Below are 72089 nucleotides of genomic sequence, written 5' to 3'. Positions count from 1 at the left end.
AGTACAGCGAATGAACACCCAAGTTCATTAACACCTATAGGTGGCGAGCCTGCTAGCATTCCACAGGACTGTGTAGAAAAGTCCGTGGTTGTCATCTAAACTCCGCTAGATGACTAAACCAAAACAACATCGAGGCCTCTCATCTGTTTATTACACACCAACTATCTACCCATGTTCTACCCAACATATTAGTAGATAAAATTATATATTTTTATACATAGTTTAAAACCTGTGTAGCATTCTCATTCAATACATATTCCACATAACAGATGAGGCACACCCACATAACACGTATTTCATAGAGAATAAATCAGATCTATGAGATAGAAGAAAGTGAATATGCATTCACACATATAACAACAAAGTATACACATAACATGTATTTTATATAAAATACTTCATAATTATGCGTTAGAAGAAAGTAACTACACACTCACTTGATCAGAAGATGATCAGACAGCACTACGGCTTGTAGAAGTAGTATTCTTCGGCAGATCTGGAAGATCTTTACAAAAATCGAACTCCTCGCGGACAGAGCTTCTGCTCGGGAATCGCACTTCTCGGGATCTTGGGAGCGTAAAACTTCCTTCTTAACTTGGATATGAGATCCGGGGTGTCGGGATGGCTTCGGGGGTTTACACGCAGAGCTTCGGCACGAAAAAGAGAAGAATTGAGCAAATATGCCCGGAAGCCTCGCATCCTATTTATAGGAGGCTGAGGCCTTGCAGTACGTGGGGCGTACGCCTCCGAAATCGTCACTGCATGCTTCATCCGAAGAACTCGAGTGCGAGGCGTGTCATGCTTCGCTGTACGCTGGGCGTACTTCGGATAAGTCCGGTGACTCCTCTTCGGATAATATCGGATATAATAAATAAATTTAAATATTAATTATTTAATAAACTTTGAAAATTCATATCTTCTTCATACGAACTCCGTTTTCGACGTTCTTTATATCCATGCGTAGGTGAGACTACGCTCTACAGCTTTCGTTTAGACTCCGTCGGCTAATTTTGACTTTATTTTTATTATTTATTTTTAGTAGGCCCGGACAGGAAAACTTCGTTATAAATTCATAACTTCTTCGTCCGACGTCCGTTAAGTCAAGTATTTCGGGCTGTATACCGCTAAGTCGAAACTTCAAAAATTAATAACTTCCTCATACGAAGTCAGATTTGGGCGTTCAATATATATTCGGAAACCTCGTTTTGGCCACTACAACTTTATGCAAAGATATAGGGTTTATCTCATACTTTAATTTTGACGCTTAATTTATTCTTAATTCATTAAATTATAATAATTAAGTAAATAAACACATAATTCACATCATTCACATAATACTCAAATATTTCATCATTAATACTTCAAAAGAGTTACAAGGGTTAACCTAGACTATTACATCAACGAAAATTCCTAGCCTGGAAACGCGGGCGTTACAATTCTCTCCCCCTTAGGATGATTTTGTCCCCGGAATCACACATCAACAAACAAATGCGGATAGCGACTCAACATGTCACTCTTCGTTTCCCAGGTGAGATTTGGCCCATTCGAATGTTTCCAACGAACAAGCACTAATTCGACCATCTTGCGTCGAAGCTTCTTAGTCTTTCGGTCAACAATTGTCTCAGGTTCTTCAATTAACCTCTTGTTTTCATCAATTCTCAATTCAGAAATTGGAATTATGTCAGGAACTTCTCCCGTGACCTTCCTCAAATAACACACATGAAAAGTGTTATGAATCCAATTCAGTTCTTCGGGTAATTCGAGCTTGTAAGATTGGTTCCCAATTCTCTGAAGAACTTTAAACGGTCTAATAAACCTTGGACTCAATTTTCCCCTTTTACCAAATCTTATAAGTCCCTTCCACGGTGAGACTTTAAGCAAAACCGAATCTCCAACTTCGAAGGTCATCAGCCTTCGCTTCTTGTCAGCATAACTCTTTTGACGATCCTGAGCTGCTAACATTCTTTCCCTGATCACTTTCAACTTCTCAACAGTTTGATGGACCATCTCGGGACCCATAAACTGCTTTTCCCCAGCCTCAAGCCAACAAGACGGCGTACGACACTTCTGTCCGTACAAAGCTTGATAAGGTGCCATCTTTATGCTCGAGTGGAAAATATTATTGTAGGAAAATTCTACCAAAGGTAAATGTTCATCCCAGTTACCTAGGAATTCCAGGGTACATGCTCTCAGCATATCTTCAAGTGTTTGTATCGTTCTTTCACTCTGACCATCAGTCTGTGGATGGTAAGTTGTACTTAAACACAACTTGGAACCCATTCCTCTTGTAGACTTTTCCAAAACCTTGAGGTGAAACGGCTATCACGATCCGATACAATCGTTAACGGAACAACGTGAAGCCTCACAATTTCCTTCACATAAGAATTCGCAATCTTATCCATAGACCATTTCTCCTTGGCTGCTATGAAATGTGCATTCTTAGTGAATCGATCAACGACCACCCAAATCATGTCGTGAACACTTTTTGTTCTGGGTAGTTTAGTGACAAAATCCATCACAATGTCTTCCTATTTACCCATAGGCACAGGTAAAGGTTGTAAACTCCCATATGGTTTCTGATGTTGTGTCTTGACTCTCGCACAAGTCACACACTCGACCACATACTTTGCAACATCAAGCTTCATCGTTGGCCACCAGTAGTAGGGTTTCAGGTCCCTATACATTTTAGTGCCACCGGGATGAATCGAGTACATGGTCTTGTGAGCTTCTTCCATCAGAAGATCTCTTATTCCTCCAGACTTAGGTACCCAACTACGATCTTGGAATACCTTCAGTCCATGACCGTTTGTACCAAACACCAACGTCTTGCCCAAACGTTCCTCCTTCCGGTCATTCTTTTCAGAAGCTTCTTCTTGAGCTTTCTTTATACTCTCCACAATTGTCAAGACAACTTCTATTCTCAACGCTCTTGGCCTTTTTCTCTCAACATTGACTTTCCGACTGAGAGCATCAGCAACAACATTAGCTTTACCGGGGTGGTAAAGTATCTCACAGTCGTAGTCCTTGAGTAACTCTAGTCAGCGTCGTTGCCTCATATTTAACTCTTTCTGATTAAAGAGATATTGGAGACTCTTATGATCAGTGAAAAGTTTACACTTCATGCCATAGAGGTAATGCCTCCATATTTTCAGAGCGAAAACTACCGCTGCTAACTCCAAATCATGAGTCGGGTAATTCTTTTCATGCTCCTTCAGCTGTCGAGATGCATACGCGATCACCTTATCTCTTTGGGTCAAAACACAACCCAATCCAACCCCAGACGCATCGCTATAAACAGCAAAGTCTTCAACTCCATCGGGTAGAGAAAGTATTGGTGCCTCACATAGCCTCTTCTTTAGCTTCTCGAATGCTTCTTTATGCTTATCACTCCAAGCATAAGTAGCTCCTTTGTTGGTCAAAGCTGTTAATGGACTAGTGATCGAAGAAAAGCCTTGGATAAACCTTCGGTAATATCCGGCTAATCCTAAAAAGCTTCGGATCTCCGTGGGACTTTTCGGTTGTTCCCACTTCATCACAGCTTCAATCTTTGTTGGATCAACCATTATCCCTTCTTGGTTGACCACGTGACCCAATAATTGGACTTCTCGAATCCAAAAATCACATTTGGAGAACTTTGCATACAACTTCTCCTTCTTCAAGACTTCTAACACTTCTCGCAAGTGTCTGTCATGCTCCTCTTGGCTTTTCGAGTAAATCAGAATGTCATCTATGAACACTATCACAGATTTATCAAGGAACGGATTACAAACCCTATTCATCAAATCCATGAACGATGCTGGAGCATTGGTTAGTCCAAACGACATAACCAAAAACTCGTAGTGTCCATATCTAGTTCTAAATGCAGTCTTCTCAATATCTTGCTCTCTTACTTTTAGCTGATGATATCTTGACCTTAGATCGATCTTCGAGAAATAGCTCGAACCTTGAAATTGATCAAACAGGTCATCAATCCTTGGCAACGGGTATCTATTCTTTATTGTTGCCTTGTTCAGCTCTCTGTAATCGATGCACATTCTCATGCTTCCATCTTTCTTCTTAACGAATAACACCGGAGCTCCCCAGGGTGATGAACTAGGTCTAATGAAACCTTTGTCCAATAACTCCTGAAGTTGCATCATCAGGTCCTTCATCTCCGTCGGCGCTAATCGATACGGTGCTTTTGCAATTGGCGTGGTTCCTGGTAACAAGTCTATTCTGAACTCCACTTGTCTATCAAGTGGTAATCTAGGAAGATCTTCGGGAAATACTTCCGGATAATCACACACCACTGGAATACTTTGCATCACCTTCTTTTCCTTCTTAGCATCGATCACGAATGCTAAATATGATGTACATCCCTTGGTCAAACACTTTCTGGCTTTCATTGGAGAAATGATTCCAGAATTACTCTGCGTTTGTCCCCATACACCATAAACGAATCTTTCCCTGGCGGGTTTATTTTAACTATCTTCTTCTTGCATAAAATTTTGGCATCATTGGCTCTAAGCCAATCCATTCCCAAAACGATGTCGAAACCATTAAGTTCGATAGGCAATAATTCCTCGTGAAACTTATTCCAATTAAGGTCGATAAGATGTTTTTCATACGATGGCTAACAGGTACAAATTTGCCACTAGCAACTTCGACTAATAAAGCATCATCTAGTCTATCAATAGGCAAAGCTAGTTTTCTACCAAACTCATGCGAAATAAAGGAGTAGTTGGCTCCAGAATCAAACAAAATTTGAGCAGGTAATTCGTTTACGAGAAAGGTACCTGAAGCGACATCAGCTTCATCTTTCGCAGCCTCAAGTATCATCTCGAAGGCTCTCTTTTTCGGCTTTGGTGGAATGTTGGGCTTAGCTGCCTCCTTCTTCTTCGTACAGTCTTTCAAAATGTGCCCCTCTTCATTACAACCAAAACACATCCTTTTGTTGTTCGGACACTCATTGGCAAAATGCCCAATTTTTCCGCACTTGTAGCAGGTTACATCCTCACTACATTTTCCAAAGTGCTTTTTCTTACACTTATCACACCACTTCGCTTCGTCTCCTTTTCCTCCACCAAACTTTTTCGAATCAGATTTCGAAAATTTGCTTTTCTTACCGGAACCAGATGTTCCCTCAAACTTTCTCTTCTCACCAACCTCAACCATGTCGGTGGTTCTCCCCTTAATCATGTTCTCAACAGACTTGGCAGCCCAGATAGCTGCCTCTAGAGTATGTGCCTGACGTACCGGCACCTCGTACTCCCATGGGAGTCCTTTTGCGTATCGGTCAACCTTTGTCAGCTCATCTGGCACGATGCGCAAAGCAAACTCCATCTTATCGGTAAAGTTATTAGTGTATTCATCAACTGACATGCTGCCTTTCGTCAATGTCAGAAACTTGTTCTCTAATTCCAACAGATTTTGAGCCAAGCAGAACTTGCGCTTGAACTGCGCCAAGAACTCTGCCCATGACAATTGCAGTGGCTCATTAGGGCTTAAAGTCTTTCCTAGAGTGTTCCACCAACGAACGGCTCCACCTCGGAACTGACGCACTGCATAGATAGTCTGCAACTTGCCTCTGCAGCCACAAGTCATGAAGGCTAAATCCATTCTGAGATCAAATCCATAACTCCAATCGGATCCTCCTTTCCATTGAAGGTTTGCAAGTTAGAAAGTCCTTGTACTTGCATCCCATTCCATCATTCCTTCCGTCATGGTTGTTTTGCCTAAATATTGGTGGGTTGGCTTGACCAACAGACCCACTGACGTTTCCACCTTCCGAGTGCCCTTCATTTAATTCGGGCTCTTCCACATAAATTGACAGTTCTTCACGATTCTGTTGAAGCAACCGCCTAGTCTCCTTCATTTGACGATCCAACATCATTTGAATCATCATTTGTACACCAGCCATGGTTATTGGCTCAGGTGCTGCTGCTACGACAGGTATTTGTTCAATCATTGCTGGTTGATTCCTGTTTTCATTAGGCATTTCCAACTCCACTTCTTGTTCTCACCATTTTGATCTACACACCGAATAAGGTGAAAATTAAATCCTCAATCACGATAGATATTCAAATCATCCTTATCACTCCGAAACGTTTACATGCTAGTTCTAGTATCGTAGACGTACGCTTAGAATTCTACACACATAAGGTTTCCAGATCCGGTCGGCAACAGACCATAGATCCGAACAAATAATATCATATATGGCAACATATAACATTTAGCACATAAAAGCATTTTAGGCAATTTTCATAAAATAAACTAGCGCTCGTGTCTAAAACATAGCAGACACACCTCTCAAAATTTCACTTAGCATTTTAAGTTTAAGTCTAGACATCCTACAAATTCCTAGTTCGCTTAAACTAATGCTTTGATACCAACTGTGACATCCCCAAAATCACGGCCAGAAAAGACCGGTTTCATTTATGCTTTTTAAACATTTTCAGAGTAAATCCTTTTGATTTGAAAGAGTTGCGGAATTTGTTCCCAAAAACAAAATATGATAAAATAATATTTACCAAAGCATTTCATAAAGAAATGTATTTTCATTATGTAATCAATACTCGGGATGTCATGTTCCGATACAGACCATAAAGCATAAACGATAACATTACAAGTCATTCAACAAATATATACATATACAGACTTGTAAACAAAATAACTTGATGGTTCATCCATCCTATGCCCTTGCGCCACGACCTGTAATACACATAAACTAAGTGGGTCAGGCTTGGGAGCCTGGTGAGCATATAGGGTTTTCAACCCACAATAAATAATTATATTTAATTTCCACCAACCAAAAATAACCCAATTACCCATTCCCGTTATTCTCACTTTACGTCCCTAAGACAACTAACATAAGGGACCTAGTCTAAGAATATTTCATCGGGGCGACAACACATGCTTCGGGGGTTTCTCAACAATATAAGTCAAATAAGGCAACCATGAGGGGGATGGAGTACACCGAATGAACACCCAAGTTCATTAGCACCTACAGGTGGCGAGCCTGCTAGCGTTCCACAGGACTGTCTAGAAAAGTCCGTGGTCGTCATCTAAACTCCGCTAGATGAATAAACCAAAACAACATCGAGGCCTCTCATCTGTTTATTACACACCAACTATCTACCCATGTTCTACCCAACATATTAGTAGATAAAAATATATATTTTTATACATAGTTTAAAACCTGTGTAGCATTCTCATTCAATACATATTCCACATAACAGATGAGGCACACCCACATAACACGTATTTCATAGAGAATAAATCAGATCTATGAGATAGAAGAAAGTGAATATGCATTCACACATATAACAACAAAGTATACACATAACACGTATTTTATATAAAATACTTCATAATTATGCGTTAGAAGAAAGTAACTACACACTCACTTGATCAGAAGATGATCAGACAGCACTACGGCTTGTAGAAGTAGTATTCTTCGGCAGATCTGGAAGATCTTCACAAAAATCGAACTCCTCACGGGCAGAGCTTCGGCTCGGGAATCGCACTTCTCGGGATCTCGGGATCGTAAAACTTCCTTCTTAACTTGGATATGAGATCCGGGGTGTCGGGATGGCTTCAGGGGTTTACACGCAGAGCTTCGGCACGAAAAAGAAAAGAATTGAGCAAATATGCCCGGAACCCTCGCATCCTATTTATAGGAGGCTGAGGCCTCGCAGTACGCTGGGCGTACGCCTCCGAAATCGTCACTGCATGCGTCATCCGAAGAACTCGAGTGCGAGGCGTGTCATGCTTCGCTGTACGCTGGGCGTACTTCGGATAAGTCCGGTGACTCCTCTTCGGATAATATCGGATATAATAAATAAATTTAAATATTAATTATTTAATAAACTTTGAAAATTCATATCTTCTTCATACGAACTCCGTTTTCGACGTTCTTTATATCCATGCGTAGGTGAGACTACGCTCTACAGCTTTCGTTTAGACTCCGTCGGCTAATTTTGACTTTATTTTTATTATTTATTTTTAGTAGGCCCGGACAGGAAAACTTCGTTATAAATTCATAACTTCTTCGTCCGACGTCCGTTCTCGCCTAACTTTTCATCGTTTCGCTACTAACAACGAGATCTTCGATTCTCGTTTACATTGTTTCGGCTATAAACCACTCGATCTCAAATCGAGTATTTCGGGTTGCATACCGCTAAGTCGAAACTTCAGAAATTCATAACTTCCTCATACGAAGTCAGATTTGGGCGTTCAATATATATTCGGAAACCTCGTTTCAGCCACTACATCTTTATGCAAAGATATCGGGCTTATCTCATACTTTAATTTTGACGCTTAATTTATTCTTAATTCATTAAATTATAATAATTAAGTAAATAAACACATAATTCACATCATTCACATAATACTCAAATATTTCATCATTAATACTTCAAAAGAGTTCTAAGGGTTAAACTAGACTATTACATCAACGAAAATGCCTTAGCCTGGAAACGCGGGCGTTACAAATAATCCGGGGGTCAAAATAATAAATTGTGCAACATTTCGGCTCTAAATATGACTTTATTCGTTGAAAACCGAAAGATTTATTGAAAACCGGGCTCTGCGAAGGTAGAGCTTCAAAACTGAAAAGATAAATTTTCCGGGCTTCATGGGAACTTCGGGACGTATTTCGAGTGCTAAAATTAATATCGGGGCTTCAGGGGATGTCAAAATAGAAAAATTATGAAAAAGGAGGGTGAAAATGGTTAATTTCCCATTTTCCTCGGGAGGGATCGCAACCCTTTTATTTATAGGGTGAAAATTGCGAGGGTCGGATACGAGGCTGGAGGAGTCAGCAGCTGCGAAGGCCACGCAACAATAGGAGCTCGGTTCGGAGGCCACACGTCGCGCATGCGAGGCGGCCAGGTGCGAGGCTCGGAAGGGTGACACGAGTGCGAGGCGCGTCGGAAGCTGGTTGGGCCGCAGCTTCGGACGAATCGGAAGGCAACACGCGTCGGATCCGGGTAGAGCAGCTACTGTTCATGCGAGGTGACGTGGTTGAGTGCTGACCATGCGAAAATTTCCGATATTATCCATTTATTTCTCGGTTTTTGAGCCAAAATCTTCTAAAATCCATAACTTTCGCATACGGGCTTCGTTTTTGACGTTCTTTACATGCACGCGTAGGTAAAATTACGCTCTACATCTTTCGTTTAGACTTTGTCGGCTAATTTTAACTTTAATTTTTAAATTATTATTTTTAACAGACCGGGACAGGAAAATCCGTTAAAAATTCATAACTTCTTCATCCGACGTCCGTTTTTGTCAGACTTTTTACCGTTGTACTACTAATGACGAGACCTTCTATTCTCGGTTAGGTTGTGTCGGCTAAAAATAAATCGATCTAAAATTCGAGTTTTTAGCTATCTACTGCTAAGCTGAAACTTCGAAAAATCATAACTTCCTCATACGAAATCAGATTTTGGCGTTCTTTTTATCGAACTTCTCGGTTTAACGAATATTACGACTTTCATTTAGATTACTAAGGCTATGTAACACCGTAAATTTTCATACAAAATTTTCATTTTTAGAATCACATACATATCATCAACACATGTCACAAAATCTCAATATATCAATTATCAAAAACACGTGTTCTTAATTATTTAAATAAAATCCAGGATCCTCGGACACAACTCCATCTCGTGTGTACAATCAAGACGGCGCCTTCCCGTGATCCTAAGAAGTACCTGAAACACATGACACATAACACGGTAAGCACGAATCTTAGTGAGTTCCCCAAAATCCCACATACAACTCATTAGCCACTTGAGGCTATAACTCTGTAAGACCCTCTTGGTCAATGTGTCTCAGTGGGACCCTCCAGTCCCACAGCTCGTTGGACCCTCTGGTCCGGTCTATGTCGTTGGACCCTCTGGTCCGGTCTAATTGAGAACCCTCTGGCCTCATAGTTTGTTGGACCCTCCGGTCCGGTCTAAGCAACAGATAATATAGCATACAATACTGAAAAGACCTTAGATCAATCAATTTATCAAACAATGACAGTAAATAAGAACAAATAAGGATTCACAAAGAAAGACTTTCACTAAGAAAGATAATCTCACAAAGAGATTATCGTGTGCACAAAGCGGCTATTAGGGTTTGTGAAAGGTGTTGCCTTTCACAAACTGATACAAAAGATTATATACTACTATTCTAGACAATCCCTATAAATCAGGGATATGCCAACTAACTAATTTACGCTAACAATGGAAACAAGATAAATACAGAATCTGTCCCAATGCACTGAATAAATCTAAATACATTGAGCTGCTGAAATTGTAACGACCCAAAAATCACAACTAAAAATTTTCTTTAAAAGCATTACTAAAATCATATTTATAAAAACTGTATCATAAGTCATAACGTGATTTCTCGAGTGTTAGTTCAAAACATAATATCATTATCAGAGTCAAACATTCCCAGGCTAACTGACTATGGTGTGTGCACTGCAATCTTCCCGAGCTCCTCTTTTGAAAACTGAGTACCTGAAAACCAAAACTGAAAACCGTAAGCACGAAGCTTAGTGAGCTCCCCCAATCTATCACATACCATACATAAACATATAAAGCACATACTGGGCCTTGCCCATTGCATCGGACCGAAGTCCGGACTAACTGGGGCCTTGCCCCCTGCATCGGACCGAAGTCCGGACTAACTGGGACCTTGTCCCCTGCATCGGACCGAAGTTCGGGCTAACTGGGGCCTTGCCCCCTGCATCGGACCGAAGTCCGGACTACTAGGACCTTGTCCCCTGCATCGGACCGAAGTCCGGGCTAACTGGGACCTTGTCCCCTGCATCGGATCGAAGTCCGGGCTAACTGGGGCCTTGCCCCTTGCATCGGACCGAAGTCCGGACTAACTGGGACCTTGTCCTCTGCATCGGACCGAAGTCCGGGCTAACTGGGGCCTTGCCCCCTGCATCGGACCGAAGTCCGGACTAACTGATCAGAACATAACATAAACATATCAACTAGCATGAACACATAAATACTGCATACTACATCGGGCCGTAACCCGGAACACATAACACATAAATCCTGTCTGAGCCACGAAGGCATCAAACATACTAACTACTGCATCAGATCAAAATCCGGAAACTACTACTAGCTAAACGGGTCGGCATTGTGGCTGTAGACCCGTTCCTACTGGAAGGAAACTCACCTGAGACTGCTAAACTGATGCTGCTAATCCTTTTGACTGCTACTTGACCTCTGACTCCGAACTGCTGCTCCACTAGCTCCTCGAGCTACCAATGACAATATAACACTTAGTCCAACTGACCTCCAAAGGTCAACTAGGTCAACTCTAGTCAAGGTCAAAATCCTGGTCAAAGTCAACCTTCCAGGTCAACCCTACTCGCCGAGTCCACCTAATAACTCGCCGAGTTCAAATGCTCAGGGTCTTTCTATTCGCGACTCGACTTGCCGAGTCAGTCCATGACTCGCCGAGTCAACTATTCCCGAGTCCTGACCTGTCCAACTCGCTGAGTCTCCACCCGACTCACTGATTCGAGTTTCAACTCGAAGGGTTTGGGGGTTTCGCGACCTGACTCATCGAGTCCAAGAATAGACTCGCCGAGTCCAAGGCAATCTTCAACTAAGTCGTCGAGTTGTTCTTCTAACTCGCCGAGTTCATGCCTAACTTCATCCGACTCGACGAGCTGTTCATCCCACTCGTCGAGTTCCTCCTCATCTTCAAGCTACTCGTCGAGTCCACTCGAAGGACTCGCCGAGTCCCATCAGATCTACATACATGCAGAGGACTTTAGAGTCATGCATGGACTACAAACTGTAGATCCACTCTTCTAAAGCCTATTCCTTACGTAAAGTGGCAAACTTTACGTGTAGCTAACGAGATCTAGGCTCAAATCACTATAAACTAGGGTTTGAGACAAAGGGGCTCAACAATCAACCCATAGACTGATGCTTTATGATTCTCCAGGCCAAGATACACATAGATCTGAAGTAGCAATTTCAGATCTGGGCTTCTAACTCGGAATAGCTCATAAACTTGTCCTAAAAGTCCCAAATCCCAAGATAAAGGTTGATCTATATGCAAAAGAGGGAAGGTAGCGACTCATTACCTTCAAATGCTCTGGAAGACCTCACAAACTCTGGATCTACTGCCAATTCTTGAATCCCCAATGAGTGTCTTCTTCCTTCTTCCTTCAAATCACCCAAATTGGCAAGAAAACTTGATTGAGCAACAATGGAGGCTTAGGGTTTTCTGGTTCTGGACTATAGGGTCGCAAATGAGACCTAGGGGAAGAGATTAAGATTATTAAATAGGGTACCAAGTCCCGAAATTAGGGTTTCCCAACCCAGACCTGACTCGCCGAGTCCACTTGCCGACTCGCCGAGTCGGTCACTTGCTTTACACCTGGATCCCGCTCCGACTCGCCGAGTTCCTCCCTGGACTCGACGAGTCAACCCTTTTTAACTTAGGGTTTTTCTTTTCCTTTCTTGACCTTTCTGATTTCGAGTGTTACAACTCTCCCCCACTTAAACTAAACTTCGTCCTCGAAGTTTGCTATGGCCAACTGTCCTGCGAACTGCCTCTAGCTCTCTGTCTGGGAAAACTAACACCCTTTTGTCCATCACTCTAGCCACTCACAATGTTGGTCACTATTGCTGGTACATACTGAATCCTTCTCTTTTCCATAATTTTCTTAACGTTACATCTTCCGACTGAGAAGTCTGTTACCCCTCATCCGCCTACCGGATGCACTGAGACCTCCCTGGTCCAACTATTCTGTCAATATCTAAGTTACCGGACTCCCACCGGTCACTACACTCCATCGCAATCTCCTAGTCGCTCCCAGCGACTCCGGAAGATACTTCGACTATCTATAACTGTTCTATCCATTCTGCCGTCCATGCTGAATCGATGTCGCTGGAACCAGCCTGCTTATCTCTCACCTGATTACTCATCTCCTACTAACTCGAGCCTCTCATCCGGAAAGAAAAGCTACCTGCCTAGCTATCCTTACATATCACTTATACTTGGCAGAAGGGCTCAACTGATCCTGCTGAGAGGGATTTGTCGTTTCCAAACCAACCAACTATACTGTCAGCACTTGCATTCCAACACAAATACTAATACTGTCCAAAACTCAGAAACTATGCAAACACTGAACTTCCTGCAATATTGAACATGCCTGAAACACTGAGGTGCCCGAAACACTGAACTAACTGAAACACTGAACTACCCGAAACACTGAACTACCTGATGTACTAAACTGACTGAAACACTAAGCTACCTGATGCACTGAACTGACTGAAACACTGAGCTACCTGATGCACTGAACTGACTGAAACACTGAGTTCCAACTCAACTGTGGAGTCAAAGGACTCCTTACTTAGTCGCTCCCACAACTTCTGAACGAAATCCTTCTCTGGAACTAGTTTCCACTAGTTATCCTGTCACTGTTGCTCTAACAACCTTCTGACCCAATCGATCGGGCCCATACGTCACATCCTGACATCATCAATTCCACGACTAACAACATGATGGCTCCCAGACTGACGGTAGCCCTTAACATACCCGAACCCCAACGGTCCACTGCTACTCTGATCTCATAACTGATGTGACGATCTAAAGCCAAATTGCTGACTTAGCCATAACTGAACCATTTGGGAAATCCGAAATCTAACCCGTGGATTCCCATATCCTCACTGCAGCACCCGAACGGGTGGGAATTACTGCTTTCCCACGTCCAACAACGCGCTCATGTTGCCTACCAATCTGATAAAAGCCACGCCTACACCCGCGGACTTTCAACACTCCACTACTATCTGACTGCTAGTGAATGCTACGGCTACCCCCGTAGGCTTACAACACTACTACTACTATCTGACAGCTAGTGAATGCTACGGCTACCCCCGTAGAGTTACAACACCACTACTACTACTACTATCCTGAAGACATCCTGACTATCCCTAGTCCCGCTAGTGATTCCTCATCCTGATTTCTCAAAATCAGCCCTCAGTCTTTGAATACCGCATCATCCTCAACATCTTATATCCTTGATATACTTAGCACTTCGTCGAGGAACTCTTCGGCTTGGTTCCTAAACCAACTGTCTACTAACCCGGATACAAGAAGTTATTGTTGGGAAGTTTCCAAACTCCCAACTCCTGAATCTACACAATCCTGCATGCTGAATCTGTCACTAGCTACTAATACGAAAACATCTCTTGCTAACCGTTCTCAGGATCCTCATTCCGACTCACTTGAGCCCCTACAGGTGGTCCTCCAATCCTGTATTCCCAACCAGCTTCTAACCATCTCGATTACATGAACTAACTACTGGGAAGGTCCTCGAACTCCCAATTCTGAACTTTTCAATCCATCGATCACTGTGCTACTATCATTTCTTCTCAGACGTCGCGCACTCATTCTGGGTCTACGTGACTCTTATCCTTGTATGCCCGAAGGGTTCTCCCCCACCCGGATTCGTCTAGTTACTTACTGCTCACTGGTCGGAAGGATTTCCAACCTTCCTCCCATTAAAAGGGCGATATGCTGTCCGCTGACGTTTACCCTTGCCAGCGCACCAACTAACTCTTACCAGATCCGCACCCTTCTTGCTATCTGACTAAGCACCCTTCGATCCTTAACTATATTTGCTTTAGGGACTACATCCCAAGAATCTGCGTTTGGGGTGCACATCCCCAACCCACTTCCTTACTGACCGCTAGCTATTCCACTAAAAACTCTGGGTTATCACTACTGAAAATATAACTGATCATTACCCGACTAACGCCTTTCGCAAGTAGTAAGGCACTACTGCATCTTACACATACATGCTACAGTTACTGTATCCGAAGTAACCTGATCTGGAGGGAACGACCTCCAATTCACCATTCAAATTCCAAGGTATGCAGATGGCATAAAACTCAGTCACAAGCAGGTAGTATAATACCCCAACACTTAAACTTATTGAACAATGAAGCAACATAACAATAATATCACAAATAATAGTTGACAGAAAAGTAAAAGATACATACCTCCATCATTCAGTGCTGCTCGAATCCCTGCTGAAATCTACCGGAAAACTCGGCTCCGAGCCGTAGGCGCCCTTGCCCGGCCCTGATGTCCGTTGGCAGCTCTCGAAGTCCCAGGGGCAGGAGTTGGCACCTGCCCTGCTGAATACAAACTCGGACAGTGGGCCTTCTTGTGGCCCCTCTGACTGCAATGGAAACATAACGGATCAAGTCCCTGGGCGATGGTAATAACACAATCTCTGCTAAAATGACCAATCCGGCCGCACTTGAAACATCCAGCATCGCCACCACTTCTACGCCTGCACACACCCATGTGCGTGCTTCTGCACTTCCCGCATCGACTGCGGCTCTGATAGTTCCTCGTCCTCAAATCTGAACCCTTGGGCCTCTTACCCGAACCTGTGGCTACCTGAGTCTCATCCGTTTTCCTCTTCCTTTCCGACTCCCTGCCCGACTCTCGCTCCTGTGTTACCCCATCGGCAATGCCCGTCGACTGAACAACAGCTGTCTGATCCTGGAGCCTTGCTATCAATCTATCAGTGATCCTCACGACCATGTCGGGCAGATCCTCGCGAATGGCTCGCGTAACCTCCTCTACTATCCAATCATGCAAAAGTCTCTCTTGGAGACAGGGTGCCCCACTCACTCCTGTCCCCTGATGGAAAAAACTAGAAATGGGATCTCCCTCCCTGGTGGATCCCAGAACTCCATAAGAATTGGGACCTAGACGAGCCCCAATCTGTCCTGAAACTATCCCGGCCTTCAAGGCCTCAAGATGACTGTTCATGAGCTCCACAATGGCCTCTCTAACCGAACCGAAAATCACTAGAGTCTGATCAATTATGTTGCGCATGATCTCTGCGGAAATGAAATCCCTCATCTGATCATCAAGCTGCCCGGCTCCAAAGCCCGAGCCAGATCCCTCCTCGACACCTGAACTGCTAACTGGTAGCTCGCGCAATGTCACCATGCTGAAAATATAACAATTCCTGATCAATTTTCACACTACTGCTGCGGAATCTCTCACACACTCTACTAGTTCCCTGGTTTTTGCCTTGGCCCCTCTTTAATCGAGTACGGATCCTCTGCTTTCTGTAGTACGGGCCCATACTACCTTCCACATCTATCCGTACTTTCCTCAAGAGTTACCTCAACTCCACCAAGTCCCCTTTACTCTTCTACTGATCTCTGCTACTCTCATCCTAGGCTTGCCCTAGGGAAACCTCTGACTCAACTCAAACTAGTCCTCAGCTGCTGAAGGCCTCCTTGCAATAATAATTAGTCATCACCTGAATACCATCACATGTGATGAGGCTCGGATAATCCTTCGAGTAAAAGACTCGTCCCTACAACGGTTAGACTCAAACGAGAGCTGCGCAATAGGGCCAAATCCAACACTCTGAGATTATTCAACCCTAATCGCATGTGACGTGACGTATTCACCTAACGGCTAACTCCCATCACTCAGAGTCCCACAAAGCACAAAGCAAGCAACATTCGGATAAAGGAAACATACTTAGGCAAAACTATTCTCATAACAAGAAACTGTACTAGCATACAATGCTAAGCTCATACTATCAGGAATAACCTACACATGCTATCCTACTACTGTCTACTCATTACTAGCATGAAATTCTTATCAAGCTGAAACACAATAAGCAGGCACATAAGGCATCATCCTAGATCCTTAGTCCTATTCTAGCATGCTGTTCTACTGAAGCTGAAACTGAAACTGAAACTGAAACTGAAACTGAAACTGATACTGATACTGATAATCATAACATAACTTGTATGAGTAAATTGGGAGTACTTACTTGAGCTTGGCTGATTGCATGCACCACACCCTTTTCTCTTTTCAAAACACTTTTCGCTTTTTCTAAAACTCTTTTCTTTATACTTTTTCTAAAATTGTTTTCTTTTCTCAAAATCATTTTGTAACCATGTTTTTCTCTTGAAAACTCTATACCACTTCCTTAGTTTGAGTTCAATCACACTCGGGAGTGCGCCCGAATCCCTCAAACCAAGGCTCTGATACCAACTTGTAACGACCCAAAAATCACAACTAAAAATTTCTTTAAAAGCATTACTAAAATCATATTTATAAAAACCGTATCATAAGTCATAACGTGATTTCTCGAGTGTTAGTTCAAAACATAATATCATTATCAGAGTCAAACATTCCCAGGCTAACTGACTATGGTGTGTGCACTGCAATCTTCCCGAGCTCCTCTTTTGAAAACTGAGTACCTGAAAACCAAAACTGAAAACCGTAAGCACGAAGCTTAGTGAGCTCCCCCAATCTATCACATACCATACATAAACATATAAAGCACATACTGGGCCTTGCCCATTGCATCGGACCGAAGTCCGGACTAACTGGGGCCTTGCCCCCTGCATCGGACCAAAGTCCGGACTAACTGGGACCTTGTCCCCTGCATCGGACCGAAGTTCGGGCTAACTGGGGCCTTGCCCCCTGCATCGGACCGAAGTCCGGACTACTAGGACCTTGTCCCCTGCATCGGACCGAAGTCCGGGCTAACTGGGACCTTGTCCCCTGCATCGGGTCGAATTCTGGGCTAACTGGGGCCTTGCCCCTTGCATCGGACCGAAGTCCGGACTAACTGGGACCTTGTCCTCTGCATCGGACCGAAGTCCGGGCTAACTGGGGCCTTGCCCCCTGCATCGGACCGAAGTCCGGACTAACTGATCAGAACATAACATAAACATATCAACTAGCATGAACACATAAATACTGCATACTACATCGGGCCGTAACCCGGAACACATAACACATAAATCCTGTCTGAGCCACGAAGGCATCAAACATACTAACTATTGCATCAGATCAAAATCCGGAAACTACTACTAGCTAAACGGGTCGGCATTGTGGCCGTAGACCCGTTCCTACTGGAAGGAAACTCACCTGAGACTGCTAAACTGATGTTGCTAATCCTTTTGACTGCTACTTGACCTCTGACTCCGAACTGCTGCTCCACTAGCTCCTCGAGCTACTAATGACAATATAACACTTAGTCCAACTGACCTCCAAAGGTCAACTAGGTCAACTCTAGTCAAGGTCAAAATCCTGGTCAAAGTCAACCTTCCAGGTCAACCCTACTCGCCGAGTTCACCTAATAACTCGCCGAGTTCAAATGCTCAGGGTCTTTCTATTCGCGACTCGACTCGCCGAGTCAACTATTCCCAAGTCCTGACCTGTCCAACTCGCTGAGTCTCCACCCGACTCACTGATTCGAGTTTCAACTCGAAGGGTTTGGGGGTTTCACGACCTGACTCGCCGAGTCCAAGAATAGACTCGCCGAGTCCAAGGCAATCTTCAACTGACTCGTCGAGTTGTTCTTCCAACTCGCCGAGTTCATGCCTAACTTCATCCGACTCGACGATCTGTTCATCCCACTCGTCGAGTTCCTCCTCATCTTCAAGCTACTCGCCGAGTCCACTCGAAGGACTCGCTGAGTCCCATCAGATCTACATATATGCAGAGGACTTTAGAGTCATGCATGGACTCCAAACTGTAGATCCACTCTTCTAAAGCCTATTCCTTACGTAAAGTGGGAAACTTTACGTGTAGCTAACGAGATCTAGGCTCAAATCACTATAAACTAGGGTTTGAGACAAAGGGGCTCAACAATCAACCCATAGACTGATGCTTTATGATTCTCCAGGCCAAGATACACATAGATCTGAAGTAGCAACTTCAGATATGGGCTTCTAACTTGGAATAGCTCATAAACTTGTCCTAAAAGTCCCAAATCCCAAGATAAAGGTTGATCTATATGCAAAAGAGGGAAGGTAGCGACTCATTACCTTCAAATGCTCTGGAAGACCTCACAAACTCTGGATCTACTGCCAATTCTTGAATCCCCAATGAGTGTCTTCTTCCTTCTTCCTTCAAATCACCCAAATTGGCAAGAAAACTTGATTGAGCAACAATGGAGGCTTAGGGGAAGAGATTAAGATGCTTAAATAGGGTACCAAGTCCCGAAATTAGGGTTTCCCAACCCATACCTGACTCGCCGAGTCGGTCACTTGCTTTACACCCGGATCCCGCTCCGACTCGACGAGTCAACCCTCTTTAACTTAGGGTTTTTCCTTTCCTTTCTTGACCTTTCTGATTTCGGGTGTTACAAAAATGTTGATGCTGATGCTGAGATATGCGCTGATGCTTAAAGATTTATTTCAAACATCATCATATTTCAAGGTTTGACCTTACAATCTCCCCAATATGATGATGTTCAAAACCAACTAAATTAGAACACCTATGGACAAGAACTCTTCATACTCAGCTTCAGCTTCTATTTTTACTGGCCAGTAAGGACTATCCAACAACTCCTGTCTTCTATTCAGCGGCTCCATAGCAATAAGGATGTGAAACTCTCCGGAGAGATCTTGATGACTCATGCATATTTTCCTTAAGCCAACAAGATGAGTGGTTGGAGCCTTTGGAATCTCAGCAGTTCGCTGAAAACACATTTTTCTGTTTTTGTCGAGATAGAACATCCCGTGTTCAGGAACTGAGATAAATTTATGTTGAACTGGGTCAACACCAATAGGAAGAGAGTTGTTTATTCCACTAGCACCAAAGTTCAGAACCAACACTTCTTCACTATCAACTTGAAATTTGGTTCTTCGAAATCTAGGAACAGATGGACTTTGGCCTTGATGCTGTGGTCGTTCTTTAGGAATAAGGTCCAAACGCTGAACTTTCTTGATCAGCAGATGAAGAGCACATGTCAGTTCAGAGGAGTGAGCTGAGGTTTGCTTGGATGCTAATTCAAGTAATTCCATCCATTTAGAATATCCATATTTGATAAGCTCATCACTCTTGACAACTTCAGTGTATGAATGTTGTGGACCTTGACGAGTAATCAGCAACGTAAGAATTTTCTCATTGCGTGGTTTGGAAGCTTTAACTTTGATGATTTTATCACTACACACTCGTCGTCTAAGAACATCTTCAAACCTCTTTCGATCAATCCTGTCTAGAACACTATCAGTCTTAGGCTTACTACTGCTAGGAGGAGGCTGAGAAGATTGAGATTTGGACTGAAATTCCAAGAATTTCTGCATCTGAGCTTCAAAAGATCCTTTGGCCTGAAGTTTATGCTGAATGAGAGATTCATCAGCTTGAGCAATGTTCTTTAGAAGCTGAGCTTGATTAGATTCATCAAGAATTTGTTTAACTTGATCAGGAGACATGTTCCATTCAGCCGCCAAATTTGATATACTGACTATGGACTTGGGTTTCTTGCAAGACAAATAAGTATCAGTGTGTGAAGGAGCCAAGTTAGTATCTGCTGCCTTGCGCTTGCGAGATAGCAGATGAGAATCTTCACTAGCAACGTCTGAATCTTCTCCTTGGACCGGAATAATGGGATCAACAATGGGATCAACGAATTTCATGCCTGGCCTTTGAGATTCATTATCAAGATCATCTGAATCTTCTTCTTGGACTGGATTAAAGGGATCAATGAAGTTCATATCTAGTATTTGACATTCATCATCTTGTTCATCATCATGCTCACTATCTTCAACAAGCTTTTCAGTAGCTGCTGGACTATTAGGCTCCGCAGAGTCAGACTCGTGCATCGGCTTTGGTGACTCAGTCTGAACAAAGGTGTTGTCAACATGTTCGGTGTCTCTCTCTTTTGGATCATCATTAGCATTATCATCATCATCAGCATTATCATCATCAACATTATCATCAGTATCAGTATCTCCCCCTTTTTGAGCATCATCAGTTTGGGGGCTAGAGGAAGGAGTATGCAAGAGAACTTCCTTTAGCTGATGAACATCAGCCTCAATGCGTAGAAGACGCTGACTCATGTCCCGAGTCAGTGTCAGAAGTTCATTAAATGCTGAGGCCGGAATTTGAAGGAATGAAGTACCTGGAGCTGCTTGTGAGTGTGGTTGCATCCCCTGAGAAGGTTGGTCCCCCTTGGGTAGATTCTCCCCCTAGGAGGGATGCTCCCCCTGATATGGGTGCTCCCCCTGAAATGGTTGCTCCCCCTGAATCAGTGGTTCCTCTTGAGCTGAGTGAACTTTCTCAGTGGCAGAGACTGTATGATGAGAAAGTTGAGGGGAGAAATGACCACCATCATGCGGTTCAGCCTCTTGACCGGCATGGTCTGCATGGTCACCATCAGCTCCTTCATCAGTATCAGCGGTGAGTGAAGGAACAGTGTATGGATTTGCAATCCATTCTCTCATCCTATCAGAGATGCCGATGTCAGTATCCAATGGATCATCTTGATACATTCGAATTGACATGCGAGGGCATTGGATGGGATTTCCAGGGTGTGAGAAGTAATCTGTAGTAAAGAATTTATCGAGCACAAGAGCAATCCAACGTGGAAAGGGAACGTGATCAGCGCGTACATTTGCACGAAGAAGTTGAACAAGTTGATCAAAGAATAAATCCCCATAATCAAGTCTTTTATTGAGAAGAAGTGAGCAGACGACTTGTTGCTCATAAGTGCTCAGTTGATCACCACTTCAAGACTTATGACCCACACATTTGCACAGAGCACCAGTGAAGAATTTCCATTCTGGGGTCATACATTGACGCAAAATAAGAGCTGATCGAGCACCAGCCTTTGAGTGATCATATCCCAGTTGATCGAATAGACGTCGACAGCGTTCAATAGGAGGAAGTTCAGAGAAGGGTTCAAAGATTGGTAACCTGAGTGCAGCACTGAGGAGTTCAGCGGTAATAAAGACAGAGTGTCTTCCACGACCAATAGTCCCAGTGATGACATTGTTTTAATCATTGACTGTTGCGGTGTAGTAGAACTCACAAACTTGTTCAAGGAAGAACTCTGATGGAATGTCACTGATGGCGTATCGGAGGCGGCAGGAGGCTAAGAAATTAACGAAATCATCGAGTCCAAGACCTCGATGAACATCTAGAATATCTGGGTTGAAAACAACGTTGGTGGCTTTGATGTATATTGGAAGAGGAGGAGAGTTTGGGGCAGGGATTACCCTTCGTGAAGTAGAGGAGAAAGTGAATAGAGATGCCGCCATTAAGGAGTTTTAAGATTCTAGGGTTTTGAATATAAGCGAAGGAAATTTAAATTGTGGAAGGAAAGTTTGAAATAGGGGTGGAAAGAGGTTTAAATATGGAACTAAAGGGCTTTTAAAAGGCAATGATTATCTTCTTTAAAAATAACTGCGTATTGTAACAACCTGTCAAATCAGAAAATAGCCGTTGGGTAAAAAGAGCCGTTGGACAGAAGATGAAACGACAATCAGTGTCTGCGGAAGCGCTGAGATCAGTGTCTCAAAAGTTACATGCTGAGGATGGGTCTCCGTCAATTCAAATTACAACTTGCTTGATTAAGGTTAGCAAGGATATTGGTGCGTGTGATAGATACTAGTTGTATTATCTAACCATCGGCACAGAGTGTCGTGTCTTTATCAGTGAGTGGTTTATCTTACTGAATCATTAGACACTGAATGAGAAGAAGGTAAAGAGAGGATTGTTGCGTGTGATAAACCTTGGTGTTTTGGTCTAACCATCGGCAAAGATTGTTAAATTCTCATCAACGTGTGTTTTGTCACACTGAATCACGGAATCAGTGTAAGATTGGTAAGAAGAGATAGTTGCGTGTGATAGATCTTGGTGTTTTGATCTAACCATCGGCAAAGATTGTTAGATTCTCATCAGCGTGTGTTTTGTCACACTGAATCATTGAATCAGTGTAAGATTGGTAAGAAGAGATAGTTGCGTGTGATAGATCTTGGTGTTTTTGATCTAACCATCGGCAAAGAGTTTCAAGTTGTTATCAGTGTATGGTTTAATACTGTGAATCATTCAACTTTAGTTTAGAAGAGTTGAAGAAGAGAGAAAGATAAGAGATCAAACCAAGTACTCAGTATGAAAATATCACCAGCATGTCATCATCAGCACAATGTACATCAGCTTATAAGACAATACCAAACATTAGCAAAAATTAATCAGCACAATTAATTACAAAGTAATCATTCCAAGTTCTCCAATAATGTAAGCAGTTGTTTGAGAATCCAGTGCCTTGGTGAAGATATCAGCTAGTTGTTCTGAAGTCTTGACATGTTCAAGAACAACCTTGCCCTTCTCAACATTATCTCTGATGAAGTGATGTCTGATTTCGATATGCTTTGTCTTTGCGTGCTGAACAGGGTTTTGTGTGATTTGAATGGCACTGGTGTTATCATAATATATGGGAGTCTTTGAGAACTTGATCCCATAGTCTAGAAGCTGATTTTGAATCCATAAGAGCTGATCACAACATCTCCCAGCTGCAACATACTCAGCTTCTGCAGTCGAGATGGCTACTGATGTTTGCTTCTTGCTAGACCAGCAGATGAGACGATTTCCAAGGAAATGACATCCACCTGACGTACTCTTTTTGTCTAAGTTGCATCCTGCATAGTCTGAATCAGTGTATCCAAAAAGTTCAAATGCTGAGTCGCGAGGATACCACAGTGCTAAGTTCTGAGTCCCTTTCAAGTATCGAAAAATACGTTTGACGGCCATGAGATGAGATTCCTTGGGATTAGCTTGGAATCGAGCACAGAGAATGGTTCCAAACATGATATCAGGATGACTTGCCGTGAGATACAAAAGAGATCCAATCATTCCTCGATACAGAGAGTGATTGACATCAGTGCCAGTTGGATCAGCGTGCATCTTATCAGTCTTGGACATTAGAGTAGAGGCTGGTTTGCAGTCACTGAGAGAATACTTAACAAGCAGGTCAGAAATATATTTACTTTGGCAGATAGAAATACCTGATCTTTGTTACTGAACTTCTAGACCTAAGAAAAAGGTCATCTTCCCCATCATGCTCATTTCGAACCTTTGAGACATGATCTCTACAAATTCCTTGCACAGTTCTCTCATTTGGAGAACTAAAAATGATGTCATCGACATAGATTTGAACAAGAATCATGTATGAGCCTTTGTTTTTGATGAAGAGAGTATTGTCGATTGCTCCTCGTCTGTATCCATTTTCAAGAAGATACGATGTCAGCGTCTCATACCAAGCCCTGGGAGCTTACTTTAGTCCATAAACAGCTTTGTCTAATCGGTACACATAATCCGGGTGATCTTTGTCAACGAAGCCTGGGGGCTGATTAAGGAATACTTCTTCTTCTAACACACCATGAAGAAATGTTGTTTTCACATCCATCTGATAAACAATGAAATTCATGTAGGATGCATATGCGAGAAACAGTCTGATTGCTTCAATGCGAGCAACTGGAGTAAAGGTTTCCCCGTAGTCGATGGATTCAATTTGAGTAAACCCTTGAGCGACAAGCCTTGCCTTGTTGCGAGTAATGATTCCATCTTTATCAACCTTGTTGCGATAGACCCAGCGAGTTCCGGTGATGGTCTTTCCTAATGGACTTGGAACATATCACACCCCCAAACCAGACGGCGGAAACGTCCGGGGGTGGAGGATTTCATTTGTAGTATCACAACACATGCATCATAGTAATCAAAGTACAAACAACCATTGTATTTAAAAGTGTAATATTTACATGTGTTCAATCATTGTATATTGAAACCAAAACAGTTATATAAAGGAAGAAGATAAGACTCCTAATGGCTTCATCTTCTCAAAAAGCTCGGGGAGTACCTGTTATTATTTCCCTGATAATACAAGTAATTTGAAAAGAGAGTATCAACAATAAGTTGAGTGAGTACATAAGTCTTTATGTTTTGAATGGGTGTATTTGTATTTTGAATATGAAAACACTTCTAGAAAATCCCATATTTTCTGTGGTATGTGAAAAGTAGTTTTATTCCTATAAAACCGTCTTATTTGTAAACCATTGTATTTGTAAAACTTGTATTTGAGAGTGTGCCTGGCTTCACCAGCTGTTATTGAAAACTATAGTATAGCATTGTACTTTGCATTTTGTAAACTGGTACTTTGAAGATATACGTACGTTTAGTTGTTTATACACTAACGTGTTGTTAATATCTTTTTAATGAGTTATTATAACCATACTAAGACATGAACGCCTGAAACAAACGCCTGATGAGCGCTTAAACTGTTGACAACAATTGCCACTCATTGGTATGTATGCCTGACTGTAGCTAGCAGCCTGAGTGCGGGGTTGTCAATCCCGATATAGATCTACACACAACTTGTTTCGATCCCCGGACTGGAGATTCTGGTTATAATGTCAGGGCTTTACCTTGGTTGTCTAGACTGAATCTAAACAACCTGAATTGAATGTCTCATAAAAAGCATATAAACGTTACATGTATATTAGTTATGAAAACCCAATCATTCTGAGATAAATGATTGACATTATGTTCTTGACTTAGTATCCCGAACATGTATTTGATAAGTGTAAACCCTTGATTTGTTTTGAGTTAAAACTCTTGTTGCATGTAAAACAATGTATTCATATGAATTATTGCTCTATGTATCATAAACTATACCTATTATAATTTATATGTACTTTATGAATTGGTAAATAACTATTTTTGCATGTAATCCTTTGCTCAACATGTTACAAAGGGTGATTAAACTGATGAAATAACTTTTAATTTTATATACATATACAATTTTATAAATAAGTAAAATTTGAACGACCTTCGGACAAATAACTGGTACTATAAGTCCACATCCAAACAAGGAAAAGGACCTAGCATGAATTATTAGTCCTAAGCCTTTTAAATCTTATTTATATTAAATTATATATACAAATATGTATATTTGGGAAAAATATAAGTTTATAAAAGAGTTCAAAATTTGAAGTATTTTCGATGCTTTAAAATCATTTTATCGTGATTTGAAATCATTTATTTATAACACAAAGTTGTTGTGTTATACTTGTATTTCCCCCCTTAAAACAGTAGAAATTATGAAAATACGGGGGTATGAACTCACTTGGTAGGTGGTAATTCGGACAGGGTTTCGTTTCACGAAAAGGAGTTTATTTGTCGAGAAACTGGCTCAAATTGGGCAGAGTTTTGACAGGAGAGAGGATGAATTCTCGAGAATTTCGGGGCTTCACGGCTTACTTCGGGCTCGAGTCTTGATACCGGGGATTTAAGGGTTGTATATAAGCTTAAGGGTGTGGAAAAAGTGAAAGAGAGTAAAATTTGGGGTGAAAAGTGTAAAAAATCCGGAAACCCTCGCATGCCTTATATAGGCCGAAGCCTCGGATCCGAAGCTTGTGCGAGGCTATGCGAGGCTGACATTCTGCGAAGGGAAGCAGCTTCGGTTCAGAGGTGGTAGGCTCGGATTGGTCTAGCCCTCGGTCCAATGCAAAGAAGCCACGTGCGAAGGGGTGTCCGAGGGTGGTGCGAGGCGTATGCGAGGAGCATCCCCGGTGTGTCTCCATGCGAGGCTGTCCGAGTGGGATTGGACCGCAGCAGTGGCCGAATCAGGAGGTGACACGCGAGACTTCGGTCCACTCAGCAGCCGACACGTGGAGGCTCGCATGCGAGGGGTGAGGTGGCGCTACTGTTCATGCGAATTTTCCCGGGTATTTCTATTTTTCTTTATTTTTTTGCCAAAACTTGTAAAATTCATAACTTTTGCATACGAACTCCGTTTTTGACGTTCTTTATATGCACGCGTAGCTAAAATTATACTCTACGACTTTCGTTTTGACTTCGTCGGCTAATTTTGAATTTATTTTTAATATTATTATTTTAAACAGATCGGGATGTGAATCCGTTATAAATTCATAACTTCTTCATACGACGTCCGTTTTTGTCTGTCTTTTTACCGTTGTACTACTAATGACAAGACCTTCAATTCTCGTTTAGGTCATGTCGGCTAAAAACCACTCGATCTTTATTTCGAGTTTTTTTTTAGCTGTACACTGCTATATTGAAACTTCGAAAAATCATAACTTCCTCATACGAAGTCGGATTTTGGCGTTCTTTTTATGAAAGTTCTCGGTTTAACATAAACTATAACTTTCATTTAGATTGTTAAGGCTAGAAAGCCTTTTATCAAAAATTCAGTTTTTACACTGAACAATGTTTTGCCGGTTTTGTCGCGGATTTTCGATTGGTCATAACTTCTTCGTTATAACTCGGATTTTAGTGTTCCTTATATTTTTGGAAACCTTGTTACAATCTCTATCACTTGGTTCAACCCAATTGAGATTATTTAATAATTTATTTTTGAGGCTCAATTATGTAAATATACATAGTATGCCAAAATTTCTCTTTATTTAATTAAAAAGAAGAACAATTTGACCTACACTATTACATAAGTTTGAAATAACGGTTTGTTACATTATCCCCCCGTTAGAGAGAATTTCGTCCCGAAATTTACTTTACAGATAGACTAGGGAAAAAGATGTGGGTATTTTCGTTGCATTTGATCCTCCCGCTCCCAAGTGAATTCAGGTCCCCGTCTTGCATTCCAGTGAACCTTCACTATCGGGATGCGGCTTTGTTTGGTTTTCTTAACTTCCCTGTCTAGTATCTCTACGGGTTCTTCCACAAAATTGAGGCTCTCGTTTAACTCGATTTCCTCGAGTGGTATCACAAGAGTCTTATCGGAAAGACACTTTTTCAAGTTCGAAACGTGGAAGGTAGAATGAATGTTACTTAGTTCTTCGGGTAATCGAAGTTTGTAAGCTACAGGGCCGATTCGGGCAAGAATCTCGAATGGTCCTATATACCTTGGGTTCAGTTTGTCACGCTTTCCAAAGCGTATCATGCCTTTCCAGGGTGAGACCTTTAGCAAAACTCGGTCGCCAACCTGGAATTCCAAGGGTTTTCTCCTTTTGTCTGCGTAGCTTTTCTGTCTATCTCTGGAAGCTTTAAGTCGTTCCCGAATTTGTACGATCTTTTCGGTAGTTTCTCGAATAATTTCTGGACCAGTGAGAGCACTGTCAGGAGTTTGACCTCTAGCTAGCTGCGTGTCACCCACTTCAGCCCAGCACAGGGGGGATCTGCACTTGCGACCATAGAGGGCTTCGAATGGAGCAGCTTTTATGCTAGTGTGATAACTGTTGTTATAAGAGAACTCAGCAAGGGGTAAATGAATATCCCATGCTTTTCCAAAGTCTATCACGCAAGCTCGTAACATATCTTCTAACGTTTGAATCGTCCTTTCACTTTGTCCATCAGTTTGCGGATGGTAGGCTGTGCTCATGTCTAGCCTAGTTCCCAGAGCGTTTTGTAAAGATTGCCAAAAACGGGAGGTGAATCTACTATCTCGGTCTGAAATAATAGATATTGGTACACCATGTAATCTAACAATCTCCTTGAGGTACGTTCTGGTTAGCTTTTCCATCTTGTCGGTCTCCTTGATTGGTAAGAAGTGTGCGGATTTGGTTAATCTATCGACGATTACCCAAATAGTATCATAACCACTTGATGTCTTGGGTAACTTGGTTATGAAATCCATTGTAATCCGCTCCCACTTCCATTCAGGGATTTCAGGTTGTTGTAATAAGCCTGAAGGTTTCTGGTACTCTACCTTAATTTTGGCGCAAGTAAGGCACTTGCCCACAAAGGTAGCGATTTCGGCCTTCATGTTAGGCCACCAATATAACTTCTTAAGGTCCAAATACATCTTGTCTGAACCTGGGTGGATGGAGTATCGGGTTTTGTGTGCTTCATTCATAACCACATCTCTGTAACCACCAAACTTTGGTGTCCAGATCCGATTCATGAAATAATAGACTCCATCATCCCTGACTTCGAAGTTCTTATCCATTCCTCTTAGAGTTTCACCTGCTACGTTTTTGGGTTTCAAGGCTTCAAGTTGGGCTTCCTTGATCTGCGTGGACAGATGCGAATGGATTGTCATGGTCAACGACTTTACTCGGCGTCCCGAGTATTCTTTTCTACTAAGGGCGTCAGCTACTACGTTTGCTTTACCAGGGTGATAACGAATTTCACACTCGTAATCGTTCAGTAGCTCCACCCATCGTCGTTGTCTCATATTCAGTTCTTTCTGGTCGAAGATGTGTTGGAGACTTTTATGGTCCGTGAATATTGTGCATTTCGTGCCATATAAGTAATGTCTCCAAATCTTCAGAGCAAACACCATTGCTCCTAGTTCAAGGTCATGTGTTGTATAGTTGACTTCATGTGTCTTTAGCTGTCTTGAGGCGTAGGATATAACCTTTCCTCTTTGCATAAGAACACATCCAAGCCCTTGATTAGAAGCATCACAGTACACTACGAAATCCTCTGTCCCTTCAGGGAGAGACAGGATTGGTGCACTACACAAGGCTCGCTTCAGCAATTGGAACGCTGTTTCTTGCTTTTCTCCCCAACTAAAGGTTACACCCTTTTGGGTCAGAGTAGTAAGAGGCTTAGCTATTCGAGAGAAATTTTGAATGAATCTGCGATAATAGCCAGCAAGACCTAAGAATTGACGGATTTCTGTAGGTGTTTTGGGTGCTGACCAGTTTTCAATTGCCTTTATTTTGGAAGGGTCGACATGTATTCCTTCTGAACTAACCACGTGACCTAGGAAATCTACCTTCCTGATCCAAAATTCACACTTTGAAAACTTCGCATAGAGCTTCTCCGACCTAAGTTTTTGTAATATTTGATGAAGATGCTGGCCATGTTCCTCTTTGCTCTTTGAGTAGATAAGGATATCGTCAATGAAGACTATAACGAATTTGTCCAAGAATGGACGACACACTCTGTTCATTAGGTCCATGAACACTGCAGGTGCATTCGTCAATCCGAATGGCATCACTATAAACTCGTAATGACCATAACGAGTTCTGAACGCGGTTTTGGGAACGTCTTCCTCCAAAATTCGTAGCTGGTGATACCCGGATCTTAAGTCTATCTTCGAGAAGTAGTTCGCCCCTTGAAGTTGGTCGAACAGATCGTCAATGCGAGGCAGAGGGTATCGATTCTTAATGGTAAGTTTATTCAGCTCGCGGTAGTCTATACACATGCAGAATGATCCATCCTTCTTCTTTACGAACAAAACCGGTGCTCCCCAAGGTGAGAAGCTCGGTCTTATGAAACCTTTGCTTAGGAGTTCGTTAAGTTGGCTGGATAATTCCTGCATTTCAGAAGGTGCAAGACGATAAGGGGATTTGGCTACAGGGGTAGCTCCAGGGATTAAGTCGATTCGGAATTCGACTTGTCGTTCGGGAGGCACTCCTGGAAGATCATCGGGAAATACATCGGGAAAGTTGCAGACTTCAGGAATGCTTGCGATGTCTTTCACTTCTTGCTTTTTATCTACCACATGAGCTAGGAATGCACAATACTCCTTGCGAAGGTATTTCTGTGCCTTGATGCTTGAAATGATCTGAAGGTTTGTTCCGGGTTTGTCACCATAGATAATAAGAGTTTCGTTAGTTGGTAAGTTCAAACGAATAGCTCTTTCATAGCATAGGATGTCGGCATGGTTGGGGCACAACCAATCCATACCTATTATGATGTCAAAACTTTTGATAGAGACCGGCATAAGGTCTATTGGGAAAGGCAAGTCATTTAACATAAGGGTACATCCTATGTATATATCATTGGTGGATTCGGATTTCCCGTTAGCCATTTCTACTGTGAAGGTTTTATTTAGTGGTTGGGAGTTCTGATTTAGTAGATGTTTAAAGTTATGGCTCACGAAGCTCCTCTCGGCACCACAATCAAAAAGAATGCATGCATAAGTATTGTTGAGAAGGAACGTACCCGTGACCACAACAGGGTCTGCCACCGCTTCTTCGTGACCTAATGCTAGAATTCTCCCAACCCCACGGGCATTTCCAGCTTTTGGACAATCTTTCTTGAAATTCCCCACATCACCGCATTGGTAGCATGCTCGACTTACTCCAGCGGCAGGTACTTGGTTAAGGGGTTGAGGCAGTGTTCTACAGAATCGGGCAGTATGCCCTTTCCTGTTGCAGTTACGGCACTGCATTTCAGGGCAATTTCCGGTGTGGTGAAAATTGCACTTGTTGCATTTGGGGAGGCTACCGGCATAGGGCTTAGTTGGTGCTGAGTAGTTAGGGGCAACAACAGGTGTAGTAGTAGGTATGGTAGCAGGCACAGTAGTAGCATGGACTGCCATTATTTGTTGCTTCTTTGAAGGTTCCAGAGGAGATTTTCCCTTCCTTTTGTTCCAACCCTTGTTGTTGTTGTTGTTGTTGTTCTCCCTAGGTTGTTCTGGGGCGGTAACCACAGAGTTTTGACGGTTTCTGTGGTCAATAAGTGACTGTGCCAGTTCCTTGGCACTGTCAAAGGTGACATGTTTTGATGCAATGACACTTGCTTGTATCTGGGGCGACAGTCCCCAAATATACCTTTCAATCTTTTTGCTCTCTGGAGCAACCATATCTGGACACAGAATCGCCAAGTCACAGAATCGATTCGTGTAAGTCGTTATGTCGACACCGGCCATAGTAATACTCCAGAGTTCTTGTTCCAGTTTCTGGATTTCCCCTCGCGGGCAGTATTCACGCATCAGCATGGTTTTTAGGTTCTCCCAGCTTATAGTATTAGCCACCACCAAAGTTAGTGACTTAACATGGCCATTCCACCATGTTAGGGCCCTATCTAAGAAAGTAAAGGCAGCAAATTTAACTTTGCTACCCTCTGGACAGGAGCAGATTTCAAATACTGCTTCTATCTTCTCAATCCACTGCCTTAAAACCATCACTCCTCCAGTTCCATTAAAGGTCCTGGGTTTGGCATTTGAGAAGTCTTTATAAGTGCACTCCCTCGAGCGCTCATGACCCTCGACAAGGTTAGAAGGACGTGGATCAGCTCCCGACCCACTAGTGCCGCCAGCATTGATATGAGATAAGGCAGTCGCTACAGCTGCTGTGACTGCCGCTTGGAACATGGCAGCATCGAATTGAGGGGGTGGTGGTGGAGGTGGTGTCGGTGCTTCCGTTTCATTGTTACGTCTAGGATTCCTACGAGGAGGCATCTTTTTCTATAAAAGTCAATAGATAAAAAGATAGTGAGATATCAAGAATGAATATGAATTTGATATCTCTGAACTTAAACACTTAATTCAACAAGAATCTTGTAAAGAATTGAAAATAGATGTCCACTGCAAGTATAACTTGCAATAGGATAATATAAATTTGAGTGGTTATTTTTCAAAGAATATCTAAATACATGTCGATTGTGTTGATATCTATGTAATCTATATATGTGACCTTTAAGTAGGTCCATAATACTATGAAAGTATCGACATTAAACCGACCTACCGTAAATAAAAATTTTCGCGGCCGTATCGAAAAGTATGAAAAACAACACTGGAACATATCCTTAATCCCAAAACTTTGGAATGGAATGTTTGTGAAAATTGTAATAGCTCTTGTTGAAGTAAGGTGCTTATTATTTTATTGATGCTTAATTTTGTACATGTCCTGAAAGTAGTCTATACATTCAGTATATTAAACTAGAAAAGTAGTGTAAACACTACTTGCGACGGTTGCTACGACGGTTACTGGGTTCCGCTTCGTCTTGTGATTTCCAACGCCTTTCTTGGGCAGCTTGATGCTCCCTCAGTCCTCTGATCTCTGATTCGGCAGCATTAAGTTGCCTTTGAAGGGCTTCAGTATGGTGTTGGGTATCATCTTGCATCTCGTCAAGACAAAGGATATCGGCAGCGTTAGCCTGTGCAGTCGCATTCACTTCTAGGATACGATTGATTGACATCCTTGATTGATCGAATTGTCGGGCAATTCGATTCACTATAACTGGAAGAGCTCTGTCAGCTGCTCCTCCTTCTGAGACGTTATAGAAACCCTGTTGCATTCCGTAGGGAGGGCGTTGGCCGTCTTGTCGACTCCAATGGTTTATGTATTGGCCCCACTCGGGTATAGGTATTGCTTCCTCTTGTCTCGGGGGACGTATCCCCGGGTTGCAGACTTGTGGCTCTGTATCGGTACCGCTTGACTCACTGTCCTCAAATGGTTCTTCATCTGAGTCTTCTTCTGGATCTTCCACTATCCATTCCTGATTGCCATGATTTGGAAAATAAGGGTCCCCTGGTGGATGATGTCCTGCCATTGTGTCTGTACGAGAATAAGGTTATGAGAAATGCTTGAAAAGAAAACTAAAGCATATCGACGTTTATAATATTCTTATAGTATTTTATGTTCTGTTCTTAGAGTTTCTTTGGTAGTTGGTAAGTTTTAGATACGTCACAACACTACTATCACTCCCAAACATATGTTGGTCATGTCTGAAATCAATATAGTTGATCAGGCTATATTAATTCTAGACATGATTACATAACTGCCCGGGTTTAACTATAATGTTCAACATTCAAATACTTTTAAGTTCTTATGACTATGTACTTGTAGGGATGAGGGTTAGTATACTTCTTGTAAAAATACTTAAAATTCTTAAAAGTATACTTGTAGTCAGAGCTCTTAGCCCCAATGTATTTATAGTTTGTATATCTTTTATGGATTGATATACTGAGTTCACTATAAACAATGCTCTGATACCAATCTATCACACCCCCAAACCAGACGGCGGAAACGTCCGGGGGTGGAGGATTTCATTTGTAGTATCACAACACATGCATCATAGTAATCAAAGTACAAACAACCATTGTATTTAAAAGTGTAATATTTACATGTGTTCAATCATTGTATATTGAAACCAAAACAGTTATATAAAGGAAGAAGATAAGACTCCTAATGGCTTCATCTTCTCAAAAAGCTCGGGGAGTACCTGTTATTATTTCCCTGATAATACAAGTAATTTGAAAAGAGAGTATCAACAATAAGTTGAGTGAGTACATAAGTCTTTATGTTTTGAATGGGTGTATTTGTATTTTGAATATGAAAACACTTCTAGAAAATCCCATATTTTCTGTGGTATGTGAAAAGTAGTTTTATTCCTATAAAACCGTCTTATTTGTAAACCATTGTATTTGTAAAACTTGTATTTGAGAGTGTGCCTGGCTTCACCAGCTGTTATTGAAAACTATAGTATAGCATTGTACTTTGCATTTTGTAAACTGGTACTTTGAAGATATACGTACGTTTAGTTGTTTATACACTAACGTGTTGTTAATATCTTTTTAATGAGTTATTATAACCATACTAAGACATGAACGCCTGAAACAAACGCCTGATGAGCGCTTAAACTGTTGACAACAATTGCCACTCATTGGTATGTATGCCTGACTGTAGCTAGCAGCCTGAGTGCGGGGTTGTCAATCCCGATATAGATCTACACACAACTTGTTTCGATCCCCGGACTGGAGATTCTGGTTATAATGTCAGGGCTTTACCTTGGTTGTCTAGACTGAATCTAAACAACCTGAATTGAATGTCTCATAAAAAGCATATAAACGTTACATGTATATTAGTTATGAAAACCCAATCATTCTGAGATAAATGATTGACATTATGTTCTTGACTTAGTATCCCGAACATGTATTTGATAAGTGTAAACCCTTGATTTGTTTTGAGTTAAAACTCTTGTTGCATGTAAAACAATGTATTCATATGAATTATTGCTCTATGTATCATAAACTATACCTATTATAATTTATATGTACTTTATGAATTGGTAAATAACTATTTTTGCATGTAATCCTTTGCTCAACATGTTACAAAGGGTGATTAAACTGATGAAATAACTTTTAATTTTATATACATATACAATTTTATAAATAAGTAAAATTTGAACGACCTTCGGACAAATAACTGGTACTATAAGTCCACATCCAAACAAGGAAAAGGACCTAGCATGAATTATTAGTCCTAAGCCTTTTAAATCTTATTTATATTAAATTATATATACAAATATGTATATTTGGGAAAAATATAAGTTTATAAAAGAGTTCAAAATTTGAAGTATTTTCGATGCTTTAAAATCATTTTATCGTGATTTGAAATCATTTATTTATAACACAAAGTTGTTGTGTTATACTTGTATTTCCCCCCTTAAAACAGTAGAAATTATGAAAATACGGGGGTATGAACTCACTTGGTAGGTGGTAATTCGGACAGGGTTTCGTTTCACGAAAAGGAGTTTATTTGTCGAGAAACTGGCTCAAATTGGGCAGAGTTTTGACAGGAGAGAGGATGAATTCTCGAGAATTTCGGGGCTTCACGGCTTACTTCGGGCTCGAGTCTTGATACCGGGGATTTAAGGGTTGTATATAAGCTTAAGGGTGTGGAAAAAGTGAAAGAGAGTAAAATTTGGGGTGAAAAGTGTAAAAAATCCGGAAACCCTCGCATGCCTTATATAGGCCGAAGCCTCGGATCCGAAGCTTGTGCGAGGCTATGCGAGGCTGACATTCTGCGAAGGGAAGCAGCTTCGGTTCAGAGGTGGTAGGCTCGGATTGGTCTAGCCCTCGGTCCAATGCAAAGAAGCCACGTGCGAAGGGGTGTCCGAGGGTGGTGCGAGGCGTATGCGAGGAGCATCCCCGGTGTGTCTCCATGCGAGGCTGTCCGAGTGGGATTGGACCGCAGCAGTGGCCGAATCAGGAGGTGACACGCGAGACTTCGGTCCACTCAGCAGCCGACACGTGGAGGCTCGCATGCGAGGGGTGAGGTGGCGCTACTGTTCATGCGAATTTTCCCGGGTATTTCTATTTTTCTTTATTTTTTTGCCAAAACTTGTAAAATTCATAACTTTTGCATACGAACTCCGTTTTTGACGTTCTTTATATGCACGCGTAGCTAAAATTATACTCTACGACTTTCGTTTTGACTTCGTCGGCTAATTTTGAATTTATTTTTAATATTATTATTTTAAACAGATCGGGATGTGAATCCGTTATAAATTCATAACTTCTTCATACGACGTCCGTTTTTGTCTGTCTTTTTACCGTTGTACTACTAATGACAAGACCTTCAATTCTCGTTTAGGTCATGTCGGCTAAAAACCACTCGATCTTTATTTCGAGTTTTTTTTTAGCTGTACACTGCTATATTGAAACTTCGAAAAATCATAACTTCCTCATACGAAGTCGGATTTTGGCGTTCTTTTTATGAAAGTTCTCGGTTTAACATAAACTATAACTTTCATTTAGATTGTTAAGGCTAGAAAGCCTTTTATCAAAAATTCAGTTTTTACACTGAACAATGTTTTGCCGGTTTTGTCGCGGATTTTCGATTGGTCATAACTTCTTCGTTATAACTCGGATTTTAGTGTTCCTTATATTTTTGGAAACCTTGTTACAATCTCTATCACTTGGTTCAACCCAATTGAGATTATTTAATAATTTATTTTTGAGGCTCAATTATGTAAATATACATAGTATGCCAAAATTTCTCTTTATTTAATTAAAAAGAAGAACAATTTGACCTACACTATTACATAAGTTTGAAATAACGGTTTGTTACAGAACAAGAGTCCAAACCTTGTGCCTTTCAAACTCATTCAGTTCTTCTTGCATGGCTTTAATCCAGTCAGCATCTTGAAGAGCTGAGTGTATCTTGTCAGGTAAGATCATTGAAACGAAATTAACATACATGCAAAAATTATTAGATACACGAGATCTCGTTCGGACACCATCATGAATATTACCAATAATTTGATCAACAGGGTGATATCGATGTTCAGAAACTGATGCTGATTCCAATGAATTTGACACTGAGGAGTTATCAGTTGTAGGAGAATCTTCAGCTTCAAGGGTTTCATCAGCACCTAACGAATTATTTGATGATCTGGTTGCAGTATCTTGATTCAAGGAACTTGGAACTGAAACGATAGAATCAGAAATAGTAGCTTCATCTTCAGCATGAGGAACTTCATCATATGGGCAAGAGAGAAGCTCTTGAAAAATAGAGGAAGAATGAGCGACTTTTTCATCAGTATATGATTCCTCATCAAACTTCGCATGAATGGATTCTTCAATGCATTGCCTGTTCATATGAAAAACACGAAAAGCCTTTGAAATAGATGAGTACCCAACAAAAATACCTTTGTCAGCCTTAGGTTCAAATTTTGATCTTGGGTCACGCTGATTAAGAATATAACAAATACATCCGAACATGTGAAAAAAGGATACGTCTGGCTTTCGACCTTTCAGCATTTCATATGGTGTCTTCTTGTGCATCCTGTGAATTAGAGATCGATTCTGAGTAAAGCACGCTGTATTGACAGCTTCAGCCTAAAACGACATAGGAAGACCAACATGAATCATTAAGGTCCTTCCTGCCTCAATCAATGTTCTATTTCTTCGTTCAGCAACTCCATTTTGTTGAGGAGTACGAGGAGCTGAGAAGTTTTGCCCAATGCCTTTATGATCACAAAATTCTTCAAGAGTTGAATTCCGGAACTCAGTGCCATGATCACTTCTTAGCTGCTTAACTTTGAGACCTGTCAGTGTCTCATTTTTACGAATCAGTGAGATAATTTCTTGTGCAGCATGACTCTTGTTCTTTAGGAAAACCACCCATGTAAATCGAGTGAACTCATCCACAACCACTAGAGTATACTTGTTTCCACCTAGAGAACGGACAAGAATAGGTCCGAACAAGTCCATGTGGAGTAAATGAAGAGGAACAAATATACTGGAACATGACTTGGGTTTGAAAGATGACTTGGTTTGTTTTCCTTGTTCACAAGCTGAGCACATCTTGTCTTTAACAACGCTGAATTTTGGGAGACCTCTAACTAGATCTTGATTTGATATTTTGGATAGATTCTTGAAGTTCAGATGAGAAAACCTTTTGTGCTAAATCCAGCTGAGATTGGTTTGAGACTTTGTAAAGAAGCATTGCATCAGCGCCTTGTCACATGAGAACATATCAAGAACATATATATATATATATATATATCATCTTTTCTACTTGCTGAAAGTACGATGTTCTTGTCAGTGTTGACAACTCTTCCTTCCTTGTTTGTAAAGTGAACTTCATAGTCAGCATCACACAATTGACTGATGGAGATGAGATTGTGCTTGAGACCCTTTACATATGAAACATTTTGAAAAACTACGTTATTGCACTTGATATTTCCATATCCTTTAGTGAACCCCTTTCCATTGTCTCCGTATGTTACTGCAAGACCAGTTTTCTTGACATAGTCTTCCAGGAGAGACTTGGATCCTGTCATATGTCTTGAGCAACCACTATCTAAGTACCAAAGATGCTCCTGACCCTGCAGTGCTAAGAAACTAGTTAGAACATATTGACCCATTCGAGGATGGGTCATTCACAAAGTTATTTGATAATAAGTTATAACACTCCTTAGGAAGACAGTTTAAAGAATTTGACTTAAGAGTCCATTTTTCATTTCTAACTTTAATATTATCAGCTCTTAAAGATAATTTATCAAATGAACATTCACTGATCTTATGAGAGGTATCACCACATATGTAACAAACTCTAGTACCAAAGTTCTTCTTGGTGAGCAATTTTTTGAACTTTACACATTTTGACTTGTAAGATTCACCAAGAGAGCTTTGTGTCCTTTTGTTTATCATTGAATCACAACTGAATTCAGTGTCAGACAAATTATGATCAGTGATAGATGATGAGCTATCATCAGTGTCTGATTTGGACTTATTCACAAATGTATTGCAATAAGGAAAATCCTTAAGTTGTTCATGAACAGCGTGAAACACTCCATTTGAGATAGGGAAAACATTAATATTCTCAGTGAGAGGAGTTGGTCTTACAAGATGTGCAGGGTAAGAGGTTGGATCAATTCCGGTAATTTCAACATTGCACTCAGTGACACCATTAGAGTTAATAACACAGTATTCATCAATTAGACTCTGATTAATAAAGGAGTTACTGACAAACTTGTTTTTGAAACTGTTTTTCATCTCATTCATGGAGTAAAATTCAGATTCTTTTTCTTGTGATTTAAAAACCTTTTCAGCTTCTGCAAAATTACCCCCAAGAATTTTCTCACATGAATGTGGAATTTGAGCAGAAATAATATAATTAGCATTTTTGTGAGATTTTGCCCAAGTTTGAAGCACAGTTTGTTCTTTGATCAAAAGATTTTTAACATTATCAATTTCAGCAGACAAAGATGAGTTTGACAAACTAGTGATTCAAAGATTTTCCTGAGTGGAATCAATAATGTTATTTTTCATGGATATTTCAGTTTTAAGAAGATCAAGTTGATTTTGCAAATCCCTTATTGTTTGATTCTTCTTAGAATTAATAACACCCAAATACTCAAACATTCTGATTTTTTCATTCATTGAATAGGAAACAAAGTTTTTGACCTGATACATTGAAGGAGAGTCAGAGTTGTGCTTCCTGGAATTTTCAACTGCATCAGACATATCAGCATCAAATGTACTTGTGCCTTTTTCAGAAACATCAGTGTCTTCTATCTTTACCATCAGACACTTGACTTCATCATCTGATGACTCCTCATCAGTCTTCCATTTTTCTTCTTCAGCAACAAGAACTTTATGTTCCAAGTTCTCTGCTTTCAGTTTCTCAATCAGCTTGTTGTACTTCTGCTTCTAGTATTCATCCGAGCTTTGGGTTCTTTGTTTATATTCTGTTGCAAAATGATCAGTGCTTCCACAGTTAAAGCACTGAGCTTTCCCTTTCTTATCAGTACCATGCTTTTTATCAGCTTCTGATCTTTTTGAAAACTTTCCACCCATCTTCTTCTGAAACTTTGAGAGGTTTCGGCCTGATTTCTCAAAAGTCTTTACAATCAAAGCTGCACTAGCCACAACCTTTTCAAGATCATCAGTGTCAGTTTTAGAGGAATCAGTGTCTGAATGGCTTTCAGTGTCTGAATCTGACACTAGCTTTTTGTTTGAGAACAAGGCTACAGATGATTCACGCTGAGAATCCTTCATCAGCTCCTTTCTCTGAAGCTTGGATTCCTCATAGTATCGAAGGTTTCCATAGAGACTTTGTAAGTCCATAGTGTTGATCTTTTCACTATTTTTCAGCACATCAACATGGTTCTCCCAACCTGCACCCAGAGAATCCAAAAACTTCTGCACTAGAACACTTCTATGCTTCAACTGATCTAATTTCCGTAGATCATTAACAAGAGTATTGAACCTGTTAAAGGTTTGAGTCAAAGTTTCACATTTCTTTGCAAAAAAGTGTTCATACCTTCTGTTAAGATCATTTATTTGAGTAGCCTTGACTTCTTCAGTGCCTTCAAAAGATATAGTCAGAGTATCCATCATCTCTTTTGTTGAATCTCTTTTGCTGAGATGCAATTTTGAACCAGCCCGAAGATATTGTATGGCAAAGCGTAGCTGATTGCAGCACGAGCACGAACATTTAGACAATTTTTTCTTTTGTCATCTGCCGTCCAGCTTTCTCTAGGCGTTTTCTTCATAGCACCATCAGGAACGTTGTTTTTCAGAGGCTGATACATCGGGACGTATGGACCCTTTTCGACGATGTCCAACATGTCTTCATCTACTGACTCTAAAGCATATAGAGCCTTTATTTTCCACATGGAAAAATTTGTTTCATCAAAAGGAGGAATTTTAGCGGAAGGATGATTTGATGAGTTTGACGAAGAAGAAGATGAAGCCATTTGTTTGATAAAAGAAACCTGCTCTGATACCAATTGAAAAGACCTTAGATCAATCAATTTATCAAACAATGACAGTAAACAAGAACAAATAAGGATTCATAAAGAAAAACTTTCACTAAGAAAGATAATCTCACAAAGAGATTATCGTGTGCATAAAGCGGCTATTAGGGTTTGTGAAAGGTGTTGCCTTTCACAAACTGATACAAAAGATTATATACTACTATTCTAGACAATCCCTATAAATCAGGGATATGCCAGCCAACTAATTTACGCTAACTATGGAAACAAGATAAATACAGAATCTGTTACAATGCACTGAATAAATCTAAATACACTGAGCTGCTGAAATGTTGATGCTGATGCTGAGATATGTGCTGATGCTGAAAGATTTATTTTAAACATCATCATATTTCAAGGTTTGACCTTACAAATACATATCACACAACATGTATAACTCAAGCAAGCACATATGACCCTATGGTCCTAGCTCTGTAAACTCATAATAATACACGTCATAAACACACATAGACATAATGTAGGATATCATAATACCCAAATAGACACATAAGATCAACATATACACAAATTACTATAACAACATAAGTCACAAAGACAATATGCACGATAAACATAACACATTATAAATGAATAAGACCCTCCGGTCGATAATGTACTGAGACCCTCCGATCTATATGTACTGAGACCCTTCGGTCAATAATGCACTAAGACCCTCCGGCCAATAGTATAAATAAGACTCTCCGGTCACACACAAATCACCACACATATCAGTATAGTGAGAAGACTCACCTCGGATGGCAGACATATCCTATAAATGCTACTATGGTACTCCGGCTTCTAACACTGAGCCAAACCCACAATTAACCCCATTAGAATCTAAGACCAAACCTTCACACATTAGGTCTAAATATGGTCCACCAATCCGGTCCAGAAATAACCCAAGCCCAATGGGCCCACCAAGTCCCAATACCAAATGGGTCCACAAGAGTCCACTAATGGCCCAACTATGGCACAATTTTCCAAATTAGGCCCAAAACTCATATGGGCCTTACCCTGAAGCCCATATAAATATTCTAGTCCACATGATTGTTCTTGGATGGCCCATCAAGGCCCAAGCAAAATTAGGGTTTTCACATAAAATGACAATTAGGGTTAAGTGTTTCTCACTTAACCCATTAAGTCCATCACCCACTATGCCATTCACACAATGAAGTCAGACATAATTCACAATATCAATCTAACAGTCCAATCATGGGTCCTGGTAAAATCCAAACTAACAAACCCAAAATTAGGGTTTTCTAAACCCTAATTAGGGTTTCTAGCCCAATCACAAAGCATCCCAGTCCAAGATTAAGCATTTGGTCCGATTAGGGTTCTCCATGCCAAGAACCACCCATTACCACCTCAGGTAGTGGTGGTCAGTGGTGGCTCACGGCGGCGACCACCACTTCACTGTAATGGTGGTGGGTTTTCCGGCCACAAAAACACGCATACAACCTCCAATTTAAAGAAAATTGTGAAAACACTAGAGTATACACTTATACACACCCACATCCACCTCCCATGGCGGCTGGTGGCGGCGGGGGGTGGCAGAAAACGATAATGAGTGGCAGCCACCACCTCACGGTGGTGGTGGTGGCGTCTCTTTTGATTTTCAACCGAGCAAACCCATAAACACGCTCACAGGTGCGATCCAAACACTCAAACACATCCAACTCAGCCTCATGGGCGGCATATGACAATTGAAACATAAAAATGGTGACCTAAGGCCACCGGCGATCACTGTCGCTGTTCAGGACGTCGCAGCTCACAACAAGAACAAAAGGGAGAGAAGGTGGGTGGCGCTGAGACTTACCGATAGCTTCCCATTCGCACACGCCCAACACAATTACGAATCGAAGATTCACAATCGGTCTCGGTGGTTCCTTCAACTGCCACGAGGTCTCCAGCATAAGGGTTGCGTTCTTGATGGCGAAGCGGTGACTGGTGGAGAGTGGTGCCCGATCACGACAGGAGCGGCGGCTGGAGGTGCTACAACTGATGGTGGCGGCCAATGGAACAAAGATTTAGGGTTAGGGTTACTGATTGCTTAAACTTGAAGCGGGAAAGAAGGTAGTTCGGGTCTAAAATCGTTCTCAATCAAACAACCATCCATTTTTTTTACAAGTTTGGCCCCTAATCCACCAACACTTCTCAATATAACCCCCATATTAACCATTCAGCCCCTAAGCCTTCAAATCCTTTCAGTTTAAGTCCATTAATTACCAAACACACCCCAACTTCTGAAACCCTTTTCAAATTAAATCCAAAACTTACATTTTAACCCCCAAGATCCAAAATTATATCAATTGGCTCACCAAAACCAACACCCCGCTTAATATTATTGACTTATGGATTACTATTCATTTATAACTCTTTATCTACTTATTTATTTAATAAACGGGATGTTACAGGCTAAAAAGTAGTTTATCAAAAACTCACTTTTTACGTCATTCGGCGTCGTACCGGTTTTGTCGCGGATCTTCGATTGGTCATAACTTCTTCGTTATAACTCGGATTTAGACGAGGTTTTCGCCTAAACACTTCTAACGAGATTATCTACAACATCAAATAATAAAATTTTACTTATTTCAAATTTTCTATTTTCGCTAAATTTTCATTATTTGGCTATTAATTGGAATCTCATAAGACTTCCAATATTTTATGAGTGATTCTAAACATAGTTTTACTTTATTTATAGTAAAAACTATCTGTTAGAACTCAACACTCAGTTTTATTCACTTTTAATAATAACAATACAAAATTTCAGAACGTGTATGTTACAGTTTTCACCAAGAACAATCTTCAAATCTTCAAGCTGATCGAAAACGCCTTGGACTGAGAACACGTTTCTGACTGAAAACACCATAAGACCGAGAACCTGGTTCTCGGTTGAGGATTTAAGACCGAAATCAAGGATTTCGGTGAAGGCTAGATTGAAAACCCTCATCAACACTCCAAATAATTCTCGGTAATTATTCCTTACATAAAATAAGTGTTGTCTAACACTTAAAGTAATTATTCCACTAATTTAAATATGATTATGTTTTTTAATATTATTAGGATATCGATATTTTTACGTACGTTAGCCCGATGATCATCTCTACAATTCCGATATCCAAACTCTAACGCACACTAGAGGTGAGTTCATACCCCTATGTTTTCACTATTTTCAATGTTTTTTTTTGGGGGGGGGGATACAAGTTAAACACAAGGACTTTTGAATTAACATTCAAACGATTTCTAACCATCTCAAACCATTTGCAATTGTTCCAACCTGATTTATCACTGCATTTACCAAAAATATATTTTTGTATATTTTTAACCCTTTTGTAGCATGCCGAGCAAGAGGGTGTTTTTCATAAATCTCTTACTACCGCTTTATACACACTATTAAATTGCAAATGCTTCAGTCCATTACATGGTTTACATTTAAACTATAGTTGGTATAGTTTATGAATCACTGCACTATTTTGCTAAGTTCAATAAACAATACAAGAACATACATTCAAACTATAATATGTATAGTTTGGGAAACACTACATTATGTTACAAGTTCGAGAACACTATACAGAAACAAGTATATAAACTATAATAAGTAAAGTCTATGGAACACTACTCTATTACACTAATTCAAGGATACACTATTAAATAATTATTTAAGTATAATTATTTACTTTACAAAGCACACTACTATAAGGTAATACATACGGTTTCAAGTACAAGAGAACACTACTACACTACACGTAAACTAGTTAATACAGGCTTGTGAGGCACTACTTTGGGGTACCCATCGGGGTACAGTTATAAGTACTATAAATTATAACCAGAGTCTCCTGTAGGGAGAGCGTGAATTTGTGTATATATCTATAAGGTACTGACAATCACACACCTGAGTTGCTTACAACAGCTAGGCCCGCAGGCCTTGGGTGACAAATGTCATAACATTCCGACGCCTGAAAAACGTCATAGAGGCCACTAGTCATATCAAGTATGGTTATATGAAACTCACAATAGTATCAACTAAAACATTAGTTTACGGGATTAACACTACTTCAAGGGTTTTATTTTAAGTAATAAAACTACTGTACACTATTTTACACTACAACTGGTGGATTCCAGGCACTTATACAATAAGGTTTTCATACAGACACTACTACGAGTACTACCACAGACACTACTATAGTACACTACTTTTCTAGTACAGAGTATACTAGTACAACGTACAATTTCAAGAAACATTCATGACATAGTTTTATTTATTAATAAGACTACAACTCACTATTTCGGACTACAACTCACTATTACAGAGTACAGTTTACTATTTCAGAATACAGTAACTACATACATTTTGGACTTATGGTCTAAGACTACATTTCAAATACTAAAGAAAATATTGGATTTTCTGGAAGTACACTATAGCATTTTCAGTGAACAAGAACAAGCTTTCCATCTCAAAAACATACTCATGAACTCACCAACTTAAATGTTGATACACTTTCAAAACCACTTGTATTCTCATGGAACTGGTAGACAGGTACACCCGCAGGTTTTGAGATGACAGAGCTTATAGAGTCGCGCATTTTATACTTTTGCTATACATTTTGATGCTATAAAAATTATGTGTTGAACAGATGTAAATACTATAATTATCAATGTAATAGTTGTGTTTGCTTTGATTAATATTATGCAATTGTTGTGATACACTGGTTCTGGACAAAGAGGTGATGAGAACTCACAACATACTATCTCTGAGCTTAGACAAGAGATATTGATTCTGAAGGAGGAATCCATTGAAAAGGATCTGCTAATCGGGAAGTTGGATGTGAGAGTTTCAGAGCTAGAACAAGAAAATTCTCAAAAGAATAAACAGATCTCAGAACTCCAAGCTAATCTTGGTGGTCTAAAAACTTTCTACTTTGATCTTAAAGACAAACTGATTGGAAAGTTTGGTGATGAGTTCAAGTCATCTAGTTCTGTGAGTGGAAAAGCACCCGAGACTTTTGAGAGGGTGGTGGTTAGACCTACCCCAGATTCCAACATTGATCAATATTTATCTTCTGGTCCTTCTACAACTGAAGAGAGAAGGGAGAAGCATAAGAAAGTAAGTGTGTTGAAGAAAAATAAAATGCTTTTGATGACGAATTCTGATTAGAATTCAACTGGTGATCAACCTCAGATGTTCATCAAAGAAGTTGGGAAAAGAAAATTTGCTGACAGATACGACGATCATTCAGGTATTTGCATGTGGGGGGTTTGAAGCTGACAAGAACATGTGGGTAGTGAAACGGAGGAGCGAAAATATTGAATACTATGAGCAGAAGGTTGATTTTTTTTGTCTTGGACTAAGGTTGATCTTACGGAGCTAGTTCATGCTCCCTTTCATAATCCTACAAATGATCCCAATGTCTGGGCGCTTAAGAAATTTTTAGAAGACAAATCGAAGTATAACTTTGCAGGTGTGTCGAAAGCTTCCTCATTCGTTAGAAAGGTCAAAGGTGTTATCGATCGGTGCACCAACAAAACCATGGTGAACGTTATGTGGCTGCCTACAAAGAAAATGAAAAAGATTCCTATCTCTGTCTCAGCCTATACCTGATGGTTCTTTAAACAATCTTCAATTATGGGTATATGATGAGGCAACAACCACTGTGATGATGAAGACTGAAAATGATCAGTTCCGTCTTGTTGATCCTAGGGATTTGCTGAGACTTGGTGAGCGTGACATACACACTTTATCCAGGAATCAGCTTATGGTGGAAAATGAAATGTTCGAGGCTGCTGCGAAAGAATTTACCGGCATGATCGCGAAGATTATCGATCATAAGTTGTGGGCAAGAGCTTTAGCTAGTTCAGATGTTCATCTTGTGGAGAAACCATAAAGCTAGCCAGCACTAAACCAAGGGGGAGATTGTTGGGTCATATTTTTGTGGTTTATGCTGGGCTCACAATGTTTTTTATTATTGGGCTTAGAATATTATTTTGTTAATGGGCTTGTATTCTCGGTTAGTTGGATCGAAATTACCTAGTGATTTCGGTCATGTATGGGCTTGGGCTTTAATAGGCGTGGTTGTAGGTTCATATATATATATATATATATATATATATATATATATATATATATACATATATATACATATATATATATATGTATATATATATATATGTATATATATATATATATATACATATATATATATATATATGTATATATATATATATATGTGTGTGTGTGTTATTGTCGTATAGGTTTTTGGTTGTTCCATTCTTTAAGTTCACGGTTGTTTTGGTGTTCTTATGTACCAGACGATTTATCTAACATAATCGTGTTCATTTGAAGATAGATTTGTGTGTGTTCTTGAATCGTTGCTTGATTAATATTCTGCATTCTTTAAGCAATTAAGATTGATATTGTTAGGATTCATTGATTTGGGACTTACATGGTATATATCATACCATATCTGTTTTTGTGAAATTGTTTACATGTCCGAATGATGAAAAAGAAAAAAGTTTAAAGAGGCACAAGAGTCAACTAGGAAGGGTGTGGAGCGAACATTTGGTGTACTTAAGAGGCGTCAGAAAGTACTAGCAGTTGGGGCACGGTCATATGAAGTGAAAAGGTTACAACATGTAATGTATGTGTGCATCATATTGCATGATATGATTCTTGAAAAGGAAGAAAGAGCGATATACCGATACAACGAAACGAAGTATATGATTATGAAATTCATCACGCCCTTCGTGCAAATTTGGTATAGCACGTTTACAAGCTCATATTCACCCGCCGACGAAGTGTTGGCACAATGATTTTTTTGACGAATTAGATGAGGATACAATTATCTTCGTCGAGGGGAGGATTTCGATGACGATGACGAGAATGACGATGACGATGATGGCGATGACAATGACGACAAGTCCGAGTGACGTATTTTGGTTTTTTAAAATTTGGATATTAATTATGTTTTCTAGGTTGTGTGTGTGTGTTTTTTTTTTTTTTTTTTTAATATTTGTTGTTTTCTAGTTTTTTATTTTTTATTTATTTTTATTTTCAATCTTTCTTGTTTTAATGTATCTTTTTATGTAATTTTTATTTGAATGAAGTGTTTTTAATTTTAATTAATTTTATGTTTACTAATTATTTTTAAAAAAACTATGTTTATTTTTAAATTATAAATCTTAAAAAAAGTGAAAGATCCTTCCCTGTACACATAGTGAGTTTTTGTGAGGGAAAGAAGAGTTAGGGAAAAGCTGACGTGAAATATAAAAAGTGAAAGATCATTCCCGCACACACCCCTAGGTCTAATGTTTTTGATTCTGCTCGGATTAAGAAGAGGGATTTGTGAGATAAAGTTCTTACCCAATCGTTTTTGTGGGTGTCTAATAGAATTAGAAGGAGAAAATTTAACTTTGTTGGTTGGCTTTTTAATCTTATGTTGGTTGTCTGATGTGTTTTTTGATCTCTTGTGGTGTTTGGTTTTGTTCTCGATAGTTCTTTACGAACTGCAATATAAAAATTATTAAATGAGAAATAAGAAAGTTTTACATAGACGTAACAGGTAAACGAGCAATAAGTTGTGTCGCAACTTCCTTTTTGGATGACAATTAATGGCTAAAAAAACCACTAAAATTTTCTACATAAACTATTATGAACAAAAAATTATATTAAGATTGTGCGTGACACGCAACAGCTAGCTTATTTTTCGAGTTTTTTTTAAGTTGTCATGTTTGGAAAACAAAAAATAGCTTATAAACTAGTTTTTTATGAGTCATTAATTTTTTTTTCAAATACACCCCTTAATTAATTATAAAAACCCATTCTTTTAAATGTCCTTTTGTGTCATTTTGTATTTTTTAGCTAATTTATCAAACGTTATATTTTATCAACTAACTTTTTAGCTATTAGCTAGCTTTTTATTTAACAATTAAATTTTCAACTATTAGCTAGCTTTTCAACTAATAAGTAGTTTTCCGGCTAGTCCGTCAATAATAACCTAAATAAATCTTTTTGGATAATACTTGTAATTTAGCAATACTTCATGGACGAGATATGTAATTTTATCTTATAAAGTAAAAACATCAAAATCGTTGCTTCCCGGTTTTTTCCAAACTTGATTTCTCCGCTTCCTTGTTTCGTTTTATCGAATCAGATGAAAGAATCTACTTTCAAACGTGTTGAACCCTTCTTGTTGGTCAAGGAAACCCTAATTCTTTCCAAATATAAGGTTTATCTTGAAGCAAAATTGTTAGATTTTTGCTCCAGAAGGAAATTTATAAGCCTCAGCTGCAGTTCAATTATTTGTCACGATCAACAACCGATTTCTTGAGGTACGAACTCTTTCTTTCATCTTTTGATATTGTTCTCGTTTTCTGCCTCTGTTTATATGCGTTAATCAGGCAATGGTGCTGAAAAGACGATGAAAATTCTGTTAAGTTTGATGATGAAATGGATAACATGCCTTAAAAGTCAAGTCAATGGAAGCAAATTAGCTTCAGCCTTTATCAACCTTTGGTTGGTTTAGTAAACCTGCAAAATGCAGATTGGATTATTAGTTATATCTGTCTCCTCTTATCATTTTTGGCTTGTACTTTAATTCTATAATTTTTTGACTTCATGTAATTTGAATTTAGGTTATGGGCTATTATGGCTTAAGGAGATATTCCCAGTCCAGTAGATGAGTTATGTATTTCATGATCGAATCAATCAAAGTTATTGAGACTACTTACCATGAAACGTACGTCTAATGATCAATATGAATCACAAAAACCTAATTGAGATCAATTAGCTTAATTACACCTTATGATTGATTGAATCAAACGAAGTTATTAACCACCATATCACTTTTCCCTTTTGCTTAACCATGGAAGGTTGTGACAGGCATAGGCCATTACCATATCCCAATATATTACTAAATGATAACTGTAGACAGTAATAATTGGCTGCAAAAGTATCCTTAAGAGGTTTTAAATTGGGCATTTGGCTTTAAATTGACTTTGTGTTGACATATAACACTCCATTGCAGGATCTTATTTCATTTTTTTTTTCAGTTTCTTGCCAACCTGCAACATGAGTCATGATGTGAGCTCTATAGCAGCAAGTTATGGTCTAATGACATCAGATCCGGAGACAGATTTTGTACATCACATAGCCCTATTTGCAGCCCTGCTCTGTGCTTGCATTGTAATTGGTCATCTCCTTGAAGAAAGTAGATGGATGAACGAATCTATCACTGCCCTTGCAATTGTGAGTTACTGACTTCATATATGAATTTTTGTTGTGCATAACTTTGGTTTGTCAGTTTGTACTTTGTTGAGGTAAATATTACATAACTTCTGACAGGGTTTAGGCACAGGATTTGTTATTTTACTAACTTCTGGTGGTAAAAGCTCACACATATTGGAATTCAAGCAAGAATTTTTCTTTATATATCTCCTTCCACCAATTATTTTCAATGCTGGGTAAGTTCTATCTTCTAAATGTCATTCTTATTCTTTTTCAAGGATTTGAAATTTCTCTAGCATGCAATTAAATGATTGACTATAAGAATCCTAGTTTGAAGTACAGACTTCTTAAATTTCCTGTGTTGAGAGCTTGTTTTATTGTAAAAGTAACAGTAGCATTTAGGTGACCAATATGAATAGCCTACATATCTTGTTTTGATGCGTGTCTTTCAATTGCATTTAACACCTTTTCTGAGAAAGGTTAACTATTTACCAGGTTTCAGGTTAAAAAGAAACAATTCTTCCAGAATTTCACAACCATTACCTCATTTGGAGCCATTGGTACTTTGATATCCTTTGCAGTCATCTCATTTGGTACGTTAAATAAAATGTGTTTAATAGTTCCTGTGTAAATGATTATATAAACTTTGATCACAATGTTTTTGTTTTATGGTGATTGAATAATTCAGGCGCAACACGTTTGTTTCCTAAACTGGGTATCGATTACCTCGACACAAAGGATTATCTTGGTATGTATTCTCTTTTCCTTTTTGACTTTTTTTTTTTTTAAAAAAAAATTATTTTTATGCATGAATACATTGTCCAAGGCATTAAAATATGGGAAATGTTGACATGTATGACATCACTTATTATCAGTCTAGGTAGATCATGTTATGCTAACCTATTCATTCAAATTGTTGTCTTCTGGTATAATTATGGGAAGCACTTGGAGCCATTTTTTCTGCAACAGATTCTGTTTGCACCTTACAGGTAAAAAGGTCTTGATTGTTTAAAAAATTACAGAGATGATCATCTTCATTAACTTTGTATGTTCTAATGGACAGGTTCTTAATCAGGAAGAAACACCACTGCTATACAGCCTAGTGTTTGGGGAGGGTGTTGTTAATGATGCCACATCTGTGGTTCTTTTCAATGCAATTACAAAATTTGACCTATCAGACATGAACTCTGTCATCGCCCTTAAATTTGCTGGAAATTTCTTGTCATTATTCATATTTAGTACTTTCTTGGGAGTTTCAGTAAGTCTTTCTCCCTCTCTTTACATATATCTATATGTGTCCATTTCATTTGCTCGAGTTAAATAATCCAAGGGAAAGCTTAGGTTGGGTTGCTGTGTTCATTCACCATTAGAACATTGTACTTTGGAAGGTATGACATGATGTTGTTTGAGTAATTTATATATATATATTTTTTTAAAAAAAAAAGAAAAAAAATACCATAAATGATTGGGACAAATGTGTGTGTATTCAGGAATTCAACAGATCGTGAAGTCTCCCTTATGATACTCATGGCTTACCTTTCATATGTATTAGCTGAAGTAAGTGAAAGGTTAATTTTTAGTTTTTAGCTGTCGGCATGAATAACCTTTTTTTTTCATGTAGGTTTTTGGATTAAGTGGAATCCTTACTGTATTCTTTTGTGGTATTGTAATGTCACACTATGCTTGGCATAATGTCACCATCAATTCACAAGTAACTACAAAGTGCGTTGCCCTTTTTCACACTTTCCAACAAAAAAAACTCTTTTCCTCTTTGGTTAATATGAGTTTGTTGGATTGCATTGCAGGCATACTTTTGCAACAATGTCATTTATTTCCGAAATATTTATCTTCATGTATGTTGGTATGGACGCACTAGACGTGGAAAAATGGAAATTTGTAAACGATAGGTAAACTTTTTTTTTTTTAATCAAATAATAACCCTATTTAGTATTTTGATGGAGATTCAAATAATTTTTCTACAGTCCTCGAAAATCCTTTGGGGCTAGTGGTGTACTGCTTGGATTGATTATGGTTGGAAGAGCATGTTTTGTGTTCCCAATTTCACTCATATCCAACTTCACCACTAAATCAAACAGTAACAAGATCGAGTTCAAACAACAGGTAACTAACTAACTTCAACTACCAATTCTATTTTGAATTTTAAAATTAATCTGTCACATCACAGGTTACAGTTTGGTGGTCTGGTCTAATGCGAGGTGCTGTGTCCGTGGCTCTTGCTTATAAGAAGGTAGGTAAAACTAAATTTTACTATTTAAAAAAGTATGTTTGCTATTTTGGTAATTTACATATACATATATACAGTTTACCGGGTCTGATGAGCAAACTATGCAGCCAGAAAATGCACTATTGATCACCACCACCATCATTGTTGTGCTTTTCAGTACTGTGGTAATGTCTTGTACTCCATTATTTAACCAATAATCAATCATTGATGATAAATTATTTATTTATAATAATTAATTTATAGGTGTTTGGATTGTTGACTAAGCCTATTGTAAAGTTTTTGTTTCCTGGATCCTCCTCACATGTTGATGAGAGCCAAGCATGGAGTCCAAAGTCGATCATGATGCCACTTATGGGCTCAGGTGATAGAAATGTAGTAGTAGTAGAAGAAGAAGAAACAGGTGGAGGAGAGGATGAAACAAGCAATCTAAAAAGGCTATTTAGTAACCCTACTAACACCATTCATTACTACTGGAGGAAATTTGATGACGCTTTCATGCGTCCACTTTTTGGTGGAAGAGGCTTTGTTTCTTATGTTACTGGCACCCGTGAAGTCGCATTAGTGTAACCACTTTACACTAATCTAATTAATTAATGCCTGCCACTATATATGTTCTTTCTTGTACATAATTAATACTACAGAATAGCTAGACTTCATTTCTTGATGTTTAATGCTTTTAGATTTTAGAAATACCAACTTCAAATGGTCCGTTGTTATATTCTATGTATTATTAATATTAGATAGAGACTTCATTTTGTATTTAGTTTGGAGGTGGGAACTGAGTTGAGTTGATTTGGTCTCAATTCCCAATTACTAATTAAATATTTCGTTTTTCTTGAAATTGTATTGAATTTGCAAAAAAAATCTAAAAGGCAGGGCATGAAGTTTCATAAACGCTGCATCAGAGTGAAAGTGCATAAAATAATTTTGTTTAATTTTTATTTTGGGTAAAAATTACTAGAAGTAACAACCTAATTTATTTGTAGTAAATGGTATAAAGTTATAAGTTACTTTTTCTTGATTCAAAATTTTATATGTAAAATGAAGACCTACTTCTAACTTATATAACTTTTTGGGCAATATACCTTGGAATTTTGGTGATGAAACATAAGATATTATGTTATTATTAGCCATATGATAAAATTGATTTTAGTACAATTCTATAATGTATGTATCATATTCACTATTTAGGCGTACAACTATAGTTGATGTTCTTTGATTTGCCTCTACCCTAATATCCTAGTAGGGTTACTTTCCTAACTTATCTTTTTAAACTATGTTTGTTGTTATTTTGTAAAGAAAACAAAAGTTTATTCCCTAAAATGGAAGAAATTAGAAATACATTTCAAAAAGTAAATCGCCACAAAAGTACTTGGATATATTGCTTTTAAATTGCCTAAAAAAAAGAGGTTGACTAAAAGACATTTCATTTTTCCATTTAGACACTTCATTGGTTGAATTTGCATTATTTTTTGTAAAGATAAATTATAAATAATTTATTATACGTTGATTTTTAATAAAAAAGGAGTCAATTTAACAACTCCAAAAGAAAAATTGAACGAAGTTACTATTTTATGCTAAAAACAAATGAAATAAGATGATAATTTTTTTTTGTGAAGTTTTGATTAAGCCGTTGGGGAGGGCGGGCACCTACTTGCGTGGTTAAAGATTTCGACCGTTGGTGAAGTGGTGCCCACCTCATGATTTTCTGTGAGTGTGTTTTTGTTTCCTTTTATGCTTCTCTTTTGTCTTAACTTAACGCTCCTCCTTGTGCCGTTGAGTGTGAATCATGGCGTCTTTGCGTTGGCAGATTCTATTTATTTAACGTCACTGTTAACAATCCTATTTTTCATTGTGCCAGTCAGAGACAGAGACAGAGAGAGGTTGAGAGAGAGAGAGAGAGAGAGAGAGAGAGAAAGGGAGGGAGGAAGCGCCATTAACGGGGCCTGTGTTCTTCAAGGTAACCTTGCTTAATTTTAGGGTTTCTTGATTCTGTTATAAATGCCCAAATCATATGAGACTTTTATTCATGGATTTCGTTAATAAATATATACTATAATGTAGTGAAATTTGAAGGTTAAGAAGAAATGGAGGGAAAGAGCAAGTTGTCAGCACACTGGTGGTGGTTTGACAGTCAGAGCAACACTATCCCAAGGAAATCTCCATGGCTACACTCCACTATTGCAGGTAACGACATTATTATCCTTCTTCGACAATCTACACTCGTAATTAATTAATTAATCATATATGGATTTGGTCTGAATCATATGCTTTATAAATACTTCCTAAATGTAAATGTACTGCTATTTGATTTGATTGATAGAACTGGATGACAAGACGGAGGCAATGCTTAAACTGATCGAGGAAGATGCAGATTCATTCGCAAAACGTGCAGAGATGTATTACAAGAAACGACCCGAGCTCATTAGCATCGTTGAGGATCTGTATCGAGCCCATCGATCGTTAGCTGAAAGATATGATCAGGTCAAGTTTGATAGTGGAAGTCGCCACCTGATCACTCCATGGACATCGTGTCCTTTACCTTTGTCCAAATTCCGAACTTCGCATTTGATGAAAGAATCAGAGAAATCATACGACAGCTACTCTGAGTCTTTTGACTTTGACCATGATTTTGATTCTGTTGAATCTGATATGTTTGATGAGCCCCAACAAGCGTCTTCTTTTAATGATGAAACTGAAGAAGAGGAAAAGAGCAGTAATAGTAGTTCAGATGAAGAAGGAATGAAGTTGAGGGAAGAATTAGAGAGGCTGAGAGAAGAAAACAAGGTTCAGAAGGAAGAATTGGTTCAGAAAGATGAAGAGAAAAGGGAGGCGATCAGACAACTTAGTTTTTGTGTGGATTTGCTCAAACAAGAAAATCTAAATCTCAAAACAAGAATTGCTAAAGATTCTTTCAAGAAGCAAAACAGCAGCCCATTTGAGTTTACAAAACTGAAAGGGGTATTTTGGGGAATATTCAATGGTGAAGCTACTACTGCTGTTGCTCTATAGACAATGCATTCACAGGTATATTTTGACATATTCTTGATATTGATATTCTTTCTAAATAATGTTCTGTTTGTCCCCAGAAAAGTTAACTTTTTAAAATTTACATATTACCAAGTTACTCTTCATTTTCTAAAAGATTTATTTCGTTAATTTTTTTTTTTTTAAAATATAGTAAATTTAATTTGTTCATGTAAACTTTGAAGTGGGGGGTCTTCTTTTGGAATGGATATGGATATTGTGTTGGATCTTTTTTATGGGTCATTGTGTAGTGGTGTCCTTTTAGAATTGGATTATTCATGTACGGTGTTGATTCTTTGTTACTTTAAGCAATGTCAGAATAATAGAATGAGTTTTACTTTTTACACACCATCCTATTCCAAGTCTACTGCACACCAACCTAATATTGTGTTGACCTATATATTTGACTCTAACTTTCTCTTTATTTCTTAAACACAGCTTTTAACACTAGTGACGCAATGATTAACTACGAGAATAGGAAAACAATAAAATACATTTAATTTAATATTATGTTTATGCCCCTTTATTTATATATTATTTTCTATTTTCCTCCCTTTTACTTTACAAACATATACAACATATTGTCTTTTATTAATTTTATTTTTGAATATATTTATTTTGTGTTATTTTTAATATAAATAATCTATCTCGCATATAAACAAATTCGACATGTATGATACTTCATTAGTTATATTGGTTTCTATTTTTTTTTAACATTAAGTATCATTACTTTGATCTTTTTTTAGTGATATATATATATATATATATATATATATATATATATATATATATATATATATAATTTTTGAAATAAAATAATAATGTATTAACATTAAATAAAAGCATTTATTCTTTAACATATGAGTTTATATGAGTTTATGACTATTTTTTTTAATCATGTGTTTATTTAATCTTTTATATTTTTATATCAAGCAATTAAATTGTTAAATCAAATTTGTTGATGAAGTGAAATAATATCTCCAAATATTACATTTATAACCCTTTTTATTTACTCAATGTTGGGCATTAACAAACCCAAAATCTTTCGTAGGGGCATAGCCGCACAAAATTATTGTTGTCGTTTGTTTTTGTCATGGATAAGGTAAAAAAAATATTGATAAAAATTTATTTTGAATTTTATTTTTTATAATACTATTTATATTATTATATTATAAAAATAAAATTATTATTTTTTTATCTTAATAAAAAATAAGTTTAAAATTGTTAATATTAATAAAGTTAGCAATAAAAATCTAATTATTAAATAATAAAATTTTATTGATTTTGTTATAATGAAATAATGATAAAAGTTAGTCAAAATAATAATTATATTGTAATCATAACCTAAAAAGTAATGCAAATGATAATTATATAGTCATCATTTACCTAAAAAGTAAGCTCAATGGTATAAGATGGTGTTGTAGGTTGGTGTGTGTAAAGTAGGACCCTAATAGAATATAGACGGTCTTCAAATTCAAAATGGTTCCTGTAATTTTGCTGTCCAATGTTTGGTTTTTTCCTAGATCTTCAAGATTTATCGAACTTTGAAAAAACATACTTCTTCAATTAATATTGGCTAAGAAACGAATACACACGTCTCAAAGATATTATGATTCCATATTTAGTAAGGCTAATGTTATTATTATAATTATTATTACCTCCTCATTTTATAATTTCACCCGAGATTTGATTTTTTTTTCTTTTGTTGTTGTTGTTGTTGTTGTTTTTTAATTTTGTTTTTTTTCTTACTTTGTTTTTTCTTATTTGGACTACATTAAAAATTTGGACGACATTATAAAATTCGAACGGCTATATAAAAAAAAACAAAATCAAAGTTTGTATTTATTTATCATGGATATTAATTAAGTCGGTAAAACATGATATGCTCATTGTAATCAACTATATTACATAATGGTTATGGTGAATTGTAATTTATCAATAAACGATAATTGTATTGGTTTGTTTCTAAAATAAAGACAAATTTTACTTTTGTTTCATTTTATATAGCCGTCCGAATTTATAATATTAATAAATAATAACAACAACAACAAGAAGATTAAAATATAAAAGAAAAGAAAAGAAAAAACAAAGAAAAGAAACAAAAAGGAAAAGAAACAAAAAAAACAAAAAAAAAAAAACAAAAGGGAAAGAAACAAAAAAATGATATCAAATCAAAAATAATTGATTAGATTGATTAGATTAATAATAATAACAATAACAAATAAGATTAAAATATAAAAGAAAAAAAAACAAAAAACAAAAAAAGAAAAACAAAAAGGGAAAGAAAAAAAAATGATATAAATCAAAAGTAAATAATTGATTTGATGTTAGAGGGTAACATTGGTTAATGAGGATACTTATCACACAACCCTTAATTAAAATGGTTGTCTTTAAACTGATATCGTCTTCGGTTTTTGGTCCGACTGTGCGGTTCTAACCGATGGTTAAAATTTTGCTATTTTTAAAAACATCTTACTAAACACTTTTTAAATTATAATTTTTTTTTTCAAATAATTCAATAAACTCTTGTAAAACTCAATCACAAACACCCAAAAAAGAAAGATAAAAACGAGCTATTTATGTGAGCCCCTCCTTGATTCAAGGTATCAACCGGCTCATTTACTAAAGTTTTATAACTTTCATTGGTTGATGTTTACAAAATCCACCACAACACAAAAAATGTATTATCCATATTCTAATAAAATAATTTTATTCTTCTATTCACAAGTCATAATATTAGAAATCTTCATTAATATTATATGTCACATACCATGTCATATGTCAACATATTAATTCTCCATTTAAAATTTAAATTTTTTCACTCTAATTACATTAAATTAATAATAATTCATTCTTCATTTCAAATTTCAAATTTTATACTCTAATTATATTAAATTAATAATATTAGAATAAAACATAAAATGAAATTTATATTATATATATTTCATATATTTATTTAAATTAACGATTGCAATTTTATATAACTAAAAAATATCTCTTAATTAATAACTTATTTGAAATAATTGATTAATAATTTTGAGTTTTTACTATGAAAATTTAATTAATTTTATAACCGTGTTTTTCACGGATTATAAACTAGTAATGTATATTGTCCTAAACGGAAAAATAACGGATTAGCGCCAACGACGCCAACAATCAACAAAGTGAAAACATAAAAGTCTCACATAAATAATAAAGAAGATTAATATTTTTAAATAAAAATTTAGGATGGAATTACACAAAACAAAACACGTACTTGGAAATATGAAATATATCATATATGAAAATACTTTTAGGGATTATAAAACGTTTAATAACACCAAACGATGTTACTTTTACAAGCATAATAAGCAACTTAAAAGTTAAAACTCAAAATTAAATTTGTAGCGAACATACTTGAAATTCATTATTTTATAGCGTTTTGTTCCGAACCAGTTTACATGCCTAATCATTAGATATGGGCTGTAAATGAACTGTTCGACGAGAAGTTCGTTTATTTAATAAATGAATGAACATGAACACAAATTCTCGTTCATTTAGTTAAACGAACGAAAATGAATAATAGTCTTGTCCGTTCAATTATGTTCGTGAATTTTCACTTAAGTTGTTCGTTTACGTTTGTTCGTTCGTTTAAGTTTCTTAATTTTCATATATGTTCAATTATTTTTTTATTTCATTAATAAATTATATGTTCGTTTATGTTCATTTATATTCGTGAACATGCTAAATGAACATAAACGAACAAACATGAACAATGTAATTTGTTAAATGTATAAGAAAACTCGGCCATTTATCCGTTCGTATTCGTTCGTTTGTTTGACTAACTTAAATGGACGAACATGAATAAGTCGCGCTAACTAGATTTCATTTAAATTTGTTTTCTATTTATTTATTTTCAATGTAAACACTATAAAATTATGAACTCTTTCTAGGCATGTTTACTGAATTTTTTTTTTGACTTTTAAGTTTTTTATTAAGCTTGTAAAAGTAACAGCGTTTTGTGTTATCAGATGTTTTGTAATCCTAAATAATATTTTCATATATAATATATTTCCAAACACATGTTTTATTTTGTGTAACTCCATCCTCAACTTTTATTTAAAAAATATTAATGTTTTCGATTATTTATATGAGACTTATGTTGTTTTCACTTTGTTGACCGTTGGTGTTAAATCTTTATTTCCGAGTATGGGCCACTATACAATATATATTATACAACTTTTGTATTGTGATGGATTTGTAAGAAAATAAATTTTGTATTATTATATGATATAGACATCAAATAACAAGGGACATTTATGAAAAATTAGTAAATCATTAGGTTGATACCTAAAATTCAAGGAGGGGCAAACAAACAAGGTGTGTGTTAAACATAGCAGTCATATCTCGTTTAACTTTTTTTTTTTTTTTGGGTGTTTGGGAATGAGTGTAAAACAATTTATTGATTTTTTTTTTAAAGCCAATAAATCTTAAAAAGTGTTTAGATAAGGTGTTTTTTAGGAAATCTTTTGAAAAATCTTAAAGTTTTGGGCCAAATTATGATCTAGTCTTAAGTTAAATGTTATTAATAAAAAAAGGCAAGAAACCGACTATTGTAATCACATGACCTAAGCAACAAAGTAGTCGAGATCGTGATACACATAAATATCAAAAAACTCAAACACCTCATTAATGATTGTCCCACATAAGATGTCGTAAGAAAAACCTAAGGAAATCAATTCATAAGTATTGAATGAGTACAAAAACAAAAATGACTTATTTTGCAACCAAAAAATATTATGGACCAAATATGTACAAAAATATTAATGACTAAATATGTAGAAAGTGATAAATATATTACCCTATTAAGTCTTTTTTACCGGCTAACCTGTAGCCAATCACAAGGACTGAATGTGTACAGTTTAACAAGTTCAAGGGATAAATGTGGACAAAAAAAAACTCAGTGACCAAATATGTATAAATCAAAAAATATATTTCTCTATCCCCTTTTAAAAATCAAATATATTATAATAAATAAAAGTTTTTTTTTTGCCTAATGTTATATTCTCATTCAATTTGCTAAATGTCATTTTGTGGCTATTTTAAATTAATTTCTTTTTCCACATGTCATTTTATGAGTTTTTTTATTATTGGGAGAATTTCATATATGCCCTTCTTAAACATCAAAATATCATATTTACCCAACTTAATTTTTAAATATCATATTTACCCTTCATAAAATTTCTAAATATCATATTTACCCTTCATATAATTTTAAAATATCATATATGTCTTTTTTAAACATCAAAATATCATATACGCCCTTCTTAAATATCAAAATATCTTATATGCACTTTTTAAACATCAAAACATTAATGTTAATATCTAATATCTACAACATGTTAATAATCAACAACAACAGAAACTAAACAATCAAAACATACATTCCATAGAAATGGTTGAAGATGAATCTTTTTATCTATCAAGAGGCCGACATTCCAACAATTTGGAAGTTCACATTCAATTATCATAGACGTAAGGATAATATTGTTTAATTTCTTAATTATTATACTAATTCGAAGGTATAAAAAATGATTATAAAATATTAAAAACATTATAATTTTTTTTTGGGCAAATATGATATTTTGAAGGTTTATGAAGGGTAAATATGATATTAAGAAATTAAACCGGACAAATATGATATTTTGAAGTTTAAGAGGGGCATATATGAAATTCTCCCGTTATTTAATAAAGTTCACATAATATTTTAATGTAATAATTATAATAAATATAGTAATAAATAAATATCAATTTCATTAATGGACTTACTTTCTTATTTCAAAATTATCAAATTAAAGCTCATTAGTTTATTTTGTTTACTAGGTTACAACCTGTGGGAACCATGGGTAAAAAATTTATAAAACATTTATATTATTAATAAAGAGTTAAGTTTGTTTAAAACTTTTTGTATTGATTATTTAAAATTAATATTAATATATTAATATATATTTATAAAAAAAGACTATAAATTTTAATAATACGTAGATGAGAAACTCTTCTGATAGTTTTTGTACCTATATACAAGTGCTTTACATGGTCTTTGATTTTGGAAAATCTATTGAAGGCCACGAGAATTTGAGAAGTATTGAAAAGAAATTTAGCAATCAACCTCTCACATGGTCATAAAAGATCTAGCTCACTAATCATACTCGTGATAAAGATTATCTCATCCTAAAGAACATAAAACAGAGTAAAGGAAATAAAAATATTAAAGTCTCCACAGGTAAGCATTGCTAAAACTATCAAACCAAGAAAAAGGTAATTACATGATTCTGGATGATCGACCAAAAATATCATATGCTTTTGGCCGATCGAGCGAAATAACAACAAAATAGATAAAATAGATCCAAAACCGGTTTGTTTATTTTGTATCCTACTTTCATATTTTGTATCCTACTTTCATCTAGTATAATTTTTTTCTAAAGCTTTTTACCATAGCTAGCCACTTCTTACATAAAAACTAAGTAATATAAAATATTATTTGGGCCATAATATACATTTAAGGTGTTCTAGAAGATAAATGAAGAAAGGCTAATCATAACCATACTAAAGAATATTTAAAGAAAATGCAAGTGAACTTGTTGCTCTACCCAATCAAAAAGCATAAGAACCATTTTTAAAGATAAATTATTGAAATGGATCAAAGAGAGAAAAGTGTAAACCATAGGATAAGGGCATAACCTTTCTTGCACATGACCTAAGTGACATAGGTGTCCAACCCAACACACATTTCAGTAAACCTTGTCATGTAAGCATGACCGTATACACCATAAGCTTGGCTTAATTTCTGCCCTACATTCATTTTCCACATGCCTAAGTGTAACAAACTCATGTTGGAAAACAATACATGTTTTACGTTCATTTAAGCCATATTCATTGGTTCTTGATGACACCCTTTAAGTTAAGGTGGTAAATTGTCATTATAAATGAAATCTTGGTTTATTATAATACAAGAACTCAGAGAAAGTAAAAAACCACATATCCACATGATGTAAGAGAAATTTGGTTAGAAGAAATACTTACGTTGTGGTGGCTCTTAACTTGATAACCCATCTTCGATCTTTAACTTTTGAAGATCCTTCAAGTTAAAGAAACATAACTGCTCAGTAAATATATAAAGTATAAAGAAGACAATTATATTGCAAAATAGATGATAATCATCAATATCATATTATATAGATAACACATAAAACCACTAATTTGAAACATAAGATTGCTTAAACTTACTTATTAGTTGTTTATCATTAAGGAAATAGTAATTTAATGAAAAATGTTGGATACTTACTCATTACTACACCAATCAGATGAGTTCCTACTGGAGTTGATGTGGCTTGAAGGGATGATTAGCTTCTCGATAAAACAAATGATTAGAGTAAGTAAAACTTAAAAAGCCTAAATGAAATGTGCAAAGAGAGTTTTAGGTACTTATCAGTGAGAATGAGGAAAAGCAAGGAAATATAGAGATGGTTGAAGTAGAAAAAGGTGGTCAAATCGTTATGAAGGAAGCAAAACCTATATGTGATGCGCTCAAGAATGATCACCATGATCATGAGTTGCTTACAATTGGTATCTAACACATCTGAGGCACGTGTTGGGGAAATCAGGATATTTCCACTCTCGCCAAAATGAGCGCTTTTAACAACTACCCAATGGGGTTAATCGATTAAGGAAATAAAAACAAAGAAAAATTGAAAGAAGAACTTTCACGAATCTGAGTTACAATTCTAGAGATGGAAAACACCACAAAATGAGCTTTCTTTTGTACTATACTGCATAAAACATCATTTATTGTATCAAAATAATAGTGAAACGAATCAATTTAAGCAAACAAATGAAATGCATCTACATTTGTAATAAATAAAATTAATTGCAATTTGCAATTGATATCTTACCTTATATACGAAATCGGATACCATAATAACATGCTATTAATCGGGTATGTAATGAATTGATTTAATATGTACATTTGTATTCTTTGAATATAATGAATTGATGATTTATTGAGTAGAAAGTGAAAGAAAATAGAGCCTGATTTCTATCGATTTGAAGGTGAAACAAAGCAGGGGTAAAATTGGTATTTAACTTGACATAATTTAGTGGTTTTGAAGGGACACATGGACTATTGGTTTTGTTTACTAGAGAGATTTATTTAAATTTAAAAAATAAAAAAATCAATTTTAATAATTCATTATTTTTCATGTTTTCTTATAAATACAAAGTTTTAAATATTTAAATATTTCTATTTAATTTTTTCTAATTAACCCATATATTAGGATTTTACACCCTTAAACGTTTAAACTTTAAACCTACATTTTCTCTTTCTCTTTCCTCATAGAAGTTTTATACCCTTAAACCTATATTTTCTCTTTCTTGTTTCCTGATAGAAGTTTTAAAAATCAAATGACAATTATACCCTCGGACCTACTCTTTCTCTGATACGATTCACAGAAGACGCCTCCAATCACAATTTCTTCTCCATCTCCCATCTTCTTCTCTGTAGCCACCGTGCGCAGCTCTTCGATCTCTACCGCCATCATCCTTGTCGACTCAGCTCTCCGATCTCCGATCTCCACCGCCGCCAGCTCTCCGACCAGGTAACGAATTTCCTTTTTCTGGTTATGATCTTTTCTGTCTATGTTTATAATTCTCGATATCTCCATGTCTATACTGGTTATTTCGATTTTCTGCTTATTCGGATGGTTTCAATTCCAAAAATTTTCCTTATCTGATTATCATATCTCTGTCTATTGCCTTCTGCTGACACGAATTTCTGCCAAATTGCAAAGATTTCTGGTTAACCTGTAGTTGTGAATGATTTTTTTTTGTCTCAAATCTTCCATATGCTAGAGGAATCTGCCATCTGAAATCTGCGATGGCAAATTTTTGTGAATTGTTTATATTTTTTTCTGCCAAATTTTTGCAATGCTAAAGATTACTTTTCAAATTTTTGTGAAGTCCCTAAAACTTGTGTCTGATTTGTGATATCTGATCTGCCAATTGTTTCCAATGCCAAGAATACTAAATTTCTGAGGTTTTGATTATTATTTCTCCGATTAAGTTAGTGTTGGTTCAGGATTTCATTCTGTCTTCATTAGTTTATGTTTAGGTATTTTTTAGGGTTCAGTTTAACCTCTATTATATCGTTAGAAGTAGAAGACAACATGAACATGAGTAATGGATTTTGTTGTGGACAGGTTGCTTAGGTTGAGTTGAGATTTGAGAAAGAATTAGATTGGTGAGAAAGTATGACAACGGCTGCTAGACCGACATGGGCACCTGCTAAAGGTGGTAACGAACAAGGTGGAACACGTATATTTGGTCCTTCTCAGAAGTATTCCTCCAGGGATATTGCTTCTCACACAACCCTCAAGCCCAGGTTACTTCTTCTTTTTTCCTTCTATATGATATTTTAGTTTTAGTTAACTATCAATAGTAGTATCTGCAACAAATCCTTAAATATGGAGTATTGCACAAGGGAGATTGCTTGGTTTCGAATATTATATTGATTGGTGTTTTTGTTAATACAATACATACAGAAAGGATGGTCAAGACACCCAAGATGAACTAGAAAGGAGAGACCTCAAAGAGGAGTTGGTGGAGCGTGAGCGCAGACACTTCTCATCTAAAGACAAGGGTTATGGTGGTAAAATCACTTTTATCTTCATCTTTAATAAATAATAAATAATAATAGCTATTCATTAGTTGACTTGTGGTTGCAGAGGATAGAGACCGAAGAAAAAGTGGTCATCACCTACTGGAAGGTTCATATTGCACCTCTAAAAACTTGACATGTTACTTTTCACTGCTTTTCTAACCAATATGAATAGTATTACAGTGTTCATATGTGCAAAATTTTAATCTACTTAATGTTTAAATATTTAATATCCACAGGATCAAGGAGAGAACTAGAGGACAGAATTGTTCCACGCAGTGCTGATGCTGATGATGCTGATTTAGATGTCAAAAGTGATGATGACAGGTTTCTATTTTACATTGTCATGTTCAAATAGTCACACAGACTAAGTGGCTGTTTTTTTTTTTTACTCGTTAAATTCCGTGTGGGTAAAGTGGCTGAATGGGTAGTGATGTGTGTCTGTTTGGATAGTGATGAAGAGGATGATGATGAAGAAGATGATACAGAAGCACTTTTAGCAGAGCTTGAACAAATCAAGAAGGAACGGGCGGAGGAAAAACTACGCAAAGTGAGTTAGTTGAGTTGGTGTTTGTTTAGTTGGGATTTGTATGGTGACATGACATGACATGGATTTGGTTTGTAAATTAAATTGTACAGGAACGTGAAGAGCAAGAAGAGGAGCTTAAACTGAAAGAGGCCCAGTTGATAAGAGGGAACCCTTTGCTTAATAATCCAACTTCAACTTCCTTCAATGTCAAACGCAGGTATTGCAATTTGCCCCCCCTTTTTTTTATATATATATATATTATTTATGTGTGTATATGTGTTATTTGATCTTGATTTGTGATTGACAGGTGGGATGATGACGTGGTGTTCAAGAACCAGGCCCGTGGAGAAACCAAGGCTCCAAAGCGCTTCATCAATGACACCATTCGCAGTGACTTCCATCGCAAATTTCTTCACAAATACATGAAGTGAAGTGTGTAATCATCGACATCCATCCACACTCCAAAATTTGCCAACAGTTTGTTATCTTTGTTTGTATAATGCTTCATAGTATTGAATTTTTCGTCTGTCTTCTTTTCTTCCATGGTACATTTGGGAGGGAATGGATGATTCGTTCTACTTGGATTAGTTATCATGTACATTTCTGACAAAGTAGTCATCCTTTTCGTGGACAAATTTTTTAAATATTTATTACAAAGTAACTCTGTTTATTTACCAAAAAAATAATAATAACGTCTATCATTTTGCAGAGAAGCAAAGAAACCCTTCTTAAAACTTCCTTTTTCTAGTGGATTTCACGAAAAAAGCATTTCTTGAAATCAATTTTGTGATAGGTCTCTCACCTTTTAATGATTTACTAGATAGAAAATCAAGTCAACTTCTTATAAACTTGTGCTCAACTTGCTACTTTTTTTGTTTTTAAATGGCAAACCAACCTTCTCATAAATCCTACGTGTTTCTTAATCAGATTTGCTTCTCATTTCAGAAAGTCACTTCTTAGGGTTAGCCCATTGACACTTTGTTAACTTACTATTTGTTTAAGCTTGCTTATATTCGAGAGAAATCATATGCATTAACCACCAAAAAACAAACTACCATTTGATAAAAGCTTCTTAATCGCACTGCAGATAGTGAACAGCCAAAAGCACAGCAAATCATCTTTATAAAGTACATTGAACAGTAAAAAAAACATCTTTACATATCAATAATTACAGACTAAACCACATACATAAATACATACATGAAAGAATAAAAATCTTACAAGTTTACCCTACCAGTAACAAGAGGGAAGGGAAGGTGCCATAAATCCATACAACGTGTTCTTGTGCTTGATTTCTACCTGTAATATACAAAACAAAGAACCCATTTCAATCATTTTCTTCTTTACTTGGGTCATAATCCGATACAAACTCTACATACAATTATATATTTATGAATGGAGAGCGGTCAAAAACCATCTATCCGTTCACAGCTTTCAGATTAACCCGGGCCGGCCCAAACATATTTTAGATGCAGGCCGAGAGGAAATAAAAGACTCCTCAAATAGTATCAAGATTAATCTTGTATAACATATATATATATATATATATATATATATATATATATATATATATATATATATATTTATCCATACATAAAGCAATTAAACCATTCGACATTTCTTATGACATTGATGACCTATTTCTTTTATAACTTCAACTTAAAAAAAACTTTTCTGAATGAGTTCTATAGTGACAAGAATAATGGTTAATATGATTTTCTATGCAATGAGATTCTAACCGCTAAGACTTAGAAACTGAGACGACGTAATCGACCAATCCATTCTACCATTTCTTGATTGCTTTATAGGTTGTCAGTTTACAATTCATCGATTTGATCCTTCTTTTTGGTTGCATCTACCAATCTTCTTTATGAACAATGGCTATTATACATATGCTTATTGCTTCTTTCTGTTTCCAATGTATCAAATTTTGGCCTTCGAATTTGGTTCTTTCACATTTCCTGTAATTTTTTTAATTTTTTTTAAAATAGACTAAGAATTAATATTACATAACCCATAAAATTTTAGGCCCCTCCGAATGATGGGTCATGGGCAATCACCCCTATCACCTATCATCTAGGCTGGACAGAGGTCAACCTCTAAATTTAATCACAACCATTTAAAGTCCATATTTACGATATATATATATATATATATATATATATATATATATATATATATATATATATATATATATATATATATATATATATATATTTTTGCGCTTCTCTCTTCCACCTCCGAAAAGCTCCCACTGCTCACGCTTCTGAGGAGCCAACTTCTACCCCACGATCCCCATTCCCACTATACAATATGCACTGTTTCTTCTCCTCCCTCCCTTCTTAGACCTTCCATGTTCTTCGCCTTCTACTTCTTAGAAACCGGTCCCCATTTACCCTAACATCAACCATCGTACTCACTGCTTCCCCCAAATTTCTTAAGATGTCATTTTTTTTCTTCATAACTCGTGTTTCCCATCACAAATAAGTATATTCAATACATATAAAACACATACTTCCTTTAATTCAACACTTCTATTTCATATTTCATCACAAATAATCAAGTTGAGCCCACTATTTTGTAATATGAAATATCATATGTTTTAACATATTTTCCTCACATTTATATTCCAGTTAAGAAGATTGTGATTTCCAATTTCATCATCATGTAATTGAATTAACATATATTATTTCTACTCATTTTGGAATTTAACACCTCATCATCATCATCATCATCATCTCATTTTCTCATTTAAAACCCATAACATAAGGACCCAATCAATTACTAATAATTTACATATAACAATTCATGATAAAGAATCAACAAATACACTTGTTTTAGGGCTTACTTAACACCTAAACTTCACTTAATATCATATATACCATTCATGCAACAATGTACATCATCCAAAGACCCGAATCATTTTTAAACCATAAGCTCACCATTCAAAACAAATTAGTAGAAAGAAAGTGTTTATACTTTATACCTTTAATTTGAACTCATTTATTTGATTCTTTTTAGTTCATGAAATAATCATCATCAATTGGTTTGATACCACCAAAAATCGCCATTGGAACCTCTCATCTGCTATAGAAATGAAAATAACATGAAATGAACATTATACCCTTTTAATTAGTTGTTAAACCCACAATCAATACGCACTACAACATACTAGCGTGTTCGAAGCTACACCAAGTACAAAAACTTTTTAGACCGAGCCACTGGGACATTTTTTGATCTACAACAACTCGGACCGGGCTATTGTTTATGTAAACAATGCTGTTTTTTTTATCATAAATGCTAAAATTGCACCTTTTATACTTTAAACAACATCCACACCTAGGGTGTTTGTAACGCCTCGATTCTCATGTATTGAATTATGTTGAATCTTTTTGGTCTTTGGGTCTACTCGACGAGTTGGTTGCCCTACTCGTCGAGTAGCATCGGGTTGGTTCACGTGTTTTAGTGACCTACTCGCCGAGTCTAAGAAGAGACTCGACGAGTAGGAGCTGGCAGATGAAACCCTAAATCCCGGGGTTTTGCACCGTATTTAAAGAATCATATGCCTCCTTTGGCCTCTTTACAGCCCCTTGAGAGTCCAGAAAACCCTAATCAGTGTAGTGATTCATTCTTGTGTGTTTTAAGCTTTGGAAAGTGAATCCTTGGAAAGAAGAGCTTGGAGGGCAAGAGGCTAGAAGCAAGGAAAGTGTGGGGAATCAGAAATCTACCTCTTTTAGCAACATTTAAAGGTATCAAGTCGCCACCTTTACCTCATTTCTTTGTAGACCTCTTTTGGGTGAGATTTAGGGTTATTTTGGCTTGGGTATGATGATATTGTGGTGTATGAGCTAGATCTGAAGTTGTAACTTCAGATCTGGACCCTTCTTGGGTTTTAGGTTCATAAAGTTCGAGTTGGTCACGAATGAAGCCTCCCTTGAGTGTAAAGCCCCCTTGTAAGCTTGGATTTTGTCATTTAGAGCCTTTCTAGCCATGCATGCACGTAAAGTTTGCAACTTTACGTGATAAGAAAGTCTAGGGAAGTTGGATCTGCAATTTGGGGCCTTGGTATGGCTTAAAAAGTGTCTGCATGGTTAAGGGACTGAAGGGACTCAACGAGTCGCATAGTCGACTCGGCGAGTCATATGAAGATGGGCATCAAAATCGACGGGTTGGATGAACAACTAGGCGAGTCCAATGAAGATTGGCGTATACTCGACGAGTTGGATGAACAACTCGGCGAGTTGGTTAAGGTTTCCCCAATTGATGGATGCATGTGAACTTGTCGAGTTGCAAGGAGGAAAAGCCCGACGAGTGGCCTTAGAGCTTTGATCGCGAACCTTAAGAACTCGACGAGTCACTCCGGTGACTCGATGAGTGGACGAGTAGTCAAGGAACTCGACGAGTAGTCGAGGATACTCGGCGAGTCAAGGTCAACATGGACTGTTGACCTTGACCGTTGACTTTGACTTTGACTTTGACCAGGGGTTGACTAGTTGACTTATGGGGTACCTTGAAAGGTTGAGAACTTACGAGTATGGTTATATTATGATAATAGGTGGTGGAGTTTGTGGCAGTGATCCGAGAGTTGGAGTTTATCTACCAAGTCGACATTTGCGAGGTGATTTATCCTCACTATATTAAGGGGTCTAGGGCACCAAGGTCGGCTCATTGGATATATGATCCTAGTAGTGTTAGATGTTGAGTGTGAGTTAGCGTTGCATGCTAGTGGCTAGATCAATTGGATTTTAAAATTTCGAAACCGATCCAATCTAATTGTAATTGGATATCCAATCTATGTTGGTTCGTAACTAGATCAATTGATTCGAATTGGATTGGTTAAGTTCTGCACACCTTATCCAAACCTTCACATGTTTCATTTACAAAAGAAAAATGCCACATCTCTAATGAAGCCATATATTGATTACTTAGGAATATTCATAATATGCACCCCTATGTACTTGCATCCTTGATCACTATTTGCAATCTTGTTGTTTGAAACCTTTTATGATTCTAACATTAACTTATAGAATATATAAGTATTCTTCAATAGTTTACTTCATCATTAATCCACAAATCCTCAATATTCCTTATTATGCATATAATCAAGAATAACATTGTACTTTAACTTTTTCACATTCTCACGAACCACCTCATGACATCAAAATTAAACCTATTATTTCACATGATTCAGCCAAAAATGAATTGTTCATAATACCAGTTTGGATGTGTGTACAGGATTTATGTTTTAACACAGAAAGGAATAAATATAAAAATTGTGAAAAGAAGACTCTTGTATCAATAAATGAGTAATTGTAATGTAGTGAGTGTTATACTTACATAGATAGAAACTATTCAAGCCAGCCTGTGTCGTTCATTGGTCTGTGTGGTTGCTTTCCCTGTTGGCAAGGTGCCTGTGGTACTGTTAATCATCGTCGACCTGACACTCTGTCACTTACAAGTTTCATCACTCTAAATTGTATGAACACTCAAAAATAACAAAACAAAGATTTATTGATAAAAGAGTTCCCAAAAAGGGAAAAATCTTACAATATTTTACATTTTTCCCCTTCTAAGGGAGGAATTACTCACTAGACATTGAACTGAAAATTTACTAGATAGAGAGTGTTTTTTCTTGCACTCGTTCTTGCGATGTCTCTAAAACAAAACATAACTCTCAATTTATAGATACATTGAGAGGGTCTGATCCTTGCCTATTATGTCAGGCATGACGTTTTTATCCACTAAAGATTACATTATTGTGGACAGCTAGAAAGCTTCTAATAATGGAGAAGGGCATTATTATTTTGAGTGGCTGGGGCCATTTGACACGTGAAGCATCTTTCTTTAAGATGATGATGATTTGTCATCTTCAGAGGAGGGTCCCTCCTTTGTCTCCGAATCTTTGCTTTCGCAAAAGTGACAAAGATGTTCTTTGAAAAGTTGTTCTGCATGTCGGCAAAAGTGTTGGCGTGTAGCATTGGATACTTCCATGCTATTGTTCATGAATTTTTCGCCAAACTTGGAGGCTTGACGAATATCTTCTTGGCTGGTGTTGTTGTAACTCCAGCTTGTAATTATACAATGTGAGTCGGTATAATTAATCTTCTTTTTTGAACCAGAGATAATCTCGATGATTTTTTCTGATATTCTTCTTAAACCATTGATGCGATTGGGATGAAGAATCTCTGTAAAAGGTAGATCTTTATCTTCCATTGGTTGAGATTGTTCAATTTCTCTATTGGCTTTAGAAAGACCAATTTCCAGAAAGTGGTATGGAGAAAGAGTTGATTCTTGAATCCATTCTGGGAGTGAAGAGATGCATCTGATGTAGATCGGATTATCTTTTGCTTTAAGTACTTTCTTTCGAAAGTTTTTGATGGATTCTACCATGTTGCTTGGAAAGAATTTGAGTTCTTGAAGGTTGCAACTTGGGTAGATATTGTCGATTAGTCCAGCTTGAAAGGCTTGGTAGACTAATTTTGCATCTGCTCCTTCTAGGAAGTTGAACAGACTTTTTGTTTTCTTGTCCGTAGTGAAAAACTTTTCATGAACAAGGTCTTCTGGGCATGCAGCTCTTGCTTTCTTCCAGATTGTTCTGAAATCTTCGAAAGAGATTTCAGGATAGTTAACCATTTGTTGAACGTCAATTGGAACGTCAAACCTTTGGTCTCTGTGAGCTTCTTTGACTTTTTGAATTTTTGGTCGAAGAAGTGGTTGGTTAGTCTTGCTTGTATCGTCTTGATAAGTGGCAAGGCTTAATCTTGCAGATGCTTCATTTCTGAATTTTTTGCAAGTAACTTTATCAACTTTACAGAAGGTTTCTGTAATTCCCCAGTCAGTATGAACACCGGCATGAGGTCCTTTGTAGATTACATAA

At 37.5% G+C, this 72089-nt stretch overlaps 3 protein-coding genes across 7 annotated transcripts; all 3 read left to right on the top strand.

Annotated features, from left to right (window-relative positions):
* Positions 1–48619: 48619 nt before the first annotated feature.
* Positions 48620–52728, top strand: LOC145055706 (sodium/hydrogen exchanger 1-like). 3 transcript variants are annotated; one of them, XM_079004096.1, is made up of 16 exons: positions 48620–48825; positions 49129–49232; positions 49546–49741; positions 49838–49956; positions 50216–50313; positions 50409–50468; positions 50663–50709; positions 50784–50978; positions 51062–51108; positions 51211–51277; positions 51342–51442; positions 51526–51627; positions 51703–51841; positions 51906–51968; positions 52073–52129; positions 52209–52728. In XM_079004096.1, the coding sequence occupies exons 2-16, from the start codon at positions 49180–49182 to the stop codon at positions 52530–52532; spliced, it is 1668 nt and encodes a 555-aa protein (XP_078860222.1). In that variant the 5' UTR covers positions 48620–48825; positions 49129–49179; the 3' UTR covers positions 52533–52728. The 3 variants fall into 3 exon arrangements, with proteins under 3 accessions (XP_078860222.1, XP_078860221.1, XP_078860223.1); XM_079004095.1 differs by having other exon boundaries at positions 48622–48825; positions 52043–52129; XM_079004097.1 differs by lacking the exon at positions 49129–49232 and having other exon boundaries at positions 48623–48825; positions 52043–52129.
* Positions 52729–53729: 1001 nt separating this feature from the next.
* On the top strand, positions 53730–55338 carry NET3C (Kinase interacting (KIP1-like) family protein). 2 transcript variants are annotated; one of them, XM_079004094.1, is made up of 3 exons: positions 53730–53925; positions 54042–54152; positions 54289–55338. In XM_079004094.1, exons 2-3 carry the CDS (start codon positions 54053–54055, stop codon positions 54975–54977), a joined length of 789 nt encoding a protein of 262 aa, XP_078860220.1. In that variant the 5' UTR covers positions 53730–53925; positions 54042–54052; the 3' UTR covers positions 54978–55338. The 2 variants fall into 2 exon arrangements, with proteins under 2 accessions (XP_078860220.1, XP_078860219.1); XM_079004093.1 differs by having other exon boundaries at positions 53731–53925; positions 54030–54152.
* Positions 55339–63485: 8147 nt separating this feature from the next.
* Positions 63486–65869, top strand: LOC145055704 (uncharacterized). 2 transcript variants are annotated; one of them, XM_079004092.1, is made up of 8 exons: positions 63486–63625; positions 64226–64407; positions 64568–64671; positions 64751–64792; positions 64923–65010; positions 65137–65233; positions 65323–65429; positions 65520–65869. In XM_079004092.1, exons 2-8 carry the CDS (start codon positions 64277–64279, stop codon positions 65641–65643), a joined length of 693 nt encoding a protein of 230 aa, XP_078860218.1. In that variant the 5' UTR covers positions 63486–63625; positions 64226–64276; the 3' UTR covers positions 65644–65869. The 2 variants fall into 2 exon arrangements, with proteins under 2 accessions (XP_078860218.1, XP_078860217.1); XM_079004091.1 differs by having other exon boundaries at positions 64568–64674.
* Positions 65870–72089: the final 6220 nt, after the last annotated feature.

The sequence above is a fragment of the Lactuca serriola genome, chromosome 5, assembly GCF_051521515.1.
Source record: "Lactuca serriola cultivar US96UC23 chromosome 5, Lser_US96UC23_V15, whole genome shotgun sequence".
NCBI lineage: Eukaryota > Viridiplantae > Streptophyta > Magnoliopsida > Asterales > Asteraceae > Lactuca > Lactuca serriola.
Note: the sequence above shows the minus strand (reverse complement) of the source record. Positions and strands in the feature narration are given on the sequence as shown.

Coding starts and splice junctions, on each gene's coding strand:
- LOC145055706 (XM_079004095.1), top strand. CDS start 49,180: ATGTATTTCATGATCGAATCAATCAAAGTTATTGAGACTACTTACCAT. Junction 50,979..51,061: donor GTACTTTCTTGGGAGTTTCA/GTAAGTCTTTCT, acceptor GGGAAAGCTTAG/GTTGGGTTGCTGTGTTCATT. Junction 51,278..51,341: donor TTTCATATGTATTAGCTGAA/GTAAGTGAAAGG, acceptor TTTTTCATGTAG/GTTTTTGGATTAAGTGGAAT.
- NET3C (XM_079004094.1), top strand. CDS start 54,053: ATGGAGGGAAAGAGCAAGTTGTCAGCACACTGGTGGTGGTTTGACAGT. Junction 54,153..54,288: donor GCTACACTCCACTATTGCAG/GTAACGACATTA, acceptor TTTGATTGATAG/AACTGGATGACAAGACGGAG.
- LOC145055704 (XM_079004091.1), top strand. CDS start 64,277: ATGACAACGGCTGCTAGACCGACATGGGCACCTGCTAAAGGTGGTAAC. Junction 64,408..64,567: donor CACACAACCCTCAAGCCCAG/GTTACTTCTTCT, acceptor CAATACATACAG/AAAGGATGGTCAAGACACCC. Junction 64,675..64,750: donor TAAAGACAAGGGTTATGGTG/GTAAAATCACTT, acceptor TTGTGGTTGCAG/AGGATAGAGACCGAAGAAAA.